This window comes from Arachis hypogaea, chromosome 3, assembly GCF_003086295.3.
Source record: "Arachis hypogaea cultivar Tifrunner chromosome 3, arahy.Tifrunner.gnm2.J5K5, whole genome shotgun sequence".
NCBI classification, from domain to species: domain Eukaryota; kingdom Viridiplantae; phylum Streptophyta; class Magnoliopsida; order Fabales; family Fabaceae; genus Arachis; species Arachis hypogaea.
Window position 1 is genome coordinate 27,772,453 of NC_092038.1, and position 71,093 is coordinate 27,843,545.

The 71,093-nt window shown below is 37.8% G+C and overlaps 5 protein-coding genes across 6 annotated transcripts; 2 read left to right on the forward strand and 3 right to left on the reverse strand.

The window, feature by feature from the left end:
* Positions 1 to 21,247: 21,247 nt before the first annotated feature.
* Positions 21,248 to 22,057, reverse strand: LOC112775457 (uncharacterized). Its single transcript, XM_025819075.1, has one exon. The coding sequence runs from the start codon at positions 22,055 to 22,057 to the stop codon at positions 21,248 to 21,250; it is 810 nt and encodes a 269-aa protein (XP_025674860.1).
* A 36-nt stretch (positions 22,058 to 22,093) lies between these two features.
* Positions 22,094 to 23,411, reverse strand: LOC112775463 (uncharacterized). Its single transcript, XM_025819087.1, has 2 exons — positions 23,340 to 23,411; positions 22,094 to 23,134 (listed from the first exon to the last, which is right to left on the reverse strand). The coding sequence occupies exons 1-2, from the start codon at positions 23,409 to 23,411 to the stop codon at positions 22,094 to 22,096; spliced, it is 1,113 nt and encodes a 370-aa protein (XP_025674872.1).
* Positions 23,412 to 35,105: 11,694 nt separating this feature from the next.
* On the forward strand, positions 35,106 to 42,215 carry LOC112790018 (dolichol kinase EVAN). Of its 2 annotated transcripts, none has more exons than XM_025832230.3 (18): positions 35,106 to 35,225; positions 35,323 to 35,488; positions 35,901 to 36,129; positions 36,686 to 37,446; positions 37,633 to 37,958; positions 38,062 to 38,174; positions 38,292 to 38,486; positions 38,630 to 38,734; positions 39,056 to 39,126; positions 39,218 to 39,298; positions 39,366 to 39,580; positions 39,709 to 39,898; positions 40,091 to 40,156; positions 40,658 to 40,746; positions 40,852 to 40,966; positions 41,149 to 41,200; positions 41,286 to 41,386; positions 41,561 to 42,215. In XM_025832230.3, the coding sequence occupies exons 2-18, from the start codon at positions 35,429 to 35,431 to the stop codon at positions 41,672 to 41,674; spliced, it is 2,883 nt and encodes a 960-aa protein (XP_025688015.1). In that variant the 5' UTR covers positions 35,106 to 35,225; positions 35,323 to 35,428; the 3' UTR covers positions 41,675 to 42,215. The 2 variants fall into 2 exon arrangements, with proteins under 2 accessions (XP_025688015.1, XP_025688012.1); XM_025832227.3 differs by having other exon boundaries at positions 35,107 to 35,213.
* A 4,790-nt stretch (positions 42,216 to 47,005) lies between these two features.
* On the reverse strand, positions 47,006 to 48,688 carry LOC112775478 (uncharacterized). Its single transcript, XM_025819111.1, has 6 exons — positions 48,442 to 48,688; positions 48,260 to 48,362; positions 48,046 to 48,127; positions 47,564 to 47,802; positions 47,303 to 47,519; positions 47,006 to 47,221 (listed from the first exon to the last, which is right to left on the reverse strand). The coding sequence occupies exons 1-6, from the start codon at positions 48,686 to 48,688 to the stop codon at positions 47,006 to 47,008; spliced, it is 1,104 nt and encodes a 367-aa protein (XP_025674896.1).
* Positions 48,689 to 57,485: 8,797 nt separating this feature from the next.
* Positions 57,486 to 59,586, forward strand: LOC112790019 (uncharacterized). The gene is made up of 2 exons (XM_025832231.2): positions 57,486 to 57,778; positions 58,601 to 59,586. Exons 1-2 carry the CDS (start codon positions 57,553 to 57,555, stop codon positions 59,383 to 59,385), a joined length of 1,011 nt encoding a protein of 336 aa, XP_025688016.1. The 5' UTR covers positions 57,486 to 57,552; the 3' UTR covers positions 59,386 to 59,586.
* Positions 59,587 to 71,093: the final 11,507 nt, after the last annotated feature.

The following is a 71,093-nucleotide window of genomic DNA, read 5'->3' on the forward strand; positions in this document are numbered from 1 at the left end:
GAGAAGAACTCCGTCCACAGCCCGAAGGAGAAGTAGAGAAAGTTCAGATCGGAGACACCTCGGATAAGACAACTAATATTGGCACAATCCTAAAAGGAGACGCAAAGGAATCACTCATACAGTTCCTACGAGATAATGTTGATCTCTTCGCATGGAAAGCCGCCGACATGCCAGGCATAGATCCCGAACTAATGAGCCACAAGTTGGTAGTCTATCCGGGATCCCGGCCGGTACAACAAAGACGAAGAAAACTCGGGCAAGAACGGTCTCAGGCTGTGGAAGAACGGGTGCAAGCACTGCTAGATGCAAGATTCATAAGAGAAGTTAAGTACCCACTATGGCTAGCAAATGTCGTCTTGGTAAGAAAGTCAAATGGGAAGTGGCGAATGTGCACCGACTACACCGACCTCAACAAAGCCTGCCCAAAAGATCCTTATCCACTCCCAAGCATTGACGCTCTAGTAGATGCCTCATCTAGATATAAGTATCTCTCATTTATAGATGCATACTCGGGGTACAACCAGATCCCAATGTATCCATCGGATCAAGAAAAAACCTTGTTTCTAACACCCAAAGCAAACTATTGCTACATCGTAATGCCTTTCGGCCTTAAGAATGCGGGAGCTACTTATCAAAGGCTAATGAATAAGGTCTTTTCAGACCACATCAGAAAAATCATGGAGGTCTACGTAGATGACATGTTGATAAAGACACAAAAGTGAAGAGACATTACTGACCGACTTGATTCAAGTGTTCGACACCATACAGAAGCATGGTATGCGACTTAACCCGGCTAAATGCACCTTCGCAGTGGAAGCAGGTAAGTTCTTGGGCTTTATGCTCACACAAAGAGGAATCGAGGCAAATCCAGATAAATGCCAGGCTATACTCAACATGAAGAGCCCAACCTGCGTCAAAGAGGTACAACAACTCAATGGGAGATTGGCGGCCTTGTCCAGATTCCTAGCAGGGTCAGCGATAAGGTCCCTCCCTTTCTATGCTACTTTAAGGAAGGGAAAGAACTTCGAGTGGACAATAGAATGTGAGCAAGCCTTCCGAGACTTCAAAGAATTCTTGGGACGGCCATCTATCCTATCTCGACCACGAGAAGGAGAACCACTCATATTGTACCTCGCAGTAGGAAGTCGGGCAATAGCCTCAGCACTAATTAGAGAAGACGAGGGTAGGCAACAACCCGTCTACTTCATTAGTAAAGCACTGCAGGGGTCAGAGCTGAACTACCAGAAAATAGAGAAGTTTGCCTACGCTCTCATACTAACATCCCGACGACTTCGCTCGTACTTCCAAGCTCATACCATTAAGGTTCGGACCAACCAGCCCATAAAGGGGATATTGCAGAAAACAGATCTAGCAAGAAGAATCCTATAATGGGCAATCGAATTGTCCGAGTTCGACCTCCAATACGAGGCGCGGACAGCCATTAAGTCACAATACTTAGCTGACTTCATTGCAGAATTCACAGATACCCCAGAGAACCCTATAGAGTGAAATATATACGTGGACGGTTCCTCGAATAAAACCGGAAGCGGTGCAGGTGTGATAATCGAAAGCAACCAAGGAACCCAACTTGAGTTTTCCCTCAAATTCGGATTCCCGGCCTCGAACAACCAAGCAGAATATGAAGCGTTATTAGCTGGCTAGGGAGGTTGGAGCTCAGAAATTCAACATCTACAGCGATTCACAAGTCGTTACCTCACAAATAACAGGGAGCTACCAAGCCAAAGACCCTACCATGAAAAAATATTTGGATAAAACCAAGGAACAGCTCGGACAACTCGGGGAATATAGGATCTACCACATACCCCGCGAGCAAAACGCCCGAGATGATGCACTCTCAAAACTAGCCAGCACCAAACCAGGGGGCAACAATAGAAGCCTCATCCAGAAAATACTGCAGAACCCGTCAATATCGGAAGAAGAAAAAGTCCTAGCCATAACAGGTCGGAATCAAGGATGGATGACCCCCATAATTAACTACCTCAAAACAGAAGCGCTCCCTACAGATGAAAAGGAGGCAAAGAGGTTAAAAAGGGAGGCACAGTACTACACTATCATAAACAACACCTTATACAAAAGAGGGATCTCAGTACCATTGTTAAAATGCGTACCGACCTCCAATACAAAGGGAGTCTTGGAGGAAGTACACAGCGGCATTTGTGGCAATCATCTCGGAGGGCAAGCTCTCACCAAAAAGGTACTCTGGACGGGATTCTATTGGCCAACTCTACGAAAGAAAGCTACAGAATTTGTAAAGACATGTCCACCATTTCAGAAGCATCCCAACTTTCACATCGCCCCGCCGGAAAAGCTCATCAGCGTGACCTCACCCTGGCCATTTGCAAAGTGGGGACTCGATCTTCTCGGACTCTTTCCCCAGGGATCGGGACAAGTCAAATTCCTCATAGTAGGGGTAGACTATTTCACAAAATAGATCAAGGCAGAACCTCTAGCCAACGCCACTGCTCAAAGAAGCCAGAAATTCCTATATAGGAACATCATTACAAGGTTCGGGGTCCCATACTCCATCACCACAGATAATGGCACCCAATTCACAGATGCAGACTTCAGAAAATTAGTGGCTGACTTGAATATAAAACACTAGTTCACCTCCGTCGAACATCCCCAAGCCAATGGACAAGCCGAAGCGGCCAATAAAGTCATATTGGCCGGGATGAAACGGAGACTGCATAAAGCAAAGGGAGCTTGGGCCGAGGAACTTCCACAAGTCCTATGGGCGTATCGAACAACCCCTCATTCTACTACGAACGAATCCCCATTTCGATTAGAATACGGAGTGGAGGCAATGATTCCAATAGAAGTCGAGGAAGGGTCTCCCCGAGTAGTCCACTACAATGAACAAACCAACTCTCAACTTCAAAGAGAAGAGCTCGACCTACTTCCGAAAATCCAAGAAAAAGCTCAGATCAGAGAAGAAGCACTAAAGCGGCGAATAGCTTCTGTTCATACCCTGGGTCGAGCTGTCCGACCCGGGATATTCTACAGGCAAAGCGACCGACCTCTTCAGGTCAGGACAACCCGATCTCTTCTCAAAGAGCTCGGCCAAGTCACAGGAAAGCCCAAACAAAGGGCCCAAATAGAGGAACACGCCCCAAATCCTAAGGCGGCCCAAGCCTACAGAGAGAAGGGCGGTTCCCTTAAAGATAAGATGACCTCACTTAAAGATAAGATAAGATAAGATAACTAACTTATCTTATCCACAAAAGGCCACATCTCACCATTATAAATACATTGGAGCACCCAGGTATAACTCATACTCTGATTCTACTCAATACCTGCTTAATACCCTTGCTAACTTAAGCATCGGAGTCCCTTGCAGGTACCCCCCACCCTCCGGGGACGAAGGATCAGTACCACCACCAAGTCCAACAAGTCGGACACACCAGCTCCAGCCGCCGTACACCTGCCGGACACGTCTGCTCCGACCAACACAGAAGATCTCATCCGAAATCGACCTACAGTTTCAGGTAACCCTCGGAACATTGGCGCCGTTGCCGGGGAACCTGGAAGTCATCCCATTAACATGGCGGATGACCATGACAACGACCACGATTCAGGTTTGGAAGACAGAACGCCGCATAAAAACGTGGATACGATACTCAAGGATACTCCAGAAACCAACGGAGACAAAAATTCATCAAATCCAGGAGTAATAGAAGCACTTCAAAATCGATTGGAGCAACTTGAGAAAGAAGCCCAACATCGACGTGAAAAAGAAGAAGATCTACGCCGGGAGATAAGGCGGCGCCGAGAATTAGAAGATAAGCTTATAAAACTCAAAGCTGATCTCAAAACTAAAGCTACTCGACCATCCACAGAGGATAGCTCTCAGAAAGATCAAGATCCATTCACCAGAGAAATTATGAAAACCAAAATTCCAAAAGATTTCAAGCTTTCGGATATGACTCTATATGACGGCACCTCGGATCCCAACCATCATCTCAGCAACTTCAGAAGTAGAATGTACCTCACTGATGCCTCAGATGCAATTCGCTGCAAAGCCTTTCCAACAACTCTAACCAAGACAGCCATCCAATGGTTCGACAACCTACCTCCAAAATCCATCTCGAGTTTCGACGACCTGGCCAAGAAGTTCCTGGCCCGATTCTCCATACAAAAGGATAAAGCCAAACACGCACCTAGCGTACTAGGGATCAAGCAAGGAGATCGGGAGAGCCTTCGCAACTACATGGAAAGATTCAACAAAACATGCATGGACATACAAAATCTTCCAACAGAAGCTGCCATTATGGGCCTCATAAATGGCCTACAAGAAGGACCATTTAGCCAATCTATATCAAAGAGATACCCGACATCCTTAGACGAAGTACAAGAACGGGCACAAAAATACATCAACATGGAGGAAAACTCTCGACTTAGCGAAACCTTAAGGTTTGGTTCTGCCTACCGAGATAAAGAATCCAAGAAAAAGGAAGATCGCTCCAGAGAGAAAATCAAAAAATATCACAACTATACTCCTCTTAGGGTCTCCTTGGTAGATGTTTACAAGGAAGTCTGCCATACAGAGAAAATCCCTCCAGCTCGGCCACTTAAAGGTAAAAGAGGAGGAGGAAATCGGAATGAATACTGTGAATATCACCGACTTCGAGGGCATTCCACCAATGAATGCTTCGATTTGAAAAACATCATAGAAAAACTAGTAAGAGAAGGAAAACTAGATCGGTTTTTGGCTAATCGGGATGACGAACCAAGAAAAAGAAGAAGGGATGAGGATGTTGGACGATCTGAACAATCACCTCGCACACTGGAAAGACACGTTCACGTAATATACGGCGGATTTGCTGGAGGAGGAATCTCCAAATCATCTCACAAGCGACACCTCAAAGAGGTATACCACATCGAAGGAAAAAAGGAAGCCCCAGACATCCCAGCAATCACGTTTACTAAGGAAGACGCATCCGGAATCATCTCGGGACATGACGACCCCATAGTCATTACAATCATACTAGCAAACGCCAACCTTCACCGTACACTAATTGACCAAGGAAGCTCTGCCGACATCTTATTCAAAACTGCCTTCGACAAACTCGGTCTAGAAGAAAAAGAGCTAAGAGCGTACCCGAACAGCCTGTTCGGACTAGGAGATGCCCCAGTTCAACCACTGGGATACGTACCGCTGCATACAACCTTCGGAAAGGGGAACCAATCCAGAACACTCAAGATAGACTACATCGTGGTCGACGTAAGCTCAGCCTACAATGCCTTAATAGGTCGGACAACGTTAAATCAACTCGGTGCAATAGTTTCAACTCCACATCTATGTATGAAATTCCCAACTGCGGAAGGGATAGCTACAATAAAGGCAGATCAAAAGATGGCACGTCGCTGTTACAACGAAAGCCTAAACCTCCGAGGTGAAGGAGGAGAGTTCCACACAATCGAGCTGGTGGAGTTCAGAGGAGAGAAGAACTCCGACCATAACCCGAAGGAGAAATAGAAAGAATCTAGATCGGAGACACCTCGGATAAAACAACTAATATTGGCAGGATCCTAAAAGGAGACATAAAGGAATCACTAATACGGTTCCTGCGAGATAATGTTGATCTCTTCGCATGGAAAGCCGCCGACATGCCAGGTATTGATCCCGAACTAATGAGCCACAAATTGGCAGTCTATCCGGGATCCCGGCCGGTACAACAAAGACGAAGAAAACTTGGACCAGAACGAGCTCAGGCTGTAGAAGAACAAGTACAAGCACTACTTGAGGCCGGGTTCATAAGGGAAGTCAAATATCCACTATGGCTAGCAAACGTCGTTTTGGTGAAAAAGTCAAAACGAGAAGTGGCGAATGTGCACCGACTACACCGACCTCAACAAAGCCTGCCCAAAAGACCCCTACCCACTCCCAAGCATTGACGCTCTAGTGGACGCTTCATCAGGATATAAGTATCTCTCATTCATGGACGCATATTCAGGGTACAATCAAATCCCCATGTATCCACCAGATCAAGAAAAAACCTCGTTCCTAACACCGAAAGCAAACTACTGTTACATAGTGATGCCTTTTGGTCTCAAGAACGCAGGAGCTACTTATCAAAGGCTAATGAATAAAGTTTTCTCAGATCACATCGGAAAAATCATGGAAGTATATGTAGACGATATGTTGATAAAGACACAAAGCGAAGATACATTGTTATCCAACCTGACTCAAGTATTTTACACCATCAGGAAACACAACATGCGGCTCAATCCCACAAAATGCACCTTCGCAGTAGAAGCCGGCAAATTCTTGGGCTTCATGCTCACACAAAGGGGGATTGAAGCAAATCCAGACAAGTGTCGAGCCATACTCAACATGAAGAGCCCAACCTGCATCAAAGAAGTACAACAACTCAACGGAAGGTTGGCCGCTCTATCCCGATTCTTAGCAGGAGCTGCGATAAGATCTCTTCCCTTCTATGCTACTTTGAGAAAGGGAAAACAGTTTGAATGGACGACAGAATGCGAGCAAGCCTTCCTAGACTTCAAGGAGTTCTTAGGACAGCCACCTATCCTATCTCGGCCACGAGAAGGAGAACCGCTCATATTATACCTCGCAGTAGGGAGCCGGGCAATAGCCTCAGCACTAGTCAGAGAAGACGAACTTGGGCAAAAACCCGTCTACTTCGTTAGCAAAGCACTACAGGGATCCGAGCTGAACTACCAGAAAATAGAAAAGTTTGCCTACGCCCTGATCCTCACATCCCGGCGGCTTCGCCCAAATTTCCAAGCGCATACCATTAAAGTTCGAACCAACCAACCCATAAAAGGGATATTACAGAAAATAGATCTAGCAGGAAGAATCCTACAATGGGCAATCGAGTTATCCGAATTTGACCTCCAATACGAGGCGCGTACAGCAATCAAATCGCAGCACCTGGCCGACTTCATCGCAGAATTTACAGACATCCCGAAAATCCCATAGAATGGAACATATACGTAGATGGATCCTCCAATAAAACAGGAAGCGGTGCGGTGTGATACTTGAAAGCAACCAAGGAACTCAACTTGAGCTCTCCCTTAAATTCGGATTCCCGGCCTCAAATAACCAGGCAGAATACGAAGCACTATTAGCTGGTCTGAAGTTGGCTAGGGAGGTTGGAGCTCGGAAACTCAACATTTACAGCGACTCACAAGTCATCACCTCACAAATAACAGGAAGCTACCAAGCCGAAGATCCGACCATGAAAAAATATTTGGATAAAACCAAAGAACAGCTCGGACAACTCGGGGAATATAGGATCCACCACATACCTCGTGAGCAAAATGCCCGAGCTGACGTCCTTTCAAAATTAGCCAGCACCAAACCAGGGGGCAACAACAGAAGCCTCATCCAGGAGGTATTACAGAACCCGTCAATAGCAGAAGAAGAAAGAATCCTAGCCATAATAGGTCGGGATCAAGGATGGATGACCCCCATAATAAACTACCTCAAAACAGAAGAACTCCCTACAAATGAAAATGAGGCAAAGAGGCTGAAAAGGGAGGCACAGTACTACATTATCATAAACAACACGCTGTACAAAAAAGGGATATCAACACCTTTACTAAAATGCGTACCAACTTCCAACACAAAGGAAGTCTTGGAGGAAGTACACAGCGGCATTTGTGGTAATCATCTCGGAGCGCAAGCTCTCACCAAAAAGATACTCCGGGCGGGATTCTATTGGCCAACTCTACAAAAGGAGGCTACAGAATTTGTAAGGACATGTCCACCATGCCAAAAGCATGCCAACTTTCACATTGCCCCACCAGAAAAGCTCATCAGCGTGACCTCACCCTGGCCATTTGCGAAATGGGGACTCGACCTTCTTGGACCCTTCCCACAGGGATCGGGACAAGTAAAATTCCTCATAGTAGGAGTAGACTATTTCATAAAATGGATCGAGGCGAAACCCCTAGCCAACGCCACCGCTAAAAAAAGTCGAAAATTCCTATATAGGAACATTATTACGAGGTTCGGGATACCATACCCCATCACCACAGACAACGGTACCCAATTTACAGAGGCAGGCTTCAGAAAACTGGTGGCCGACTTGAACATAAAACACCAGTTCACCTCCGTCGAACATCCCCAAGCCAATGGACAAGCCGAAGCGGCCAACAAAGTCATATTGGCCGGGTTAAAGCGGAGGCTACAAGAAGCAAAGGGAGCTTCGGCCGAGGAACTTCCACAGGTCCTATGGGCGTATCGAACAACCCCTCATTCCACTACAAACGAATCACCATTCCGACTAGCATACGGAGCGGAGGCTATGATTCCAATAGAAATCGAAGAAGGATCTCCCCGAGTAGTCCACTACAATGAACGAGCAAACTCCCAACTTCAGAGAGAAGAGCTCGACTTGTTACCCGAAATCCAAGAAAGAGCTCGGATCAGGGAAGAAGCCCTAAAGCGACGAATGGCTTCCAGATATAATCAAAAGGTAGTGCCGAGAAGTTTTGCAGAGAATGATCTCATCCTAATCAGAAATGACATTGGAACAACTCGACCCGGAGAAGAAAAGCTGGCAGCAAACTGGAAAGGACCCTACCGAGTCATTGAAGTACTTGGGAAGGGCTACTACAGACTGTCCGAGCTTAGTGGATGAGAGCTTCCCCGATCATGGCATGCCTGCAACCTAAGAAGGTACTACAGTTAGAAAAGGTAAAGGATCTCACTAAATGGATGCGCTTTTTTTCCTGAAAAGGTTTTTTAATGAGGCACCATATCGAGACATAGATCGTACCCGACTTAAAGGGACAAGGAAATTCCCACATGTATATATTTGCATTTTTTCTTTGAATAAAGTTTATTTAGATATTCTACAAGATTCCAAGATGCATTAATCTGAAGTATTCATCGTCCGATTATAAAGCAACAGGTCGGCAGAAAGTGAAAAACAAAATCACTGCGCGACCACGATAAAGACAATCGTCTAATAAAGGTGAAAACGCGATTCACCCAAAAGACGATCTAAAGACGCCAACCATTTTCTACAAATCGGCAAAGATGAACACAGAATAATGTAAGAAGTTATCGAAAGCAATCCAAAAAAAAGAACCTCATGAGGTCTTACGGATAGCTAATATAATAACTTAAAAGACTGGCCGACGTTCAGAAATTGGACCAAGTCAACCCAAGTTATAAGTAAACCCTGGAAAGAGGTCTGGCCAACCCTATTAAAGAGGATTACTTTAACTTAGAAGGGCCTGACATAATAAAGTCTGTCCAAAACGAAAAGTTATGCAAGTAGTCCCTGGAAGAGACCTGACAAAGGTCCAAAAAAGAGGATTACAGAAATAACTTAAAGGAGACCGATATAACCAAGTCGGACTCCTACCATTAAAAAAGTTATCAAAGTAATCCCTGAAACAGATCTGACAAAGATCCAAAAAAGAGGATTACAGAAATAACTTAAAGGAGACCGACATAACCAAGCTGGACTCCTACCATTAAAAAAGTTATACAAGTAGTCCTTGAAAGAGATCTGACAAAGATCCAAAAAAGATGACTACGAAAAATAACTTAAAGGAGACCGACATAACCAAGCCGGACTCCTACCATTAAAAAAGTTATACAAGTAGTCCCTGAAAGAGATCTGACAAAGATCCAAAAAAGAGGACTACGAAAAATAACTTAAAGGGGACCGACATAACCAAGCCGGACTCCTACCATTAAAAAAGTTATACAAGTAGTCCCTGAAAGAGATCTGACAAAGATCCAAAAAAGAGGACTACGAAAATAACTTAAAGGAGACCGACATAACCAAGTCGGACTCCTACCACTAAAAAGTTATCAACATAATCCCTGAAAAAGACCGAGTAAAGGCCCAGAAAAGGGGATCACAAAATAACTTTTGAGGGGGACCAACATAAAGAAATCGGTCATAAGGCGCTAAAAATACAAAAAGAGCGAGGAAACCAAGAAACAAGTCGGACCCCCCACAGGAACAGCCTCAAAAGGATCCAAGCTACAAACCATAAAGCACGCAAACAACCTAAAGAGGCCAGAACAGCAAAATTTCAACAGATATCATGCATAATACGATAAAAGCTTTAAGAGGTCACCACAAAACCAACCTCAGAAGCTACTTTGATAAAAAAGAGTTGCAAGACAGACAACTAGAAACAAAACAAAGTTCAAAAGCCCACAAACCGGGCTATTTACACAAAATATCCAGAGAAAGATCAGCTAAAGATCGGGAGCTTTCCCGGCAGCATCAGTATGAGGAGAAGGAGGACGAGTCTGAAGGGGCACGGCATCTACGGTTCCATCATCCCGGTTCAGAATCTGGCAATCCGGATCAGATGTAACGGGAGGAACAGAGGAGGTCGACACCTTAAGAGAAGGCACTGGGGGAGGATCAGTCTCTTCATCATCCTGGTCATCAGGGACAATCTTACCATCTCTCACGACATTATCCAGGCTGATGAGAGTCAAGTCGGCATCAGGAGCAACAACCCGGAACTGTTCCATCAGGTTCTCGGAGGCAGCGGTTACGCTACCCACAAGGTGACCCTGAAGCTCACTATAATTAACCCGAGCTGTTTCCAACTCCTCCCGAAGATGCATCAATTCCCTATAAGCCGAGACATAGCTATCCTTATGTTTCAAAGCCATGTCTTCGGCCAGCTTCAGAGAAGCGGCAAGGGCAATAGAGCTGGCCTTCTCACCCTCCAGTTCCTTCTCCACCTTGGCCAACTTCACCTCCAACTCCTCCTTCAGACCCTTGATTCGATCAAACTCTGACTTGGCCTCCTCCATAAAAGATTTGGTAGCATGAACCGGAATCCCCTGAATTGTTCGAAAAATAGCCGCACCCATGTGGGCCATCTTCACACTATTTTGGGTAATAAAATACAAATACTTTAAAAGAGACACGTCGTCCATGGAAAGCCCACCATAGGGGGCAATTTGCTGGTCAACAAATTCAATGGCATCAAAGTCCGGAGCATTCAGGTTGAAGGGCTCGGATGTTTTTTGCTTCTTAGTAGGAGGGGGACCAGGAGCTGCGGCAGAAGATTGTAGAGGATCGACCAGACGAACCCGAGGAATAGGAATTACTTTCCTCGGCCCAGGAGAACTCGGAATAGGAGGTTTAACTGGAGCCTGGGAAGACCCCTCGCCGACCACTTTGGCCGAAATGTTTAAAGCAGCAGTTGCCTTCTTCGCCTTCTTGAAGGCCTTCATGGAGTCATTGTTCTTAGACATCTCTGCAAACACAAAACAACCATGACAAAGAGTTACAAAAGAGGAACAAAAAAGGAAATAAATATAGAGGCAAGTCGGGCCAATAGACAAACAAATACCCAAAGCAGGCCGAACCAAGGACGGATCATTCAGAAATCTCTTCGTATCCAGATGGGGAGGCTTCCCCCACAAATCTTCAAGAACAACTACAAAAGCCCGCTCAACCTCACTAAGCATTTCCCATGTGTAACGTAGCACTCTTACATTCTTTTGCCACTCTAGAGGAAAAGCAGGCTCGTCATTTTCATCAAGAAAAAAGGGGCGGGCCCTCTCAATAGCTCAAACTTTAAAAAAGTAGTTCTTGAAGTCCTTAAAGGACTCATCATACATTGCAAACACTTTATGGCCCTGGGCGGACCGGAAAGAAACCCAAGAAGCTTTCTTTTTTGAAGAACCGCTAGGCTTGGCAGAAACAAACAAGTAAAGAAAAAGAGTCTGGGAAGGTGTTACATCTAGTTCACTACAGAGAAGTTGGAAAATTTTAATAAAACCCCAGGAATTAGGGTGAAGCTGGGATGGAGCAATATTACACGACCACAACAGATCAGTCTCAAAAGCAGTAAAAGGAAAAGAAACGTTCAACTGGCTAAAAAAGTATTCATAAGCATAAAAAAAGGGGCGTTCTCCCTCAAAAGAAGTCGGAAAGCACACTCTCTCGTCAGAATCAGGGGCAACAAGCTCGTAATCCTCCTCACGGGCAATGTTACCACAAATCCTATGGCGCTTCCTCAGCTCTGTGCAAAATTCGGCATCCACAACAGAAACACACAACAAAACAAGGGAGTCCAGCCAATCAGACATTCCCTCGGGAACTCTAGAAGACATCTCTACAATATTATTGCGAGAAGACATGAGGCCAACTAATCCTACAAAGTAGGAAAAGAAGATAAGGGTTACTACAAACATCTCGGACAAAGGGAGAAAACAACTCGGTCAGTAGATGAAACAGCGAAAAGGAAAACCCCAGGACTCAAACCAAAAGTCCTGGGGCATCCTTTGGAGGCAGTAACAAAGCAAGGTTTCCATAAATACTCTACAGCTTACATCCTAGCATTTCTCAAAAAGGATTCAAAACAACAAACGCTTTTCACCAAAGAAAAACACAGCAAATCATTACAAGCCTGCCAAGCAATCCCAAACATCAAACACGCCAAGCAGAGACCATTAAAGATGCAACCTTTTTTCAAAGATCAGGCAAAAAGCAAACCTCCAAAAACAAGGAACAGATGCAGATTCTCTGTCAGAAGCAACAAAACCCTAGAAAAGCCTCGACGAAAATGCCAAAAAGAGAATGAAAGAAAGCAAAACATGTTTACAGTGAAGGAAACAAAAGCAAAGATCACAAAAAGGTTCAAAGCTTTCAAACATGCGAAAACAAAACTTCACCAAAAAACTAAAGACAAAGCTACGAAAGAAACTGAAGATGGAAATCTGGGAACACCTTCTCACAAAGAACGCGAACAAAGAGCAATGTCGTAGGGAGAAACGTAAAACTCCAGGCGAAAACAGAAGCTCCAGAAATGCCAAACGACGACGCGAACACAGAGAAAAGGAGAGGCGCAAAACAAGAAAATAGAAGAGCGGAGAGAACAAAGAAGAGAAACCGTTTCTGGGCTTTCAAAAATCAAAATAAAGAGCCAAAAGGAAACGAGGCAATTAATGCTAAAATTAAGGAAAGCATTAAACCCTTGCACGTTCCCAAAACGCCGATATAAAAGTGCGCGCCTTTAGAGGAAACGTTCTACATTCAAAAGCTGCTGCAAAGGAATCGACAAAATGCTTGAGTTCGGCTTCACCGAAGAAGGACCGAAGTCAAGGACTCGGCCTCAAAAAGAGAAGACCGAGCTCAAGCAGGGGCACTGTTCATACCCTGGGTCGAGCTGTTTGACCCGGGATGTTCTACAGGCAAAGCGACCGACCTCTTCAGGTCAGGACAACGGACCTCTTCTCAAAGAGCTCAGCCAAGTCACAGGAAAGCCCAAACAAAGGGCCCAAATAGAGGAACACGCCCCAAATCCTAAGGCGGCCCAAGCCTACAGAGAGAAGGGCGGTTCCCTTAAAGATAAGATGACCTCACTTAAAGATAAGATAAGATAAGATAACTAACTTATCTTATCCACAGAAGGCCACATCTCACCATTATAAATATACTGGAGCACCCAGGTATAACTCATACTCTGATTCTACTCAATACCTGCTTAATACCCTTGCTAACTTAAGCATCAGAGTCCCTTGCAGGTACCCCCCACCCTCCGGGGACGAAGGATCAGTACCACCACCAAGTCCAACAAGTCGGACACACCAGCTCCGGCCGCCGTACACCTGCCGGACACGTCTGCTCCGACCAACACAGAAGATCTCATCCGAGATCGACCTACAGTTTCAGGTAACCCTCGGAACAGCTTCCAAGTATAATCAAAAGGTAGTGTCAAGAGGTTTCGCTGAGAACGATCTCATCTTAATCCAAAATGATATTGGAATAACTCGACCCAGAGAAGGAAAGTTGGCAGCCAACTGAAAAGGACCCTACCGAGTCAAAGAAGTACTTGGGAAGGGCTACTACAGACTGTCCGAACTTGAGGGACGAGAACTCCCTAGATCATGGCACGCCTGTAACCTAAGAAGGTACTATAGCTAGGAAAAGTAAAAGATCTCATCACAAGATGCACTCTTTTTCCTGAAAAGGTTTTTTAATGAGGCATCAAGACTGAGATTTAATCCGACTTAAGGGAACGAAAAACTCCCGCATATATATATTTGCACTTTCTTTGAATAAAATACATTTCAGATATTCTACAAATTTCCAAGACGCATTAATCTGAAGCATTCATCGTCCGATTATAAAGCAACAGATCGACAGAAAGTGAAGAACAGATTCACTGTACGATCTCGATAGGAATGATCGTCCGACAAAGGTGAAAACGCGATTCACCTAAAGGACGATCAAACCAGGACAGAAACCGCCATCTACAAATCGGCAAAAATGAACACAGAATAATGCAAGAAGTTATCGAAAGTGATCCCAAAAAAGAACCTGACAAGGTCTTATGGATTGCTATATAATAACTTAAAAAGACTGGCCGACTACTAAAAATTCGGACCAAGTCAACCCAAGTTATCAGCAAATCCCTGGAAAAAGGTCTGGTCAACCCTATTAAAGAGGAATTGCTATAACTTAGAAGAGATCGACCTAACAAAGTCGGTCTCCTACAAGACAAGTTATAAAAGTAATCCCTGAAAGAGACCTAACAAAGGTCCAAGAAAGAGGATTACAAAAATAACTTAGAAGAGATCGACCTAACGAAGTCGGTCTCCTACAATACAAGTTATAAAAGTATTCCCTGAAAGAGACCTAACAAAGGTCCAAGAAAGAGGATTACAAAAATAACTTAGAATAGATCGACCTAACGAAGTCGGTCTCCTACAATACAAGTTATAAAAGTAATCCCTGAAAGAGACCTAACAAAGGTCCAAGAAAGAGGATTATGAAAATAACTTAGAAGGGGACCAACGCAAAGATATCGGTTATGGGGCGCTAAAAATACAAGCAAAAGCGAGAAAACCGAGAAAACAAGTCGGACCCATACAGTCACGGCCTCAAAGGATCCAAGATACAAATAATAAGTACAAAAGCAATCCAAAAAGGTCAAGCAGCAAGATTCCAACACTCTCAGAAACCAGAAGAGATACCATGTTAGAGCGCAATAGAAGCATAGTATAATAAAGCTTCAAGAGGCTACCAAATTCTACCTCAGAAAGCTACTTTTGTTTTTCAAAGTAAAAAGTTGCCAGGCAGGCAACTAAAAAGCGTCAGCAGTTAAACAAAACAATAAAACAGTTCAAAAGCCCACAAACCGGGCTATTTACACAAATACTTAAAAAAAAAGATCAGCAAAGATCGGGAGCCTTCCCGGCAGCATCAGTACGGGGAGAAGGAAGGCGAGTTTGAATAGGCACATCATCTACAGTTCCATCATCTCGGTTTAGAATCTGGATCAGACATAACTAGAGGAACCGAGGAGGTCGACACCTTGATAGAAGGCACTAGGGGAGGTTCAACATCATCATCGGGATCATCTGGGACAATCTTGCCATCCTTTACTACGTTATCAAGACTAACGAGAGTCAAATCAGCATCAGGAGCAACAATCCGGAACTGCTCCATCAGGTTCTCAGAGGCGGCAGTCACGTTGCCTACAAGGTGACCTTGAAGCTCGGCATAATCAACCCGAGCAGTTTCCAAATCATCCCGGAGATGCACCAACTCCCTATAAGCTGAGACATAGCTATCCTTGTGCTTCAGTGCCATGTCCTCATCCAACTTCAAAGAAGCAGCCAAGGCAATAGAGCTGGCCTTCTCACCCTCCAGTTCCTTCTCTACCTTCGCCAACTTTACCTCCAACTCCTCCTTCAGACCCTTGATCCGATCAAATTCTGATTTGGCCTCCTCCATGAAGGATTTTGTGGCATGAATCGGGATCCCCTGAACAGTTCGGAAAATAGCCGCACCCATATGTGCCATTTTTACACTACTTCTGGTGATAAACTCCAGATGCTGAAGAAGAGACACATCATCCATGGAGAGCCCACCATAGGGGGCAATTTGCTGGTCAACAAACTCGACAGCATCAAAATCCGGGGCATCCAGGTTAAAGGGCTCGGACGTTTTTTGCTTTTATAAGGGAGGAGCACCAGAAGCAGTGGCAGAAGTCTGTGGAGGATCGACCAGACGAACCCGAGGAATAAGAATTGCTTTCCTCGGCCCGGGAGAACTCGGCACAGGAGGATGTACTGGAACCTGAGAAGATCCCTCTCCAGCCACCTTAGCCGAGATGTTTTGAGCAGAAGTTGCCTTCTTTGCCTTTTTGAAGGCCTTCATGGAGTCCTTGTTTTTAGACATCTCTGCAAATACAGAATCAGCCATAGTAAAGGGTTACAATCACAAGAAGATGAAGCAAAACTAAGGAAACAAGTACAGAAACAAGTCAAACAAGTACCCAAAACAGTCCGAACTAAGGACGGGTCATTCAAAAACCTTTTTGTATCCAGATAGGGTGGTTCCCCTCATAAATCCTCAAGAACAACAACAAAAGCACGCTCAACCTCGTCAAGTATCTCCCATGTATACCGAGACACTCTCACATCCTTCTGCCACTCTAGAGGGAAAGAAGGCTCATCATTTTCATCAAGAAAAAAGGGGCGGGCCCCCTCGACAGCACGAACTCTAAAAGAAGTAATTCTTAAAATCCTTAAAGGACTCGTCATACATGGCAAAAATTTTATGGCCCTGGGCAGACCTGAAAGAAACCCAGGAAGCTTTCTTTTTGGAAGAACCACCAGGATTGGCAGAAATAAATAGATAAAGGAAAAGAGTCTGAGAAGGTGTTACGCCTAACTCTTGGCAAAGTAGCTGAAAGATCTTGACAAAACCCCAGGAATTCAGGTGAAGCTGGGATGGGGCAATGTTACACGACCACAACAGGTCGGTCTCGAAAGCAGTAAAAGGAAAAGTAATGTCCAACTAACTGAAGAAATATTCATAGGCATAGAAGAAGGGACGCTCTCCCTCGATGGAGGTAGGAAAACAAACCCTTTCATCAGAATCAGGAGCGACAAGCTCATAATCCCTCTCCCGGGCACTATTACCATAGATCCTATGACACTTCCTCAACTCTACGCAAAATTCAGCATCCACAACAGAGACACACATCAAGACAAGGGAGTCCAGCCAATCGGACATCCCCTCGGGAACTCTGGAAGACATCTCTACAATGTTATTGCGAGAAGACATGAGGCCAACTAATCCTACAATAAGAAAAGAATATGGGATTACTAAAAACATCTCGGACGAAGGACAAAACAACTCGATTAATACGACACAGGCGAACAAACAGAAAAGGAAAACCCCAAGACTCAAACCAAAGTTCTGGGGCATCCTTTGGAGGCAGTAACAAAACAAGGTTTTCAGGAAAAATCTACAGCTCGCATCCTAGCATCTCTCAAACAAGAAAAGAAGACTTCAAACAAACAAAGCATTTCGAAAAAGGAAAGTAGAAACACAAAAATCATCAAAGCCACTATCTTTCTACAGTCTACCAGCAAAGAGCAATGTCAACAACACCAAACAGAAAATCGTGAAAAATACAACCTTTTGCAGACTTAAGCAAAAACCCTAAAAAGTATCAAGAGGAAGTCAAGAAAATGCACTCCAAGCAAAAAGCAAACTATAGGTATCATTATCTCCCAACAAAGGTACATCAATAAAGAGCAAGAGACAGTTTTTCCATAAATAACAGCCAGAAGCAATAATAGAACATGCAAACCCCTAGAAAACCGCAAAAAAGAAACACCAGGAATACGCGAAGAAGAAAAAACACATTACAGCGACAAGAAAACATAAGATCATAAGAAAGGTTCAAACTTTTTCGACATTCAAGCAAATATCAACAATTTACCAGAGAATTAAAGACAAAGCAAAACAAAAAGAAAATGGAACCAACCTGGAAAAAAGCAGGAAGCTTCACAAAAGTTGGAGATGGAGAGACGGAATCACCGATCACTGAACGACGCCGCAACGCAAGAAAAGCAAAATGTGGGCGAAAGACAGAGAGCGAGAGAACGAAGGGAGAAGTTACGAAGAGGAGCGAAGAAGGGAAACCGTTTTCGGATCGCAAATTCAAAATAAAAGGCCACAAGGAAAAACGGGGCAATTAATACCAATTAATGAAGGTATTAAACCCTCGCACGTTCCCAAAGCGTTGATATAAAAGCACGCGCTTTTAGAGAAAAACGTCCACACTCAAAAAGCTTCTACAAAGGAATCGACAAAATGCTTGTGTTCGGATTCACTAGAGAAGGACCGAAGTCAAAGACTCGACCTCAAAAAAGAAGATCGAGCTCAAGCAGGGGCACTGTTCATACCCTGGGTCGATCTGTCCGAGCCGGGATGTTCAGTAGCAAAGCGACCGACCTCTTTAGGTCAAGCGAACCGACTTCTTCATAAAGAACTCGGCCAAATCGACAGGAAAGCCCAAAGAAGGGCCCAACTCAAGGAATACGACCCCTATCCAAAGGTAGCCCAAGCCTATAGAGATAAGGGCGGTTCCATGGAAGATAAGCTGACCTCAACAAAAGATAAGATAAGATAAGATAACTAACTTATCTTATCCGAAGAAGGTCACATCTCACCATTATAAATACACTGGAGCACCCAGGTATAACTCATACTCTGATTCTACTCAATACTTGCTTAATACCCTTGCTAACTTAAGCATCGGAGTCCCTTGCAGGTACCCCCTACCCTTCGGTGACAAAGGATCGGCAGCATTCTCAGTTCCACAAGTCGGACACACCAGCTCCGGCTGCTATACATCTGCCGGACACGTCGGCTCTGACCTACACAGAAGATCTCGACCGAGATCGACCTATAGTTTCAGGTAACCATCGGAACAATTTCTATATTGAGAAATCCACAAGTATTAAGAATTATATAGAATGCATTAACACAGTTATATTACTTACTTGCAAGAATATAAAGGAAATCAAGGAGGAAAGTTTGTTACATTAGTTGTTAGTTGTCAATTTTTGTACAAGAATCTGATATGTGAAGTTCAAGATTGTGTAAGTTGTAGTATTGATTTCACTGGTGTCTTAAGCTCTTATATAAGGTTTGGATATGTGTAATTGTAATACACCTTTTACATTTCTATTGCTAGTTTTTATAGTTCAGTTTATTATATAGATTTTTCTCTGCTACTCATACATTCTCTTTGCATTTCTTGGGTCTGAAGCTATTGCTTCTTTTTTCTCTTCTATTGGCTATTCTGTCATAGTATCATGAGCTCAGATTGATACAAATCTATAGCCTCACATACTCCTACTCTTACTCATACGAGTAGAAATGCAGCTTCTAACAACAACAATCACAATAATTCTTTCCCTTCTATGATTTATACCATATTACCATCTATGCTCAGTGACCATTCAATCCTATCACTTATAAGTTAGGTGAAAACAATCACAAAACATAGATGCAACAAGAACTTGCATCAATCCATAGACAAGACTTAGAAGATAATTTTTATGCAGAAAAAGTTTCATCAAAAGTCAATTCTCTTGAAGATTATGTTGCTGGTATGTACTATTTTTTCCTTTTACAAGTAGTGGAGGCAAGATGATAACAATCTTATTTCATGGATGCTTGCCTCTATGGAAACTAATTTCAAGGATAAGATGGTTTCTTGCATGCTTGCTCATCAAATTTGGACCCAAATTGAGGAATATTTTGCAAATTCCATAAAGTATAAGGTTAAGCAATTCAAGAATCAACTAAAATTAGTCAAGAAACATGGTTTGACAACATATATTATATCTATAAGATCAAGAATATAGCTGATTGCTAGTAGCTTTAGGCAGTGCTCTTTCTTTTAAAGAATATATTGAAGCATTACTCGAAGATCTCGGTGAAGATTATCAAATGATCCTTACAACAATCAATTCCAAATAAAAAAATTTCTCCTTACCTGAAGTCAAAACCATCAGAATGACTCATTTTAATATGCTGAAAAAATCCAAGAAACCACCAAGCTTGATGCCTCAAACACATTTAGCTCAGTCTTCTTTTCCTTCCATCCCTAATTCAGCAATAAATTTTGGAGGCAAATGTGAAAGAAAAGGAAAATTTAGAAGATGAGGTAGATTCTACAATGGAGAACCAATACTCCAATGTCAAGTTTGTGGGAGGATGGGACATATTGCATCGCATTATTATCATCACTTTGATCAAGAAATCCCTTCTCAATCACAATCTCAATCATTCCTTTCATTACAAAATCAATATTATTCAACATCACATGCTCCTTTTCTTTAAAATTCAACTCCATTAATTGCTTCCTCCTATAGTATTACTCTTTCATCGGAGTCCATCAACAACAACACAACTCTCCCACCCCCAACATCATTTCATCATCCCACTGCCTACATGGCTATTCCATCATTTGTTTGTTATCTTGTCTGATTTTCTGACATTAATGCTTCTCACCATGTAACACTAGATCAGTCTAATCTTCTCTCATATTCTGAATACATTAGTCCAAAATAGGTCATGATAGGTAATGAAAAAAGTATGACTATTTCTCATATTGATAACTCTTTTTTGGTTAATCTTAATTCTCAAAGATGGTTTAAACTTCAACAATTAATTCATACACCACATATTACTAAAAATTTGATATCCGTTTCCAAATTTTCTCATGACAATTCTATCATCTTTGAGTTTCATGATTGTTATTGTTTTGTTAAATACAAATTTTCTAAACAAATATTTTTACAGAGTTATCGTAAAGGAGGAATATATCGTTTTTTCGATGTTGCTATTTCAAGATTCTTGAAATCTACTGTTAATAATCATGTTGTTTTAAATTTTTATTTTAGTTCAAATAATATGTTGTAGTGCAAAAGATTGGGCTATGCAATCTTTAAGATTGTACCTTTAGTTCTTACTCAATGTAATTTGGTTAAATTTAATAAACAAAATGCTTTTGATTCTGTTATTTGTGCTCATTATGCAAAAGTCAAAATGCATAAACAACCTATTTCAGATTCTCAAATCATTTATAATCAATCTTTAGAACTTCTTTATTTGATGTTTAGGGACCCTCACCTACAGGGGCGGAGCTAGGCTAACTATTTAGGGGGGCGGTGTTATATTTTATATTACTATTTCTATTGATAAAATTAAATATATATATATATATATATATATATATATATATATATATATATATAATCTCAATCAAAGTAAGACAATAATATATAAAAATTACCACTTACAGTTTTGTATCATGAAAAAGCTATTCGACGTTCTTTTCTATTTTCAAAATCATCTATAATTGAATTTGTGTCGAAAATAGCTGCTAATTCTTTTTCTATATAGATGACCAAGTTGTCTGCAAGAAATTCATCAGCCATCTTACTTCAGAGTCTTGTCTTAACAATTTTCATTGCTGAAAAAGCTCTTTCTGTTGTTGCTGTAGACACTGGTAGAGTCAAAACAAGACGTATTAATCTATCAACCATGTGATAAGTTCTTGATTTTCCCATTTCTTGCAACTTGTTGCACAATTCATAAAGTGTACCAATGCCTTTCAAATGATTTGGTATATCATGCTGATAATGTTGCAACTGAGATTTCAAAATATTTAGCTCATTAGAAGGAAAGTCAAGGGGATAAAACTTCTCTGCTAACTTGCTGATTTTTTCAATATTAAATGATTTGAAATTGTCATTAGGATCCAAAGCACAACTCAAAGTCAAAAGCTCTATTGTTTGCTCATTAAATCTACTATTCAACTCTTGTATTTGAGAGTCAATTATTGCCAAGAATACATCTATTCGATAATGATGCTCAACTGTCACACTTGGTTGACGAGATCGACCTCTTCCAAAAACATATTGTGCACTCATATTAGGGACTTTAATTTCATGTTTTTCACAAAAATCTTTAACATTTGCAAGAAAATTGCACCATCCACCATCTCTTAATTGTTGAAGAAGTAACTTTGATGTAGAAACAATATGCATTGCATTAAGAATATCTTGAGATTGTTGTTGCAGTGCTTGGCAAAGAACATTAGTGATTCCCATAATCTCTTTCATCAAGTGCAAAGTGAAAACAAATTCAAATGATAATAATATTTTACTAACACCATAAGCCTCACCTCTTTGTGCATAAGTTGTCCCGTCTTCAATGATATTATTGAGAACAATATTGGTAGCAGTAAACATTTTTACCAAACTGCAAATAGAATTAAAGTGAGAGCTCTATTGAGTATCCCCAGCTCTTTGTAAAGTGCTTATTTGATTCGCACCTTTGCCTGTTTCTAATTCATTTTGAGCAACCAAGTTTGCATTTTCAATTGCTTGAGCTTCTTGTAATTGATCATGTCTTTTTGAAGAAGCACTAACAATAGTGACAATAGAGTTTAATTGAGTAAAAAATTCATGAATTTGAAGTACCTCTCTTGAAGCTGCCACCAATGCTAATTGTAACCTATGAGCAAAACAATGCACATAGTATGCTTGTGGAGAATCTTTAAGAAACAAAGCTTGCAAACCATTCCACTCACCCCGCATGTTGCTAGCACCATCATACCCTTGACCCCTAATATTTTCAACTTGGAGATTATAATGAGAAAGGACAGAAATCAATTCTTTCTTTAAAGTTGTTGCACAAGTATCAGTGACATGCACAAGATCAAAAAATCTCTCTTTAACAAAACCATCTAGAGTAACAAATCTCAAAACAATGGCCATTTGCTCCTTTTTAGATTCATCTCTAGCTTCATCAATAATAATACAAAATTTGGCATCTCCAATCTCTTCTCTGATTGAATTTCTCACCTTAGTAGCAAGAATATGTAGAATTTCTTTTTGGACATCATTTGAAGTATATTTAGCATTTTTTGGAGCATTTTCCAAAACATTCTTTTTCACTCTTTCATTGTAAGATCCCAAAAATTTCAATATTTTCAAAAAGTTACCTCTGTTGCTTGAACTTTGGCTTTCATCATGTCCTCTGTATGCACAACCTTGAAATGTCAACCATCTAATACAATCTATAGATGCTCCTAGTCGAATTCGATTCTTTTCAATCTCTTCTGATGTTTGCTTATGAAGAAGTCTGTCAATATGTTGTGATTGTTTCATCAAATCATCACATGATTTCAGTGCCTTATGATGGAATGAGTTAGGACCTTTGCCAATGTGATTCAAAAGAGCACATTCTTTTCCACTATTTACTTTCTTCCAATTCCTGAAACCATTCTCAATAAAAGCATTTGAACCCGTATTGATTGAAGGTTCCTTAGCAAAAAGAAAGCACAGAAAACAATATATAGCATCATCTTCTATAGAATATTCTAACCAAGATGGAAACAATTTAAACCATGAAGCTTGAAAGTGACGATGACTTTTATCACCAGAAAATGGATAATTATCAAGAATTGGTTGATTTGGCCCAACTTTAATATAAGCCCGATGGATTTCATCTCTTTTATTTGGAGGAAACTTTCAAATCATTGGTCGCATTCCAGGATCTCTTTCCAAACGAAAAACATCCAGTTGATTTGGAAGAAGTCATGGACGCTTTGAGCTATTCAATGAAGAACTTGAAGTAATGAAATTTGATGACCCCTCAAGTATTGGAGTAGTAATAGTAGAAGCATCTTCATTCTCTTGATCTTTTCTTTTAAAAAATGTATCAATGGTTTTGAACTTACTCATAATTCAAATGGCCAAATAAGTTCCTATAATTAAAAATACATTTAGTGAAAAGTGTAAATTACAGTTTAAATCTTTATAAAATATAAAAATTATATTTCAATATAAAATAAAATATTAAAATTCAAAACAATAATACTAACATCCTAGTATAAATAATATAAAATTGTAATTAAATAGTTAACTAATAAAAAAAATTAAATATACAAATTAACATATAATAACATAAACTTAATTAACAAATAATAATAAATTAACTAATTAAGTAAATAACTAAATATATAAAAAAGAATAAAAATAGAACCTTTTTTGAGAAAGAGGAGTGAAAAATCACTTGTTAAACTACTATCTTTTTTTTAATCTGCAAAAAATAAAAAAAATAAAAATCAAAGAGGTAAAATTATAAAAGATAAGAAGATTAAAGAGATAAAAAAGAAGAAGAATAGAAAAAGTTGTTACCTGAAATTTTAGAAAGCCAAGGCGGGAAGGGGAAGAGGGAGAGACTCGTATGCTGGGAAATAAAAAAAGGGGATGGGGATTGGGGAATGATTGTACGTTGAGAATTAAAAAAAGGGATAGGGGTTGAGAAATAAAAAAAGGAGATAGGAAATGGGCTATTGGGCTGGGTTTTTTTTAAGGAATTAAAGGGAGGGGGTTTGGAAAAGATAGAACAAAAAAAGAGGGGGCTGGGAAATAAAGAAAGGGGGGACTAGACTATTTTTTTATTTTTAAATAAAAACTAAAATTTTGGGGGGGGGGCATTGCCCCCTTTTCTTCTATGTACCTGCGCCCCTGCTCACCTATGATCTAACAATTAGGCTTTAGATATTATGTTACATTCATAGATGCTTATTCTAGATATACATATCTTTTTTTCTTGTTAACAAATCTCAAGTGTTCATTTCTTTTAAATAATTTAAATCTCATGAAAAATCTCACTAAAAGTAAGATAAGAGAATTTCAAAGTGATCATGGAAGTGAATATACTTTAAATTCTTTCACTACTTTTCTTCAAGAACAAGGTATTCATCATAGATTCTCTTGTCCCTACATTCATGAGTAGAATGATAGGGCTAAGAGAAAATACATACATGTTATAGAGATAGATTTTGCTATGCTTTCTAATGCTAAGATGTCTTTGACATATTAGGATGAAGTTGTGTTGATTGTCACTGATGCGTGAGCATCTTGTCTATCTGTTCCTAGTGAATTTGCACTTAAATTGTTGAGTTTAATTAAGAATTAATTATATTTTAGCCACTATGGATGCTATTTTGAGTTTTGGGCAATTTTATTTATTTTAGGTAGCATTCGGTGGAATTTGATGGAGTTTCTGCAGCACAAGAATCAAAGGAGATAGTTGCAAAGAACGACGCGTTTGCGTGCCTAACGCGTGCGCGTGCATTAGAGGTATCCATGGCAACGCGTGCGCGTGACTGACGCGTACGCGTGATTTGAAGACTTGCTCAACGACGCGTTCGCGTGACCGACGCCTCCGCGTGACTTGCAAAAAAGACCAGCGACGCGTACGCGTGACGTGGGCGATCTGCAAAAGTGACAGAAATCACTGGCGTGGATTTTGGGCCACGTTTTGACCCAGTTTCTGGCCCAGAAAACACAGATTGAAGCTGCAGAATGGACAATCAAGTGGTCCCCACCCATCAGCTGAAGACTTGTTAATTAATTTGAATTTAAATTCAAATCTTATCTTTTAGGAAAAGATATTATTTTTAGTTTTAGATAATTAGATTTTAAATTTATTAGGATTAGTTATAAAATAGGAACTCTGTACATTTAGACAGGGTACACACTTGTTACCAGAACCCTTATTTTTCTTCTCTGAACCATGAGCAACTAATCCTCCATTGTTAAGGTTAGGAGCTCTGTCTATTTTCATGGATTGATTCGTTTGATCTTTTAAATTTAATTCATGTCTTGATTTATATTTCAATAATTGTTTTCATTCTTTATTCTATGAACATTGGGTGGAATGGAAGTATGACCCATGTTCTAATTGAGTTCTCGTAAAACTTGGAAAAACTCTTTACTTGAACAATAGTTTGAAAACATATTATACTGAATTTTTAATTGTTTGTATTTAAAGGGATACATGACATATAATCCCCTTATTTGTGGATAATTAGGATTCTTTTGGCATATAAACTAGAAATTGATCATCACCCTCTAATTGGAATTAATTAACCAAGGAATTGGCAATTAATGAATTTTAGAGGAGACTAGGAAGGTCTAAGGAATTAGGGTCTAGTCACATATAGTTTGCCATGAAATTAAATCTTGCATGATTAAATTAATTAGTAATAAAAGTTAATCCAGAAATTAGATAACTCTGAAACCTTAACTGCTTTCTCAAATATTTTATTCCCAACTCATTGCTGCTTACTTTCTAAAATTCTTAAAGTACTGTTTAATGCTCTTTGAATATCTCAAAACCATTTTTTGCTTGCCTAACTAATCCTATCAAACGCTATTGTTGCTTGATCCATCAATTCTCGTGGGATCGACCCTTACTCACATAAGGTATTACTTGGTACGACCCGGTGCACTTGCCGATTAGTAGTGTGGGTTGTAAAATACCGCATCAAGTTTTTGGCGCCGTTGTCGGGGATTGACTGTGATTAACAACTATTAGTTGTTTGATTGCTTAGATTAGGCATTTTAATTTTAATTTTATTAAAATCTATAATAATAATAATAATAATAATAATAATAATAATAATAATAATAATAATAATAATAATAATAATAATAATAAAATTTATATATATATTTTCTCTTATTTTTACGTAACCCCCCTCCCCCTATTTCGTTCTAATAACTTTTTTTATTACTTGATTTAAAAAAAAAAATAAATAATATTTTAATTAAATTTCAATTTTTCAAAAAAAAATTTTGAAATTTTTTTTATAAATAAATAGCACCAATATTTTTCTTAATTTCTGAAATTAAGTTTGGTGTTGACTATTTATTATTTTTCTTCTATTTATTTTATTCAATATTTTTATCTCTTTACACAGGTTACCTCACTGGGAATTCTCTGCACTCTAACGTAGAGATTCCCATTTCTTTCTTGTTTTTTGTTTGTCTATGCGCCGGAACAGAGACAAAGAACATCTCTTAGGCTTTGATCCTAAACCTGAAAGGACTTTCTGGCGGCGTTTACAACAAGCAAGACTTTATAAGGCTGCAGAATCCACTATGGATCCGACTAATACTGAGAATACCAATGCGGCAAACCCAAATGGGAATAAACAAAGGATAGTACTTGGCTCTTTCTCTGCTCCTACTACAGATCTGTATGAAAAGAGCATTGTGGTGCTTCCTATTACTGCGAACAACTTTGAGTTGAAGCTTCAACTGGTCACTCTAGTGCAACAAAACTGCCAGTATCACGGTCTTCCCCACGAAGACCCAAATCAATTTATCTCTAGTTTTCTGCAAATTTGTGATATTGTGAAGACAAATAGAGTAAACCCTGATGTGTACAAACTCATGCTCTTCCCGTTTGCTCTGAGGGATGGAGCAAAGCAATGGCTAGATTCCCAACCCAAGGAGAGTTTGGACACTTGGAACAAGGTAGTTACTGAGTTTCTCCCTAAATTTTTCCCACCAAAGAAGCTGACTAAGCTTAGGATGGAGGTTTAGACCTTCAGGCAGAAGGATGGTGAGACTCTGTATGAAGCTTGGGAGAGATACAAGCTACTGATTAGGCAATGCCCTCCAGACATGTTCTCCAACTGGACTCAACTATATATCTTTTATGAAGGCTTGGGTGAAATGTCCAAAATGTGCTTAGACAATTCTGCAGGAGGTTCATTGCACAAGAAGAAGACACCGAAGGAGACTATTGAGCTTATTGAATCAGTTGCTAGCAACCAATATTTATACTCATCTAACAGGAATCCAGTGAACTCTGAAACCCCTCAGAAAATAGGCGTGTTGGAAGTATAAGCTATTAATGCTCTTCTCGCTCAGAACAAGCTGATGTCTCAGCAAATAAATCTACTTACTCGACAGATAGGTGGCATGCAAGTATCAACTATCAACACACAAAATCCACCACAGGAAGTCTCATATGACATGGTAGGTAACTCTATGCAAAATGATAATTATGATTATGCTCAACCTTCTTTTGAACAGGTGAATTACATGGGGAGTGGTCCCAGGAATCCCAACAATGACCCATATTCTAAGACATACAACCAGGGATGGAGAAAGCACCCAAATTTTGGATGGAGGGATCAACCTCAGAGATCTCAAAACTTTAATAATAATTCTCAGGGCGGTTTCCAATAGAACAATGATTTGGAAGCAATATTGACGGGTTTTAGACAGGAAACCAAAGCATCTATCAAGAACCTGGAGACTCAAATGAGTCAAATAGCCACCAGAGTTAATGAAATTGATCAGAGGACCACTAATAGCCTTCCTGGTAACACAATTCTAAATCTAAGAGAGGAATGCAAGGCTATCACCGTGATAAGTGGACAAGTGGCAAGTACGAAAGCACAAGTTATGCAAGAAACCAGAGCCTCCATTAGAAATTTAGAGGTACTAGTGGGCTAACTGAGCAAGAAAATACTGGAGAGGTCTACAAGTACATTTAAAGGTGATACAGTGGTGAACCCAGGAGAAGACTGCAAGGTTATTCATTTGAGAAGTGGTAAAGTAGCTGGCTCTGAGACCAAGGCCAATGAAGAGCTAGTTGAAAAGGAAGCTCCAGAGGAGAAGAAAGGAGAATTGGAGCACGCCCTCTAAAGCGTGCGGACAATCCATTCCCAGACTCTCTTGACACTCATCCTACATTGCCAAAGGCTCCTGAGTACAAACCTAAGATGCTATATCCTCAGAGACTTCAAAAAGAGACTAAGGACAAGCAGTTCTCAAAGTTCTTGGAAATCTTCAGAAAGTTACAAATCAATATTCCTTTTGCTGAGGTTTTGGAGCAAATGCCTATCTATGCCAAATTCATGAAGGAGCTGTTGTCAAAGAAAAAATGTTTAAAGGGAGATGAGACAGTAGTCCTGACTAAGGAATGTAATGCTGTAATTTAGAATAACTTGCCAAAGAAGATGCCAGATCAAGGGAGCTTTCAAATTCCATGCACCATTGGGAGCACAACCTTTGAGAAAGCCCTATGTGATCTGGGGGCAAGCATAAATCTAATGCCCTTATCTATGATGAAAAAGCTGCAAATCCAAGAGGCACAACCCACAAAGATAGCATTATAGATGGAAGACAAATCTATGAAGCCTGCATACGGATTAGTGGAAAATATCTTGGTCAAAGTGGGTAAGTTCTTCCTCCCAGCAGATTTTGTGATTCTTGACACGGGAGAGGATGAGAATACCTCTATAATTCTAGGAAGACCATTCCTAGCCACTGGAAGAGCTCTGATTGATGTAGAAGTGGGTGAATTAGTGCTTAGAGTGCATAATGAGCAACTGGTCTTTCATGTCTTCAAAGATATATATCCAACAAGTGAAAAAGAGAGGTGCATGCAGGCTGAGCTTATTGATCCAAACCTTTAAAAATCCCCTGATGATACACAGCAAAATCTGCAGCTCAACCCTCCCTTGGTAATAGTCAATAAAATTCCTCCTGATATCGAACCTAAGTTTGGTGTTATGAATGCATCATATACCAAGGAGAAGGTTCCCAAAAAGAAGAAAGTACCCAGAGGATGGAGAAACAAAAAGATTCCCACTGAAGGTTTCTCCCCAAGAATGAAGGTGGTGTTGACCAGCAATCCAGCATGGGTTTATACAGTAATCAGAATCCTCTCTCTGGAGCATATTGAGCTACGTTATGGAGACACAGGAAAGAAGTTCAAAATAAGGGGTGAAGAGCTGAGCCCCTATGATCCTCCTCCTTAGAGGAGCTGACCGTCAAGCTAGTGACGATAAAGAAGCGCTTGTCGGGAGGCAACCCGATAATTTCGTATCTTTAGTTATTTTTTGTAGTAGTAGTTTTCTTACTTGTTTGATTTTTACTGAGTTCTTACTAATTTTCTGATCATGCAGCTATTTTATCGTAGGAACCGAACACCTTGAGCTCTATACATATTTCAAAAAAAAAGGAGAAAGAACACACGACGCGCAAGCGTCAATGACGCGTACGCGTCAGATGGATGTGTATGAAAAATAAATTTGACAGAGAGTTGCGCAGGAGTGGCGCCAGAATGGAGCCTTTTGCACAAACGATCCCACGCGTTCGCGTACCCCATACGTTCGCGTAGGTTGTGATTTTCGCCATTCACGCGAGCGCGTCATTGACGCGAACGCGTGACCTGTAAATTCGACATAAAAGAGTATTTGGGTAGAGAGTTGTGCTGGCTTGGGTAGGAAGTGTGCTAAAAGCACAAATTTGGGCACGCAGACGCGTTACTGACGCGTCCGCGTTAGTTGTGCACATATGGCCATCCATGCGAGCGCGTGTACGACGCGAACGCGTCGTATGAAAATTTGGCTCCCAAGCCATGCGAACAGAGAGTCGCGCGGAAGCTTGGCTGGCTTCGCGCGAATCGCACAAAATCCATAGCACGCGGATGCGTACCTGACGCTAACGCGTCATTAAGAAAATTCGCGACCCACGCGTACGCATGCTGCACGCGTACGTGTTGACGTTGCCGCACCGTTTTCACTTTTCTTTCTCTCTCTCCCAATCCTAATTCTCTCTTATTCTTTTATCTTTATATTCTTCTTTCCGCTCACTATTTATTCTTGTTTTCAGTTTTTCTTTGCTTGAGGACAAGCAAACCTTTAAGTTTGGTGTTGACGCTGTGCTTATGGGTTTTCTGGCACAAAAGGGAGGCGAATCATCTTCACTGAGGAGCAGAACCTGAAGAATAAAGCGACCGCTAGGATAACTAAGGTGGTTGAGTTCCTTTCGTTTTTATTCCTCCCCTCTTTTTCTATGTTATGTTCTGGTTTTTCTGCTATTTTGCGTTGTTTGTTGCATGATCCTTTATTAGTGAGAATCCTAGGTCTAGTTTTTCCTTAAGTGCGTTAATTCTGAAAGATGTCTCATGTATTGCCCACTGAGCTTGAAATAATTTTTTTTTAAAAGTGAAATATTGCATGAGAAATTGAGTTAATTTTAAAAATAGTCTGATTTACTTAAATGTGGTGGTATTTTCTGTGATTTTTGAATGCATGATATGAACAGTGCATATTTGAATTTGAATCAAGGGATATTAATGTATATGGAAAAGGAATTTAGAGAATTATTATGACTTCTCTGAAATGTTGAAAAATTTAATCTTTGAAGTAAAAAAAAATTTAAATAATAATAAAAGCAAGGTCCAAGGCTCTGAGCATCAATGACTAGGGAGGTCAGACATGATTAAAAGCTCAAAGAGTTGTTTCCCAAGTCATATGTTTGTGGTGTGATTGTATCAAGTAATCTTTGAGACAGAACACTTAGAGTCGAGACCAAGTGCATTTAACAGAGTATGCCAAAGGCTTTGAGCACTACTGTCTAGGAGCAACTGAAAGAAAAATCAGAACTCAAAGAGAGTTCCCCAGTTAAGTGCTTGTTGTGTTTTTGTGTCAAGTAACTCTTGAGACAAAACATTTAAAGTCACGGCTAGGCTCAAGGTGCAAAGCACCAAAGAAAAATAAATTAAAGTGAATTTTGCTGTGTTCAAGGATTAAACTGAAATATAAAAGATCAGAGAATTCATAATATTATCCGGATTCTAATTCCAAATGACATTAACAGTCTTCTGATTCAAAGGAGAGTGAGATGCCAAACCTATTCAGGGTTACAGTTATAAACCCCACTATAGAAAGAGACATGAGCTTAATCGAACTCTCATTCTCATGCAAATTCACATCGTAAGCTTATATTAATTTTAGTTGCTTGAGGACAAGCAACAGTTTAAGTTTGGTGTTGTGATGCGTGAGCATCTTGTCTATCTGTTCCTAGTAAATTTGCACTTAAATTGTTGAGTTTAATTAAGAATTAATTATATTTTAGCCACTATGGATGCTATTTTGAGTTTTGGGCAATTTTGTTTATTTTAGGTAGTATTTGGCGGAATTTGATAGAGTTTCTACAGCACAAGAATCAAAGGAGATAGCTGCAAGGAACGACGCGTTCGCGTGCCTGACGCGTGTGCGTGCATTAGAGGTATCCATGGCGACGCGTGCGCGTGACTGACGCGTACGCGTGATTTGAAGACTTGCTCAGCGACGCGTTCGCGTGACCGATGCGTTCGCGTGACCGACGCGTCCGCGTGACTTGCGAAGAAGACCAGCGACGCGTACGCGTGACGGACGCGTACGCGTGACGTGCGCGATCTGCAAAAGTGACAGAAATCGCTGGCGTGGATTTTGGGCCGCGTTTTGACCCAGTTTCTGGCCCAGAAAACACAGATTGAAGCTACAGAATGGACAATCAAGTGGTCCCCATCCATTAGCTGAAGACTTGTTAATTAATTCGAATTTAAATTCAAATCTTATCTTTTAGGAAAAGATATTATTTTTTGTTTTAGATAATTAGATTTTAAATTTATTAGGATTAGTTATAAAATAGGAACTCTGTACATTTAGACAGGGTACACACTTGTTACCAGAACTCTTATTTTTCTTCTCTGAACCATGAGCAACTAATCATCCATTGTTAAGGTTAGGAGCTCTGTCTATTTTCATGGATTGATTCGTTTGATCTTTTTAATTTAATTCATGTCTTGATTTATATTTCAATAATTGTTTTCGTTCTTTATTCTATGAACATTGGGTGGAACGGAAGTATGACCCATGTTATAATTGAGTTCTCGTAAAACTTGGAAAATCTCTTTACTTGAACAACAGCTTGAAAACATATTATACTGAATTTTTAATTGTTTGTATTTAAAGGGATACGCGACATATAATCCCCTTATTTGTGGATAATTAGGATTCTTTTAGCATATAAATTAGAAATTGATCATCACCCTCTAATTGGAATTAATTGACCAAGGAATTGGCAATTAATGAATTTTAGAGGAGACTAGGAATGTCTAAGGAATTAGGGTCTAGTCACATATAGTTTGCCATGAAATTAAATCTTGCATGATTAAATTAATTAGTAATAAAAGTTAATCCGAAAATTAGATAACTCTGAAACCTTAATTGCTTTCTCAAATATTTTATTCCCAACTCATTGCTGCTTACTTTCTGAAATTCTTAAAGTACTGTTTAATGCTCTTTGAATATCTCAAAACCATTTTTTGCTTGTCTAATTAATCCTATCAAACGCTATTGTTGCTTGATCCATCAATTCTCGTAGGATCGACCCTTACTCACGTAAGGTATTACTTGGTACGATCCGGTACACTTGTCAATTAGTAGTGTGGGTTGTAAAATAGCGCATCAGTCACAAACATTATTAACAGATTATCAATATCAGTTTTAACAAATAAATTACTAGAATTAAGATTCATCCACCTCCTATTATTAATACTTAAGTCAGTAACTCTTTCCCTAATATAAATGATACACAACCTATTAAGAATAAGCAGGCTGTATTTACTAGGTCAAAAACTGGACACTTTAAACCTAAAGTCTTACTAATTAATGTTGATTTTATAGAACAACTACTTAAATATACTAGTACTGCTCTTAACATACCTTAATGGCAGAGAGTTAGGCAAGAAGCATATGAGGCTTTAATTAGAATTAATATTTAAACCATTGTACCTCTGCCACTTAATAACAAAGACGTAGATTATAAATGGGTCTTTACCATAAAAAAACATCCTAATGGCAGTGTCCAGAAATGTAAAGCACGTTTGGTTGCTCAAAATTTTCATCAAACTGAAGGGTTTGATTTTGAATAGGTTTTTAGCCCAATTATTAAACCAATTACAACTAGATTAATTCTTACTTTAGCTATATCTAAAGATTAGACAATAAGACAATTCAATTTCAATAATATTTTTTTTAATGGTGATCTCCATCAAACTATTTACATGTCATAGCCACAAGGTTTTGAAATTAATTTTGAAAATTTAGTTTGCAAATTGAATAGATCTTTATATGGTCTTAAACAAACTCCTAGAGAGTGGTTCTTAAATCTTAGCACTACTTTAAGAGGTTTTGGTTTTATAAATACTAAATCTGACACTTCTCTTCTTATTAAAACTGATTCTCATTATGCAATATATATACTTTGTTATGTGGATGATACTATTATAACTGGAAACAATTCTCTTGAAATTGAATCTATTATTTGAAAATTGGATACTGTTCCTATAGGATTTATGGGTTTGCTAATTCTGATTGGGTTTCAGATTTGCAGGATCAAAAATCAATTTCAGGATTCAACATTTTCCTAGGCACTGTTTTAATTTCTTGGTTTTGTAGGAAATAATTAACAATAAGCATATCCTCCATTGAAACTAAAATCAGAAGTCTTGTCTAATGTGAAGCAGAAATGATTTAGATAAGCAACCTTCTTAAAGAATTGAATATCAAATTAATCAATGCTTCTACTATATTTTGTGACCTTTTGAGCATTGTATTACTCACTGTTAATGCAGTGTTGCATGACAAGACAAAACACTTTCAACTTGGTATTAAATTTGTGAGAGATAAGATAGCAAGTCGAGCATTACATGTTGTTTATCTAGCTGACTACCAATAAATTGCTAATATCTTAACAAAATTCCTTACAGTAACCACATTTGACCAATTAAGAAGCAAATTTAGAGTAATTTCAAGAAACAACTTAAGTTTGAGGGGACACATATAGGATGTCACGGTTTTAAAGAAAAAAAAAAAGTTAGTTATACTGGTTGTTAGCTACTAGTTTTTGTACAAGAATCTAATATGTTAAGCTATTATATAAGTTTATTTTTAGTAAGATAGATTGAACAATGGCCAATCTTAAATATTACAAACTCACGTATACTACACACTCACATATTTAAAGTTCTATGAATATTAAAAAATATTAAAAAACATGACTATAGATTTAAACTTATATTCTCCACCTACATATCAACATACCACGACATTAGATTGGTTGCTTTCTTATCAATTTATGTGCTAATTATTATATTTATTTAATTTAATTTTAATTTTACACTCATTTTTTTAATTTAATATTCTTTAGAATTTATATAATTATTAAAATAAGTATTAAACATTTTTAATATTTATATTTACATATTAAAATATTAGTGAATATATTTATTTTAAATTTTAATTTTAAAATTTTAACTATTTTATATTTTTAGTAAATAAGTTACCGTTTAAATAGCATAATTTTTTTATATTTATTTAAAAGTTGTGAATTTAAATTTATTTTTTATGTGTATCTGTATTAATTAATTTAGTATAACACAAATTATGTTTTAGGTCTAATACACCTAAATAAACAATAAAAATCGATATATCAAAATTAAAAAAAATAAAAATTTAAATATATTTAAAAATTTATAAAAATTTAAATATTTACAGATTAAAATATCAAGAATTTATTTATTTTTTTATATTTTTATTTATGTAAAACTGATTTTACCAATTAACTAATAATTTATGATTAAACTAATAAACTAATAATTAATTGATTCGATCATCGGGTCACTTCCGACGACTATGCTCTCTTCCGATTCCACCAAATCGCCAATGTCTCACCAGGGCGAATCATCCGACTCGTGAATCAACTCGTTCTCACTTCTTTTTCTCTTATTAATGTTTTCGTTTCAAGGTTATGTTTGCCCCAAAAATAAAATAAAAATCGTTTTTTTTTCTTTCTTTTCGCAGGAAATCGGGGAAGAAGGACTTCTCCACCGCGATTCTCGAACGCAAGAAGTTGCCGAAGAGATTGGTCGTCGATGAAGCCGTCAACGACGATAATTCCGTCGTGGCCATGCACCCACAGACAATGGAAAAACTCCAACTTTTCCGCGGCGACACTATTCTCATCATTGTAACTTCTTTGAACCTTTTTGGTGGTTTGCAATCTAGTTCCCAAACATGGGTTTCGTTTATTTTGTGAAGAAATTGTGGTCTGTTCTAAGGGTTTAGCTAAAACATACTAATGTTTTTGGGATCAAAAGGAGAAAAGAAAATTTGGCAGTGTCTTTGGACTTGGTTGATGACCTATTCTAATTCTCTCTGTGTGTTTGTCTTTAATCAATTTTCAAGTTCTCTGCTTGTGTATATTATGTTGAAACTTATTATTTTGAATTGAATTGAAGTTTAAAACTGACTTTTATTGTTTTTGGACTTGTTTGGTGAGCATTTTGGTGTTCTGTGCTGGGTTATTTGGTCATTGTGCTGTGTTATTATGTGATGTCTTCATGGGGCTTGTCGTTTGTGATGTTTGTTTTGTGGTGCAGGGAAAGAAACGGAAGGACACTATTTGCATTGCACTTGCTGATGACAATTGCGAGGTGCCCAAAATCAGGATGAACAAGGTTGTGAGGTCCAATTTGAGGGTTCGTCTTGGTGATGTTGTGTCTGTGCATCAGTGCCCTGATGTTAAGTATGGGAAACGAGTCCACATTCTGCCTATTGACGATACCGTCGAAGGTGTCACTGGAAATCTGTTTGATGCTTACTTGAAACGTGAGTTTCTAGCCTACTTTGCTCTCATGTTGCAGAGATTAGCATAGTTTCGGTTGTTATGACTTATGACTGCTTCAGTAGCAAATTCTGATTTGTTCTGGGACTTCCCTCCATAGGATAGATTACCTTCTGATTATGGTTTTATTTTTTTGAAGTGCTTTATTGCTGAACTTTAAAATTGGATCCTTGCTTCATGAGTTGATGATATTCATAATAAGCCTCGGATTATATGATATTATGAAGCTTTTCTTTTCTCTTTTGTCCTGATTATAGTGAGTTGACTTGTTATCTTCCTTTTTGTTGGAACTCCTTTTGTTGTAGCTGGCTGGACCTTATGCTGTCTATTTTATGAATGCATATTTCTATTGACTACCTTTTGTATATTGTGATATTTTACCACATTGATCTATTTGTAGAGTCGCCTTTCCACCTGATTCTATGCATTTCAAGCTGGAATTTTACATATCTGGGGAATATTTTTTATTTTAGTTTTGTGGAAGTCTTATGTGATGGAAATGTATACTAACATACTAATTATTTGTTGTATAACTTGCAGCTTATTTCTTGGAGGCTTATCGTCCTGTCAGAAAAGGAGATTTATTCCTTGTCCAAGGAGGGATGAGAAGTGTAGAGTTCAAGGTCATTGAAACTGATCCTGGGGAGTATTGTGTGGTTGCTCCAGACACTGAAATTTTCTGTGAAGGTGAACCCGTGAAACGGGAGGATGAAGAAAGGCTGGATGAAGTTGGATACGATGATGTGGGTGGTGTTAGGAAGCAAATGGCACAGATCCGTGAGCTTGTAGAACTTCCACTGAGACATCCTCAGCTTTTTAAGTCGATTGGTGTTAAGCCACCCAAGGGAATTTTGCTCTATGGACCCCCTGGCTCTGGTAAGACACTAATAGCAAGAGCTGTTGCTAATGAAACCGGAGCTTTCTTCTTTTGTATTAGTGGTCCAGAGATTATGTCCAAATTGGCCGGAGGGAGTGAAAGCAATCTCAGGAAAGCATTTGAAGAAGCAGAAAAGAATGCTCCATCCATCATATTTATTGATGAGATTGATTCAATTGCACCCAAGCGGGAGAAGACAAATGGTGAAGTTGAAAGGAGGATTGTTTCACAACTTTTGACTCTTATGGACGGATTGAAGTCTCATGCACATGTTATTGTTATTGGTGCAACAAATCATCCAAATAGCATTGACCCAGCATTAAGAAGGTTTTTTGATAGAGAAATTGACATTGGTGTTCCTGATGAAGTCAGTCCACTTGAAGTCCTTCGCATACATACCAAGAACATGAAGCTTTCTGATGAGGTAAATAGAGAGCATTTGTAACTTATATTGGTGTTTAAAGTTGTTTTCCATGTGGTTACATTTTTGTATGGATCCAAATTTTGCAATCTGTTAAGTGTTTGTATATTCACTTCTATCCCTTTTCCAGTTTATTCGTCGACATCCTTAAATATTTTGTGGTCAACTATTCTGATTCTTTTACTGTAGGTTGATTTGGAGAGAATATCAAAAGATACTCATGGGTATGTTGGTGCCGACCTTGCTGCTCTTTGCACTGAAGCTGCTCATACTGAGAGAGTGGTTAAAGACAAAGTCTTGGTGTTCAATTTTACTGATGTGGGAAAACTTCCCCCTCATGTTCTTAACGGCGAGAGAGCCGTTGTGCTATTCTTCATCGCTCATATACTCTTCTCTCTCCCTTTCTCTCTCTTACTCTCCCATGGTGTCCCTCTTTCTTTCCTCGCCCTTGCAGCCTCCTTCATTGAGATTAGCTATGACGCTGCCGCTTCTTCCTCTTCCCTCTTCCGCACCAGGTACCTACCTGTTTCTATTCAATTTCTCGATTTCATCCAAATTCTAGCGATTCTCCGTTGTTTTTTTTTCTCCTTCCACCGAATTCTCGTGAATTCGTTTCAGACGCGGTGCTTCTTCCGGAATCCTGCTCGGCGCCGTGACTCTCCCTGCTCTTCTACTCTCCAAGTTGACGCAATTATCAAGAGGATTCTCATTGGCACAAGTTAATCTTCAAGGTTCTATACTTTTGCAATTTCAATTCTGTTGATTTTACAATTAACGTATGATGATGATGATTGCTTTGTTTTGATTTGTGATTTGGTGAATTTTTATGTATTTTTGCATGTATGTAGAGATTCACTATACGACATTGCAATACTGGGCAACATCTGCCACCAGCTTCGTGGTGCTCGTGTTCCTCAGTTTTGTTCTGTCGCACCGCACTCCTCTTTCGCGTAAGGATTGGGGTTTAGGGTTTGGCTTGTGCTTCTTGTTCTTGCAAGCTTCACTGTGCTTTCTGGCACTTGTTTCCACCTCCTCCCAAAGTGGTGAGTTGTGTATGCCCCCTTCTATTTTTAATATTTCATGAGCAACTGCTCATACTTGGGCTTCCTCATTGTTGTATAAAGAAGAGAAACATTGTGATTTTTTTCTGTTTCAATTCAGTTATGGAAAATCGTCTTCTATGCAGGTTTGCAACTTGCATGCAAGCTGTCATGGGTCCTTGGTCATGGATTGGCAGCGGTGATGCTAATTCAGCATTTTCTTGGAACTTTTCCATCTTGTGCTTCCATTGGTATGTGTTGCAAAGTGAAATTTATGCTGGTGGTTTAGCCATCTACTCTTCTAGCTGCATGGGATTTTCATTTTACTGTTAAAGTGGTCACTTTACTTTGAACATGAGTGCATCGTCTGTTTTACGAACTCTGATACATCTAGACCTTTTGTAGCTATTGAAATCAAACAGCATTGAATCATACAGGATCATTGCAAGTTTGACTTTTTCGTTTGGTCAATAACAGTTCATTTCACAGCCTTATCTGAAATCTGGGAATTTTTTATTTATTTACTTTTTGGACTGGTTGTTTATCATTAAAGTTTCCCCTCTTTTTTCCAGGGGAAGCTCTTTTGGCGACAGCTGGTATTGTTCTCTATTTTGGTGATATGCTGTTGCTTACTGTTATGAGGGTTAGTGTTTCTTTACGCGTTTATCTCATTTCTAGTAATATAAGATGGATAAGATGGATATGGATTTAGTTGGTGATTACGTTTTGAACAGCTATATGGACTACTGATGTCATCAGATTTGGTCACTGCAGAGTATGAAACTAGTCGAAGTGAGATAGGCATCATAATTCAGGTATGAGCTAACTCGTGTAACTTGTTAATGTAAGCTGGATCACTAAGTTAGTTTTCTGTTCTGACAGGGAGTGCTGCTTGGCCTTCTGCTATATCCGATACCTTTCAAATATATTCTTCGTGTATGGGAATGGTCCACAAATACAGCTTCTGCTGAGTCAAGAAGATACAGTGAGATTAGAAGATCGGTTATTTTTATTTCTCTCTTTGTATTGGTCATGGTTGGGATTGTACCATTATGGATGCAGTTTGTGCATGAATTTCATCTGCATCCTATTCTCTGGTATGATATCGTATTCAATATGATTTCTTTTGTTAGTTGCCATTGTATATATCACTGCATCATTATATCACTACTATTCCCTGTTTTGTATGATTAATAAACTATCTCTTTTGAACATTTATTTGCAGGGTCCTATCCTTTGTTTTATCAGATCCATTCAAAAGACTATCACTGTGTATCTATTGGGTTTGTGTAATATGTCTCTCTGTGTTATATGTCTATGACATCTCTAAGAACAGTAGGGTTGAGAGAATTCTTCTGCGGAAATACTACCATCTATTGGCTGTCTTGATGTTTGTACCTGCTCTTATCTTACAGGTGATTTGGGACATAATTTATTATTTACAAAAGTCCATTGCATTATTTCCTACTTTGAGTGAAGGAGTGGCAATGCCAAATTTATTCTAATAATATATTCTTCTTACACCCACACTGTGTGACCATTACTAGGTTAGGCAGTAATATATATTCCAACAAAATATAAATTTCTCACTGTTTCATTGCTTTCAGCCAGAGTTTCTTGATCTGGGTTTTGGTGCAGCTCTGGCAATTTTCTTGACGTTAGAAATTATTCGAGTAAGTATCCCTTGTTGCATACTCAGCACTTGTTACTTTATACTTTGAATTGGCATGTTTCTTTGATCATAGTTTCTTATAAAGTGTCCGCAGAAATCTGGTTCTAAACCCAAAGTAGCATAGATTTGCACTAATGTGATGAAATTGAAATCAACCAACCATTTTGGGTGTATCTGTATGTGGCTGAGGGTTGAGTTGGGCAGTCTGTAGGTCCTGTGAGGAATATGTGCAATAATCCATTATCCATATATTGTTATCGATCAACCTGGAAAGAATGTAAGGGGAAATTTGGATATTTGTTCATGTTGAATTTTGGAATTTTGAAACGCTTTGATATTCACAAGTTTTTTCTTTTTGCTCTTTCATTTAACTGAAGTGTTACATTGAAAATCACCACCAACAAATATGATCTAGTTTTCTAAAGCAATTCAAAGCAGGCTGATTGGTTTTACAACTTTTGTTTCTCGTTAATTGCTCTGACATTGATATTGTTTGACCCAGATATGGAGAATCTGGCCTTTGGGACAACCAATTCATCAGTTTATGAATGCATTCACTGATCACCGGGATTCTGATTTTCTAATTGTCAGGTACTTCACACTTTCTTTCTTGTTTAAATCAAACTTAAGAGCATATATTTATGATGAACATTAGTTCCATCTGGTTCCCTTTCATGATGAACTTTCTTTTCTCAGCCACTTCTCACTTTTACTTGGATGTGCACTTCCTATTTGGTTGTCTTCTGGTTACAATGATCGACCCCTTGCTCCTTTTGCGGGAATATTGAGTCTAGGAATTGGAGATACAATGGTAATATTTTCGTTTCTGAAATATATGATATTTGGCCTACATGGTTATTGATTGTGTTTTATGAAGGATAAATAAGTTGTGCTTTATCATCATCATCATCATCATCATCATCTTCATCTTCTTCTTCCATAAATGCAAAAAGGTGTTGCTCAGTTGCTGATAGTTTTGGCTATTTTGTACAGGCATCATTAATTGGGCACAAGTATGGTGTTCTAAGGTGGAGTAAAACTGGCAGTAAGTATTCTTTTTTCTTAATGATCTTTAACTTCTGTTTGCGTTATATGATTTGATATGAATAGCAGCTTTTTCTACTTGTCAGAGAAAACAATTGAAGGTACTGCAGCTGGTATAATGTCTGTTCTAGCTTCCTGCTGGTTACTCCTTCTGTTGTTAGCTTCAAGTGGATACATTTTCACCCAGGTACTATTCTCTCTCTTCCTCTCTCTGATCGCTTTCCATTGAGATAAAAACAAGAATTTTTCATTTACTTTTGAGAAAATAAACAAGCAAAGTTAATCGGAGAGGCCTGCTATTATATATATTCGATGGATTTCTGGCTTTCTCTTTGATGATTTGTTACTGACCATTTTGCAGCATTGGTTCTCGTTGCTTCTATCTGTGACTGTTAGTGGTTTGTTGGAGGCATACACAGCACAACTTGACAATGCATTCATACCACTATTTTTCTATAGCCTTCTATGCTTGTAGATGCTGCAGCTTCTTCCTTACAAAAAATACAAGTTTATATTGGATGAGCGTATTCAGCAGAAGTCTTGATGATTTTTCAGCATATGCTTGCTTTGACATATTCTTTTTGTAGATAACTGTTAACCAAATGCTGACAGCAGTGACAATAATTATTTGAGTTAGGATGGTATACATAGCCAACATAGGATTGTTTGTATCTCTTCACAGAAATGATAGTCATAGGAATAGTGTTTATTAAAGGGGGTGGTGCCCTACATGGTAGCATGCTATTTATAGGAGTCACAATTTTTCATTTTTGATAGCCACGATGAAGAGAGTGGAAAACAGTTGAATATCAAATGAGCTTTCATTTTCATTCTTTCAATTTTCTCACGGGCATGGCGCAGGTTAGGCGAGAGCAGGTTAGGCGAGAGGGAGAGGGAGAGAAATGTGTGTACTTATTGAGAATATGGGGTAATAAAACTGAAAATTGCTATCATATATCCTCATGTTTTCTGATCCCTAACGCTATTTATAATATGATTCTTTTTTTTCCCTTAAAGTGTAATATGAATATATTTCATTTTGAAGCTTATGCAAATATAATTTTTCCTTTTTAGGTGATGAGGCACATATAATTTTAATAGCACAAATTGCAATTATGTTACTTTCAGCATTTCTAAAAATAGTAATACATGAATGAGGTATAAGATAGCATTGTCAACTCAAGTTGGTATAAATAGTAAATATCTTTTGCATTCTGCTGCACGCAACTAAATGAATTCCATTCAAAGAAACATTATTCAAGAGTCATTCTTGTATGGGCGAGGTTCTATCAAATTTGGACTATTTCATTGTTTCATAAGATGCATTATATTTCGAAGTCTGATTAAGCAATAACATACGTATATAGATATCGATCATCACTACTCACTTTTCAAATTCCATAGAATGTAAATGTCCAATAACAAGGCTTTATCTAATTTACATTTAAAGGAAAATACAACTACAAATAAATATGTGGATTTTGTCTAAAATTCAATGTACTTGATGCAAAAATGCAAAAACTATAGTAAACTAGCATCATTAGTTTTGAGGAGATTTTACCAGTTCAAAGCTTGCATAAACTGAAATAACAAGACCATGTGGCTTGGCTCTTGCCCTAAATTAACGGGGGTAACAACCTGCATGATAAGAATTTAGTGGAGTTGGAGACTCCATTGGAGTGTTAGCTACTATTTGCCTAATGATGCACGTGTCTACTATTTCCATAGGTACGTAATATATATATATATATATATATATATCATTCATAAATGCGCTACTTATCAAGGTAAAAATAGTGGTTCATAAATGCCATTTTAAACAACATAAAATACAATTTTAACCTGGTAAAAATGACGGTTTTAAATGCTGTTTTAATCAACCAAAAAATGTCATTTTATCTGAAAATAACGACGGTTTGAACTGCTGTTTGAACAAAAAAAACTATTTTATCTTAAAATAACGGTGGTTTGAATCGCCATTTTAACATGTTAAAAAACTGCAATTTTAATAATGGGAATTGTGACGGTTTTTAAAGAACCACCGTAATAATCAAATGACGCTTAAAATTACGGTGGTTTTCTTTAGTCGCTATTTAAAATAATAATGATGGTTCAAACTGCCGTAATAACCTCAAAAAACCGTCGTAATTATCAAATTTTTTTTATAGTGGGATATTTATCATATGCATTGTATGAATTGCTTGGGTGTACTTGAATTGTTATGTTATTTGTGAAATTCTTGTTATTTGTTTTATGCAGGAATTGTCTGTATTTTTGTATTAAATGATTTGCTTGTGTGTTACCTTATGATTATATTTAAAGATGATGCAGACTGAAACCTTGTTTCAAGAAACATAATAATTTGAAGAAAATATTTAATCGGGTAGAGTAAATTCAACGAACTTAGGGAATTAATAAAAACAAATATTTTTGAGACACAATTTGATTATTTTCATTCTATTATTTACTTTACAACATTCACATTTTTTATCGAGAACGAATGGCTTTGTTCTCACACCAAATTTCCAACTCTTTCAAAGATACAAGCATGAAGGCTCGTTGTGAAGCTACAGATAAATAGAAGAGTTTATTTGTGAGTAAAGTTATTTTGTAGAGTTTATTTTCCCTCGACTTTATTATTTAGAGTATTGATATTTTTTTATATAAAGAGGGCAGGTACTATTATTGAGTTTGTATTAACTAACTATACTGTATTAATAATAATTATGTGGATTTAAATTTATTTGGATATAATTTTGTCAGATGAATATTTTTTATTGATTTTGACTAATGATTTTACACAAATTAAATTGAAACAAAAAAGTATTGCCTTTTTCTTAAAATTGTAAACAAGTTAATATCGTAAAGGCTCATATATTAAATGGTTAATCATAGGAACGTTTTACGTGATGGGTCTGTTAGGGCTCACGGGCCCGGTTCGATCAGTTCATCTCATCCGACCCAATCTTAGGTCTTGAAATTAGTATCAAAATTTTCGTTTTAAAGAATTCTATCCTATTTTAATATAAGATTTTTATTTCTAATTTTTCTTATTAAAATTTAATTTATTAACTAATTACTTACTAATTTAGCGGGGTTTATATCCTACCTACCTAATTAAGAATTTTGTCCTCTAAATTCAGATTCAGTTACCTGAAAAGAGGTGTGGGTAGTCCTTCCGCATATCTGACTCAAACTCCCAAGTATGCTCTTCAATATTAGCCCGACTCCAAGCTACCTTCACCAATGATAGTTCTTTCCCACGTAAACGCTTGATGCTAGTGTCATCAATCCTAATTGGGGTTATTGGGAGCGTCAGATCTTCCATTACTTGAACTAATTCTGGTTCCAGGACATGACTTGGATCAGGAGTATATTTACGAAGTTGCGACACGTGAAACACGTCGTGCAGGTTCGAAAGATGCAGAGGTAAAGCGATCTTATAAGCCATTGGTCCAATTCTCTTTATGATCTCAAACGGTCCAATGTAACGGGGATTCAGTTTCTTAGTCTTAATGGCTCTTCCCACTCTTATGGTTGGAGTAACTTTCAGAAAGACATGTTCTCCTTCCTCAAATTCTAAAGGCTTCCGCCTTTGATCAGCATAGCTCTTCTGACGACTTTGAGCTATAAGCATTCGGCTACGGATCTTCTTTATCTGTTCCGTGGTCTCAGCTATCATCTCAGGCCCTAGCAAGCTTCTTTCTCCCGCTTCATACCAGCATAGCGGAAAGTGACATTTCCTACTATACAAAGCCTTATACGGAGCCATTCCGATGTTCGCATGGTAGCTGTTGTTATAAGCAAACTCCACTAGGGGCATATACCGATCCCAGCTCGCCGGTTGGTCCAAAACACAAGCTCTAAGCATATCCTCCAAAGTCTGGATTGTTCTTTCTGACTAACCATCTGTTTGAGGGTGATATGCAGTGATTAGACTCAATTGAGTGCCAAATACTCGCTGAAAGGCTCCCCAGAATCTTGATGTGAATCGAGGATCCCTGTCGGATATAATGGTAGAAGGCACGCCGTGCAACCTTACAACCTCTTTAATATACGTCCGAGCTAACTCCTCTATCGTGCAACTTATCCGAATGGGAAGGAAGTGAGCCGACTTGGTCAGCCGATCCACAATCACCCAGATAGCATCATAACCAGTCTGAGTTCTAGGTAAGCCCAACAAGAAGTCCATTGCAATACTCTCCCACTTCCATTGTGGAATCTCCAAAGCCTGAAGGGTTCCTGATGGTCTCTGGTGCTCAATCTTAACTTTTTGGCAAGTTAAACACTTGAAAATGTGCAACGCCACATCATTTTTCATTCCTGGCCATCAGAACATCGTCTTCATATCTTGATACATCTTGGTACTGGATTAAGAATCCGCTCTTATGAGATTCCTTCAAGATGTTTTGTCGCAAATCTCTGACATCTGGCACAATAATCCGGTCTTTGAACCTCCATAAACCATCCTTATCTTCTGACACTCTCCACCGTTTGCCTTGTTCAATCGCCGGCAAAACCTTATACAATTCTTTGTCATTCTGATGAACCTTTAGGAGTTCAGCTTTGAAATCACTGGAAATCTATAGTTGACTTAAGTACAGAGTCCCAAACTCTTCTCTAACCCCCAGTTTCAAACCTTGGAATGCTCTTAATAACTCTTCCTCTCGTAGCATCATCCAAGTAGCACATAGAGACTTCCGGCTCAAGGAATCCGCCACAATATTCGCCTTCCCAGGATGGTAGTTCAACTCGAAGTCATAGTCTTTCAGAAGCTCCATCCACCTCCTCTGATGCATATTCAACTCTTTTTGCTCAAAGAGGTACTTCAAACTCTCGTGATCTGAGAAAACTTAAAATTTAACGCCGTAGAGATAATGTCGCCAGATCTTTAGAGCAAACACAATAGCAGCAAGTTCTAAGTCGTGAGTCGGATAGTTCATTTCATGTGGCCTTAAGTGCCGTGAGACGTATGCCACAACCTTACGGTGCTGCATCAGCACGCACACCAGACCTTTCAGTGATGCATCGCAGTACACTTCAAACGGTTCACTCGGCTCAGGCAATACCAACACAGGTGCAGTAGTCAATCTTGCATCAATGCTAGAAAACTCTCCTTGCACTCAGGAGTCCAAAAAAAAGGTACATCCTTCCTAGGAAAGGCGAGCTGTGAAAACTCCTTAATGAATCTCCGATAATAACCTGCCAAACCTAGGAAACTTCTTATCTCTGTCACTGAAGTTGGTCGCTCCCAATTCATCACTGCTTCTACCTTAGCAGGGTCTACTGCTATCCCCTGCTTGCTCACCACGTCGCCAAGAAACTTCACCTCATTCTTCTGGAATTCGCATTTAGATAGCTTAGCATACAACTTCCTATCTTTTAAGATTTACAGCACAGTCCATAAGTGATCTGCATGCTCATCTTCTGTCTTGGAGTAAATAAGAATGTCATCGATGAATACAACAACAAACTTATCCAGATATGGATGGAAAAATCTATTTATGTAATCCATGAATATTGTCAGAGCATTAGTCAACCCGAAAGATATTACTGTGTACTCATAATGACCATAACGTGTCCTGAAAGTAGTTTTGGAAATATCCTCATCTCTAACCCTTATCTGGTGGTATCCGAATCCTAAATCAATCTTAGAAAACACACCGGATCCTTGTAACTTGTTCATTAGGTCGTCAATTCTTGGCAACGGATATTTATTCTTTACAGTAATCTTATTCAGCTGCCCATGATCGACACACAGGCGCATACTCCCGTCTTTCTTCTTCACCAGTAACACTGGCGCTCCCTACGGAGAAACACTCGGTCGAATAAAGTGTTTTCCCAGCAAATCTTCTAGCTGATCCTTAAGCTCATCCATTTCCAATGGTGACATCCTATAAGGAGCACTCGAGATCGAACCGGCTCCTGGCACCAACTCAATAGCAGACTCAACCTCTCGTTCAGGTGGAAATTCATCAATATCATTTGGAAATATCTCAGGAAACTCGCAAACAACCGGAATCTACTCCAAGGTTTGATCATCACCCAAAACACCTGCCGTTAGCATCATAATACCCTGGCATTTAATCCCATAATAATTCACTATCCTAGAATTCAAATAATAGCTATTCGCCACAACCGGCCCATCCGTATCCTCCGGCATAAAGCACACTAATTTCTCATAACAGTCGAGTAGAACATGGTTCTTAGATAACCAGCCCAACCCCAGAATGAGACCAAGACCAGTCATCGGCAGACAAATCAGATCATGCACGAATTCACGTAGTTGTACTCGAAACGAAAATTGTGGACATCCTAACCTAGTCACAATCGCTTTGTGGGTAGCATTATACTTAAATCATACCTCATGACCACTATTTTCAACCCTAACTCATTAGCCTTCTCAAATGCAATGAATGAATGTGTAGCTCCTAAATCGAATAAGGCATTTAATATTCTACCAGCTATTTCATAGTTACCTCTGATCAAGGTCTCTGATCCCTCAGCGCCTACTGCAGAAGTAGTATACACTCTCCCTACCTGCTGTACTCTACAAGTCTCATACTTCTTCTTCTCTGGACAATTATTGGCAAAGTGCCTGGGCTGTCCATAGAAATAGCATACTCCAGTTCCAAACCTACACGGAACTCCTAGATGATACTTCCCACATCTCTGACAAATCAAATCCTGCTGTGGCTGCTTTCCATACCTTCTTCCTTGATTAGCATTAGCATTCGGCCTTCTGAAGTTGCCCTGCCCTTGATTGTTTTGAGGGACAAGGCCGCCATGCTTGAATTGTCTGCCCCTTGGTGCAAAGTTCCTCCCTGAAGTCCTCTAGAAAGGCACCCTCAGACTTTCCTTCTCTGCTGCAGCCTTTTTCACACACTCTTCAACCGCCCTACTCTTATTCACGAGTTCAGAAAATACCCTAATCTCCATAGGTGCAACGAAGCTCAGAATATCGCTCCGAAGGCCTCCCCCATACTTGATGCATTTCCATTAAGAAAAATCCTCAGGAGCTCCTTGACATATCCGGAAAAAGTGGCACAATTCCTCAAACCTGCTAGTATACTCAGTAGCAGTCATCTGACCTTGTTTCAGCTGAAGTAGTTCAAGTTCCTTAGCATTTCTGATTGAATTGGAAAAGTATTTCTTGTAGAACTCTGTTTGGAACAATTCCTAAGAAATCACGATACCATCTGGTTGCAGGATTCGCTGTGTTTCCTACCACCTGGGCCTTGCCTTGTAGTTGATAAGTTCCAAACTCAATCCACTGCTCTTCAGGAAACTGTTGAGCCTGTAGTGCTCGCGTTATAGTCTGAATCCAGTTGTCCGCATCGGTGGGGTTTGAGGTTCCTCTGAAGGTCGGAGGATGAACCTTCAAGAAAGAGGAAAGCGTCATAGGGCCCTCATCACCATTATTGCCATTATTCCCATTGTTCATTTGGTTTTCTATAGCTTCGGCTGTTGCCTGCATAGTCGCAGCCATGTTTCCCAGGGCAGCCATAAAGTCTACAGGGTTAGGATTATTCTTTGTCGCTTCAGGAATAGCATTTCATATTCTGCCTCTATCTTGCCCGCGACCACGTTTGCGAGTCGACATCTGGTCCCTATACACACCAAACAAGTGATATCAAGTTGATCAATCTCAATATCGCAAGTCTAGTGCTTTAAGTTCCAAATGCATGCTCATGAACGTTTATGCCACATATATCAGTTAGATATCCTAATAGCACATAGACACATACACAGAGAATGCACAGAAGCATAGTCAGTCCGTCCCTCAAGCTCTATAGGTTCGAACTGCTCTGATACCATAATGTAACACCCTACCACACAAAGCTTTACGCTTAAGCTGTAAACCAGATGTGGTGTGGTATTACGACCTCTAAAATAAAATATATACATAATATTATTGGATAGAGAGTAATATACAAGGAGCCTTCGAAAACAGGTAAAACAAAATTGCAAAATAAAAAGCGCAACCCAAAATAGAAAGATAAAACCTTAACTCTCCTTAAACCTTTAAGAGGGACAAAATAAACAAGTTACTTGGAGAGAAAGTTAAGTACATATATATATAAACTAAATAACAAGAGAACCTAGAAACCGCTCCGCTTCAGCAGTCCAGACGCCTAGCAAGGTACCTCTCGACATGCATCTGAAAACAACAACACAGTATGCCGCTCATACAGCTCCCAGCCAACAAGCAGTTAGCCTTCTTTTCCAAGGAATTCCAATGTGGATGACTGGACATCAGCAATAACTGGAGCCGAGCTTTCACAAAAACATACGAACCCACCCTATCATTTAAGGGGTACTAAAATCAACGTGTCAATCATCAGAATAGTTTAATTTACCTGGACGTAGGATTGGCTTTTACCTTTCTTTCCGTTTTGGAAGCAAAAGTCAAATCTTAAGCAGCAGATACCACTAGAGAAAATGAAGATGAAAGAGATGCTTAATTAAAGATAATAATCCGATCTTTCATCCACTGAATCATACATAACATACGGATTTGAATCTGCAGAATCATAGGAATTAGAAGAAGCTGGAATCAGCATGCTAAAGATGCCACGCATATAATATATAAGGTCCTGGGAATGCCAGAGGCAATCCTAAAACACCGACACTCAGATTATAAAACTTAAGTTACTAAACAGAAACCACAAAGGGGTAGGTGTTCTAAGGAATTCCAAACTCAACTTAAAACTAACTTCAACACCAAACTTGTCCACCTTTCCTCGGCTCCTCCATCACCAATGATTTAGCAAAGACAAATAAACAGACAAGTTCAAGTACAAGTAGAAGGCAAGTAGTGTAAGTAGAAAATATAACAATTAGCAGAATATATTCAGTTAGGCATTCCCAAATAATGCATAGCAAACAAACGAACATAATGCACATGATGTATGCCTGTCCTATGGCTGATGAGGCTCATCTGTCGGTTATCAAGCCAATCCGACAAGTCTGAAACCCTTGGACTATCCCTCGTCGCGCATCCCCATGAGTCTATGCATAGCTTTTCTCATTTCACTCATACATTCATATATAATTTACTCAATGGGGGATATCCATTCTCGGGAATTTATACGTGCAGGTCACCCTTACGATTTAGGGTCAACAGAGTATCAAGTTTCAACCTGGAACACATGATGGCAAGCCACGGTTCTGTACCCAGGGAACTCGTATCTCAAATAACATTAAATTCATAGTGACATAAGTATTCATAATCATTCATATTCATTTCATAATTATTCATCATAGCCATGTCATCATAACTTCTTTCAGCCTTCACATCATTCTCTTATAATTCATCATGTTTATCCCTTTTCTTCATCCCCAAGTTACCTCAATTTTCTAGCTTTAACTAACTACTAGGCTTAGTGTTATAATTTATAACTAAAAGAATGAGAATAGAGGTTTAGAAGTCTGAAATTTGATTTAAAAACACAAAATCCAGTTTTGCAGAAAACAGGGGCCACGCGTACGCGTGGGCATGCGAAAACCCTTGCTCGTATGCGCAAGCCCCTGCTCGCGTACGCGAGAATTCCAACCCGAAAGGGTTGGTCACGTCACGAGCGACTAGTCACGTATGCAAATGCCGGATCACGCGTACGCGTGGCCCATGTGTACGTTTTTCCAAAAATTTGCATAAGTCTAAAAAGCTGCAGAATCCCAACCTTTTTAATCCCAACTTCCGACACGCATAATGTTTTCGTTTTAAATCATTTTCCTTCGTTCTTCAAATGGCGTAAACTTCACAGACCCAATTTTTATATAAAACTTGTTTGAAACAATTTGGGGGTCAGGAAGCTGAGTTATGCCTCGCCGAAGTTCGGCCAAAAACCAAAATTACACAAAACTTCAAAACCTCATTTTCATTAAAAATCACATCCAATTTATGACCAAACCTACAACCGTCAACATAATGTGCCATTCCTCAACACCACAACAACCACCATAATAAACCATACCTCAAATCAACAATAACATACATACATTTCCCAAATGCATCAACCAAAATTATAACTCACCAATTCTAGGCTCATGTGCTCATGTACTCAAGCCATTAGTTATCAATTCATCAAACACCAATTAGTCAACAAGCACCAAACCAAAACGTACTTCTTATCAAGGACACTAAGCAATAAATATACACATACGTTCCAACCTATCCTATGGTCACCTAGCCTAAGTTTTCACAGAACATTACATATTAAATACGCGAAACCTAAACCATACCTTGGCCGATTTCCACGTATTAACCAAGGCAACCCACTAGGAAAAAAGGGAAAGGCTTCAATCACCAAAATTCAACTCTAACACCCACCAAGCTCTCAAATCAAGCTTCCAATGATTCCAAGGTCTCCATATCATGCATTCATATACCTAACACATATATATACATACATATACCCAACAACTCAATATCCAACATAATCAAAATAAGAAATAGCTAGCTTTTAGAATCCTTACCGTGCCCACGGACTAAACGAACTAAATCTGTCAAGCTCCAGAAGCTAAATTGAACCTGGAGTACCAAATTAAACAAAATCTCAATGTGGGTTCTTACCAGTTTTCAAAATTCAAGGGGTAGAGAAACTGGGATAAAATTGAAGCTTACCTATGAAATTGATCCAATAGAATCGTAGAGCTCAACACGTAGTCACAAACGATGAGGCGATCGGAGCTCGGATGAAGAAGTTATGGTGGATTGATGTTATGGTGAGGGTTTGGAAGCTCTCCTCTTCCCTTGGCTATTCAGTGTTCTTCTTTGCTAAATGGCGAGAGAGATGAGCTTCATCTCATTTAAGTGGTGGGTTCGGTTGGGCCCATGGGCCGGGTTTGAACTCGATTCGACCAATTCGGCCCGTTCGGCTCAATCTTGGACCAAATTCTTCGAAATTAGTGTCAAAATTCTCATTTTAAAGAGCTCTATCCTATTTTAATATAAGATTTTCATTTCTAATTTTTCTTATTAAAATTTAATCTATTGACTAATTACTTACTAATTTAGCAGGATTTACATTGTCCTAACTCCTTACTGTCGTTACTGCTCCCGTCAAAAGTGTGTGAGACTACCTCGCCAAGGCCCAAGTATGGCTGTGGCTCTGGCTGTAACTTTGAAATGGGTGGTATGGACTCTCTGGTCGCAACTTAGTAAGAGAAACCTCTTGTAGTGAATCCAATTTACAGAAAGGAGTAAGAAGTAGAAATGAGAGTGGCTTGTCACGTAGAGATGCATATAAACACGAGTCTAATCGTAGATGAGCATGCTCCTATAGCCTGGGTCATCTCAAGAGAACGGCTCTAACAACTCAATGTACATCACCATTGACACCATATGTAGGAACAGTAAAAAAAAGGGTGAGAACCTACAATTTCTAACAGGGTACTAACAACAGGGATAAAAGGTCAACTCGTACAGCAGGCTAGGATTTATCTCTACGTCGGGACAATAACGCACATACTAGTTTGACCTTTGGTCCATAGTTTATATCTTTTTACGTCTAATGCTACAATCTATCATAACAAGCAAATAGTAATAACAAGCAAGCATAAACAACTCACATAGCACAATCTCAGATAATATGTGACAATCAATATGGTGATGTATGTCTTAAGCAGGCTATAAGCTCACGTGTTGATTGAATACACGCAACTTGACATTACCTGGGACAAATACCAGGTATAGCTTTCCATTGCATCTGTTAGGCACATGTGTTGATTTGGATGAAACTATAAAAGTGGCCTGACAACCAAAAATGGTTGCAATGCTTGATGCTATAATATGTATATAATTGAAAAATAACGTTCATTTAAATATCAGTGGACATCCCTACATTATATCAAAGAATTGCACAAACAAGACAAAATGCTTGATCTTATACCATTAGTACCATCTTCCCCTTAATCTTTTTGAAAAATACCTAATTAATCCTTTCTATTAGTGAATTAACATTTTACCCTCAATATTTTCAAACATGACCTTTATGTCCCTAAAGCTCCAAAATTATCTTATTACCTCTAAACTTAATTATCCAAATGACCATTTTATCTTTATAATTATACTCTTATATGTAATTTTTATCTTAATGACCATGCTACCCTTGATCTTTATTGTCATTACTATTTTGTCCTTTAATCTTTATTATAATTACTATTTTCTCTCTTAAGCTTTATTTAAATACTATTATATTCCAAACTTTATTATAATTATAATTTTATTCTAATTTTTTTATGAAATTATATTTTTATCTTTAAACTTTAGTATTTATATTTTTACCCCTAACTTTTTATATTTTTATATTGTTCCAAAACTTGTTTTTCATACTTTTATCCTCTCCTTCCACTAATTTACTATAGGTCTCTATACTCTACTCAATTTTATTTTTGAGTAAAGGACAAATAGGTCTTTGACATTTTATTTTGCAGACATTTTTCGTCTTTTAGAATTTAAAATACTTTTAAGCCCCCGAATTTTACAAACGGTGGATAGATAGATCCTTCCGTCCATTTGCCTCTCAAAGAACAAACGGAGATTAGTGAAGTGACACCCACGTGTTCATTATAGAGCTATGTGTCCGTTACAGTGCTGATATGGCATGTTCCCCAAAAAAACAAAGGACAAATAAGTCTTTGCACTATGCAATGACAACATTTTATGGTTTTACGGTTCTGCAATTTGGGAGATGGTGAGCTAGAGAGAGATTAGGTGAGGGCCAAAGGGAGGAGAAGAAGAAGAAGGCAGCGGGTGGTGGTTCTGTGGTGGCCAGACATGTGATCATCCCCAAAGGCGAGACAAATGGCCAGCAATGATGTTGATGAAGATGGTGGTTGGTGAGTGAGAGGGGTTGTTCTTTTTCTTCTATTATCATGAAGGGAAAGAAAGAGTGATAATGTGAGCTAGAACTGAGAAAAAGGAAAAAGGAGAAATGAGAAAGAAGTAGAGGAGGCCGTGGGTGGCGTGGACTGCTGGCGATGAAATAGCGAAAGGCAGCAATGATGTGGAACGATGAAGAGGAGGGGAAGAGAGTGGATCGCGGCGGTTCAGTGTGGCAGTTTCATCACAGATGGTGGAAGCTATAGTGGTTCTGGGATAACGAGGGTGGTGGTTTCAGCGATCGAAGAGGACGATGGTGGTTGTTGGGTTCTGAATGAAAACTATAGAGTGGTGGTGATGGTGAATCGGAGGTGATGGTGGTGAGAGGAGGGCGATGCACAAATCAGAGGAGAGGAGAGGAGAAGAAGAGAATTTGAAAATGAATTTACGGTTTTGGGGTTTCTTTAAACGCGGGGGAGCTCGTCGGCGGTCGTGGCTGGAGGTTCGTGAAGATGGAGATGGTGAAAGTAGGATGAACCTGTGTGTGATGAAGAGCAAGAAGGAATTCCGTCGTGTTTAGGGTTGCCATTGAAATGACATTTTTTTGTAGTCGGGGACTTAATTGTTCCGTTTCGAAATGCTTCCATCCACATATGTATATGTAAGACCAGGTCAGCATAATGAGGCCACGTCAGACGTTTTCATTGGTTCCGACGGACCCACATGAATGAAAGGATTCTTTTGTCCAACTTTTAAAGAGGTCAGGAATTTAAAAGTATTTTTAAATTCTGAAGGACGAAAATATTTGCAGAAAAAATGGTCAGAGACTTATTTATCCTTTACTCTTTATTTTTTTTATCTTTCTTTTAACAACATCTCTTCTAGTTTTTAAATTTGCCTAAATTGTATTTTGATCCCCTAGGTTTTGTTTTAGAGACTTTTAAATACTTTTCTTGATAGGTTTTAATCTTTGTCTCATATTTGTGCCTTAAAATCTATTTACTAAAATTTTATCTCAACATTTTAAATTTAACTAGCCTAATTTAATATTTTCATATTTACATTTTGGCCTAAATAAGTTAAACAAAATCCTAAAGTTTTCAAAAGCTTTCAATCGCATTCATAATTCATTCCAATCATCAATTCAACATTCAAATATCATCAATTACACATTTAAACATTCAAATTCGTTAATACATCATCAATCACACTTAGGGTTTCAAGCAAACATATTTAAAAAAAATACTCTAACTTAACACTTACCTCATATCCAAGTTTGTATTACCTCCTAATGGTCCTTAGGTCACCCAAACATACCTAATTTCAATCAAAATAAACATTAGTCTCCAAGAGGCCATGATGGCCGAATTCACTATGAAAAAGAAAATTTTTATCTTTAGAGCTTGAAAAATTAAAGCTCTTACTTCTTTAGGAGTTTAAAAGATGATTCTTAAAACAAGAGAATTAAATAAACAATCTTATACTTTCATAGCTATGTGACGAAACTTAAGAGGAAAAAGAGAGAAAAAAATTCTCTCACCTTTTAAGTTTAAAATTTGTGATTTTCTACTCTTTGAGGATTAAGAACATGATTCCTAAACAAGAAAAGATAAAAAAATTAAAATAGATCATCCATGGCAATTTTCTCATGGCCGAATTTATGTGAAGGAGAAAGAAGAGAATTTTTTTGACTAACCTTGATTAAATTGGTATGGATGAGAAGAAAATTAAGACAGAAATTAATTAATTGGAATAGAATTTGGATTACAGCCTAAAATCCTTCGTAAATCAAGCATGAATTTTAGATGAGCATATTTGGTTCTCTCTTTTCTCTCATATTTCTTATGAAAATAAGGAAGAAAATAAATTATAATAAATGAGAGAAACAGAAAAAGTCTATGAAAATAAAGATAAAAGGATAAGATTGTCGCTCAAAATATTTCTTAATTAAGAGATAATTATCAAGTGTGGTAATTATTTTACATGATTTTATTTTATCTGGTCAATTAGTTCTTTTATTAGTGTCAATTATATTGATATGATAAATTATCTCAACTCTAAAATAACTCTAAAATATTTTGGTATAGTTTACTAGAACAAAGAATATACTAATAAAATTCTCTTACTAGTTAAATATTAATCCGATAATTATGTAGTCTAAAAAAAATCTTTAATTATTCACAAATTAATATTATTTTTACAAATAATAATTTTAAATATTTTTATTTTTGATACGGGCTTCACTCATTAAATCGAATTAATTTGCGATACACGATTTTTTTAGATTCTGATCACAGAAAATTCTAAAATACGAAATATTGGATTGATACTTCAACAATATGAAAAATTTATGAATTTGAAGTACTTTTCTTAAAGTACCCATTAATGTTAATTATAAATTATGAGAAAAAAATGGACATAAAATTATATTTGATTCTGAGAATAAAATAAGATAAAACACTAAAAATAAAACATAAAGGATAGAGATACAAAAATTAGTGTTCTAGGATTTTGTTTAGTAATAAACTAGAACAAATTATGAAAGTCTAATTTATTCTATTTTTTATTAAAAAATTTGAAAAAAATATAATTATAAAAAATTAATAAAAATAATAAAAAAAATAAAAAATAAGTTGTCTCTGTGTGTTCTAATTGATAAGATAAACACAAAATATACTAATTTAATATTTTTAGACACAACATCTCTATTTATATCTCATCTATCAAATATTGTGTTCCTATGTCTATATCTTAGTGTCTTGTACCTATATACACGAACATAGCGCAACCTAATATACTTGTTGGTAGTCACTAAAAAATTAATTTAGATTCTCTAAATTTTAGATTTTTATTTTAGAGGATAAAGTAAAATCTCTCACCAATTTTTTCTTTCATGTATTTTTTTGTCCCACCTATTAAATAAATAAGATAGATCATACTTTATCTTCTAAAATTAAATTTAAAATTTAAAAAATTCAAATCCCTAAAAAATAAATTAAATTAAAGTTTGTAGACCGATTTTTTTATTCAGATCTTTCATTTTTAGAAACTTATAAAGTTCTTCTCTTAAGCTCCAATCAATGAACCTACAAAACCCTTTAAATTGTATCTCTGATTCAATCCCAGTATTGTAGACATTCCCGCATTTTCACCCCAATCATTTTTTATTTTCCCCTTGTATTTTTTAGAAAACCATTTATCTCCGCCTATTTTCATTATAAAGGCATCCGTTGACAGCATTTATGTACTTTGTACCCTTCCATGATATGAAATTATGGATACATTATTTGAATTCTTTCTTGCATAAGATAATGTTGTTTCTGCATGCAATCAGCGAAACCCATGTTCATACTTTCAACTTTGCTACCATTGATTTGAAAACAAGTTTCCAGAAGCCACCTTTTGCAATAACCAAGCAACATGTATAGACATATTACTTCTATAAATAACAGGCGAAACATTGAATTGCTACATCAATTAGCTCTAATAATAATAACTCGACTTGATTTCTATACGAGAATTTAAGTATGGAAATTACCAAAAGTAGTTCTGTCATAATCATTTTGCTAGTGTTTGTTTCAAGTTTGGTGGAGACAAATGCATATTATTATATGAATTGTTACGGAGGAACCCGTTGCAGTGGAAAATACATAAGATGCCCAGCAGAGTGCCCAAACAGTGTATCGAATGATCCTAAGGCTAAGGTTTGTCAAATTGATTGCAACAAACCCACATGCAGAGCTGTTTGTAGACGTAAGTTATTTTCCTCCATTCACATTATTCTACCATTTTTGTAATTTTTAATCTTGGAATTTTTGGATTCAATTATATCAATTATCATAGGTGTACAATAAAATTAACTATTAACATAAAATATATATTAGAATACAAAAAAATTAATTAAACAATATATATTTATATACAAATATATTAGGAGTGAGTACGAGTAGCGGGTATCCGATTACCTGTCCGAATCCGAATCGAACCAATTAAATTGGTTCTAAAATCAACGAGTAATCGGGTCCAACCCGAACCAAACCAATGATGGTCTTTGTTAGTAATTGATTCGGGTATCGGTTCTGGGGGTGCGAAATCTGAACCAACTCGTGAACCCGATTATATATATATATATAGCTTTTAGTGGCTTTTAGTGAGATTATTTACTATTAATATGTTTGGATTTTAATGAGTTTAGTTTTTAATGTATTTGGTGTTTAATATGTTTAGATTATTTATATTAATATTATATGTTTATTGTACTTGTTAAATTTTTAAGATAAAAATTTGATTTTTTTATGAATTTTAAAGTTATCGGGTACCCAATTACCCGAATCGAATCAATTCATTCTTAATCAGTTTGGTTTGGTTCGGATACATGCACAAAAAAATGCAAATCCAAATCAAACCGAACTAATTACATTTTGATCGGTTCGATTTTAATTTTACCTTAAATCCAAATCAAACCGATCTGTGTTCACCCCTAAAATATATAGTGATTGATTTTGGTATTCAAATTATATTTTTGTAAAACTAATTTTAAAAAAATATTTATCTTAACTTTTTACTTACTTCCAGATCGCAAACCAAACTGCAATGCACCTGGATCAGGATGCTATGATCCCCGCTTCATTGGCGGAGATGGCAGAGTCTTCTACTTTCATGGAAAGAGCAATCAGCACTTCAGTCTCGTCTCTGATTCCAACCTTCAAATCAATGGTCGCTTCATCGGACACAGGCCAGCCAACAGAGCCCGTGATTACACCTGGATCCAGGCTCTTGGCGTCCTCTTCAACTCCCAAACCTTCACAGTCGAGGCCACCAAGACGGCCAAATGGAGCAACGAGGTTGACCATCTCAAGCTTACCTACAATGGAGAATTTATAGATTTAAATGAAGTCACTCTTTCCACATGGTTCTCGCCATCAAAAGACATCAAAGTCGAGAGAGTAGCCAGCAAGAACAGCGTCATAGTAACAATAGAGAATGTTGCTGAGATTCTTGTCAATGTGGTGCCAATCACTAAGGAAGACGATAGAATTCACAACTATCAAGTTCCTAAGGACGATTGCTTTGCTCACTTGGAGGTTCAGTTCAGGTTCTTCAGCTTGTCCCCAAAAGTTGACGGTGTTCTTGGAAAGACTTACAGGCCAGATTTCGAGAACCCGGCGAAGCCAGGTGTCGCAATGCCAGTTGTTGGCGGAGAAGACAGTTACAAGACGACATCATTGCTTTCTCATGATTGTGCTTCTTGTTTGTTCTCTCAAGAAAGTTCTGCTGAGAGAGATACCTCTGCTAAAATGATCCGCACACTTGATTGCACTAAATTGTCTTATGGATTGGGAATCGTTTGCAAGAAATGAGGGAACTATTATCATCAAAATATTACACTTTAAATTAATATCATTTGTCCAGAAAGAAAATTTAAAGGCAATGGTCTAGTAGGAGAATACTTGAAACCTTTGCATGAAAAATAAGGACATATAGCCATATATTGCTACTTCCTTTTGTTGTATGCTTGTATGCTTTGTTTTTTAATAATTTGAAATTAAACATTATAATTATGTTATTCTTACATTTATGTGCTTCAATTGAGCCGGAGAAAAATAAGTAAAATTAAATTATTAAATTCTATAACATCGTTTCTCTACCGATTTCTTCCTAATTCTTAGGGCAAATTACAATTCTTGAGGTTTGGTAAAATTTACTATTGCTGCTTTCTATTAATTGCTATAATCATAACAATTTTCATTAGACATTCTTAAAAGGGCTAGATATTCATGCGAATGGGATTAAATCGTGTTTGGATATAGGTTTTTTTTTTTCGCAAACACACTTAAAAGAATTTATCAAGTTGTTTAAATTTGTGAGCATCCAAAGGTATAATTAATTGGTAGTGAAGAAAAATGATTCTATATATTTAAAAAGGAAGCACTACAAGAAAAACGATTAGTAGCATCGGATTTATAGTTGGATTTAGCGTCGAACATTTGTGTCGATTTTATCGATATTTTTGTTGTAGAATTCGTTTAATCAAATCGTTACTGGCGAATTTTCGTTTTTCGACGGTAAATTTACTGATAATACTTTGAAGAAAAAAAAAGAGAAATAGGCACGAAATTTAGTGTAAAATTTACTGTCGGAATAATCCACCGGTAAACCTATCTTAGTGAAACGCTTCATTTTGGTGACCCACAACGGGTCACCGTCGGTAATGAAACCTAAAACTCAAAGCGTGAACCTTCTCTCCCTTCAATTCAAAATCTTCTCTCTCTCTAACCTCTCTTCTCCCTTTCTCTCTATAGCCGCCTCTGAACCCCGCTGCGCCGTCAGCCCCATACCGCCTGCCCATCCCGTCACCGCCTCCTTCCTCTCCTTGCACTGACCGTTCTCTGCGATGCCTCCATGTAGCCGCCATTGCAAATCCTAGCCTCCATTGCAGCCGCCGTTCTTCTCACTGCCGACATGTCGCTGTTCTTCGCATCGCCAAGTTCTTTCCTTGATCTAGTACGCTTCGTCCTCCGTCGCAAGGTCCAACTTCGTCATCATCCACCAGGTCAGGTTAGTTACTTTTTCTTGCTTAATTTTTTTTAAACCTGTTTTTTATAAAAAAAAGTGATTTGGTTAATTTAGTTAATTTCTCTTATGATGCTATGTATGTAATGTAATGGACTAAGTGTATGGTTATCAATTTATGATGAGACTTGAATTTATCAATTTGTTAATAGAGACTTAAATTAGTTGGTTTGGGAGACTTAAGAATAAATAGTTCAATCTAATTCATACATAAAGTTTTGCATATTACTTTTGCATTGGATTTATGCATGTCGCATCTTATTGCTTTGGATTTAAATCATGAAAGCTTCTTGTTTAGTTGAGTTTAATTCTTATGAAATTAATTGAGTGTTGACTGATGCTATGGATTGAGATTGGTTGGATTTATAGAAACCATAAAGGTAGATATATGTCCAATTTTAGGGGAGGTTATTTTCAATTTTATCGGGGAGTTTTGTTGTATGATGCATGTAGTATATATGCTTATTAGTGTTAATAATATATTCTCTTTGTAGACATGTCGATAGGTAGCAGAGGTAGATCGAGTGCGTCTCGTGGTCGTGGTAGAGGGAGGGTTTCCACCGAATTCACAGGGACTATTCAGTCATTTCCCTCTACCCCGACTACTCCGTTGACCCCTGTGATGTCACAGGCTAGTCCTGCGGACTAGCAATTCATCATGGTCCCAAATCCCGAACTACGTGCCTCTTTCTGCTACACCCCTACAGATCCAACAACAGAGTCTGCGGTGGGTGATTCCTCTAGTGTCCTCTAGCAGGATGCCCCTCTACCACCACCCTCATCTGATGGAGTATTTGGCCTGATGGCATGCAGGCGTGAGTACATACTATTTTTTAATCATAAGTTTGTTAATCTTAATTTTATGTGTTTGTTAATCTTAGGTGTTTTTCTTTGATAGGTTTGCACCAAACAACAATGCTTGCACACAGGAGATCTCTGAGGCCATTGAGTCAATATACGACCACTCGTAGCCGAGCTACACGAAGATTCATGCTGAGACTAGAGAGCAATGATTTCAGAAGTGGGCAGTAAGTATTAATTAACTGTATTTGAATTGTATTTTATTTTGTCTCTTTAATGTAATTGAATCACTTTATGCTGTTAAAATTCATATGGAATACAAAACAAAATCTCACGATTAGGAAGACTTATGGCTACTAAGTAGCTAAACGACTTCAACAGATGATGAGCGATATTTGTCAGAGGCGTGACCACCTAACGACCTAGATCCGTCTATCTATCATGAAGGAACTAAAGACCCATTTTAGAAATGATGAGGGGTTAAAATATAACCGTATGACGAATGTTGCTAATAGAGTTTCGTCGAGGTCATCGAAGTATACGGGTGAGTCGGTGACTTTCGTGAAGATAAAGAGCAGACTGGTAAGTAGTTTGGTAATGTTTGTTTGTAGTTATTTGAATTAGATATTTGTTGGTTTATTTTATTGGTTGGTTTGAATATCTGTAGTCTAAGTCATTGAATCGTGAGACAATACTGATGGAGACATTCAAATATACATATACCTTGAAGGCTAAGAAGAAGAGATTTGTTGACGAGCAGTCTGTGGCCCGTTATCTGAGTTTTAATTAATTTTAAGTTTTAAATTTATTTAGTTTAAAGTCAATTAACTGTCATCCTAATTACAACGTGTGTGACACAGGAGGATTACATGCAAAGATTGGAGGTTGCAACCTAGCAATCTCATTCGCTTAGTGGGAATAACGAAGCCGGCTCCAAGACCTCAGTGGTAGATTCTAATAGCGTTTGGCATGAGACAGTCTCTGAATCTCATAGGAATCACCACTTCAGGAGGTTGGGGTTGTTCTTTGCCAGTGGCCTCCGCTCCTCCGTATTGGCGGCTTCCTTTGCCTCTACCACTGGTCCTGCCGATCCCTAGAAAGTTATCGACTTGAGAGAAGAGGTGCAGAAGCTGACACAGGAGCTTCACCAACACATAGAGAAATTTGAGTAGAGATACAACAACCTTCTTGCACATGTGGAAGGAGACGTTGCCATAAGCTCGGACCTGACAGAAAAATTAGAGCAGCTAGATCGTTTGCGAGAGTAGATGAAGGTATACAACCAGCAGATGCGCGCTGGAGGCAGCGTCGCTTTGGTCCTAGCGGTAACGTTGCTGGTAGGGCACCGACAAAAGCACCTACTCCGCCGCCACTTTAGCAGGAGAAGATGATGACAATGACGACTACCAGGATCTGTAGGGTATAGTAATTTAATTTTTTATGCCTACTTCATTGTTTTCTACTTCTGTAGATATTTTATTATATTAAGACCATTTATTTTTAGTGAAATAATTTGTTGATTTCTGGTAATTTTAAATTTCTGCTAAAAATTTAATTTACAAGAGTTTTAATTTGACTACTAATTGTGGTTTAACTGTGCCAAAAAATAAAAAAACCATAGAATTTACCGGCAAACAAATTCGACGTAACTTGGCGCTAAAACACGTGATATGGCGCTAAAGTTACCGTCGGATTAATCCGATAATCAGCAACTCAGTTTTGATAAATCCATTGAAAAAATTGACAAAAAATTTGTCAGTAATTAATGTCGGACAAAAATAATCCGCTGATAAATAATTTTTAGTGCTGTTTATACCATCAATTCCAGAACGATAATTAATTTGACGATAAATCTGATGATATTCATTATTTTTTTTATAGTGATGCTTCTGACGTATATAACCACATTAAAATATTTAACAACTTATAAGGTATATAGACAAGTTAAACAGTATAAATAAAAATAGATAGGGTTAACAAGAAGTACATAAAGATACTAGTTTAATTAATAATACTTGCATTTTTGTCTTCAACAAAGTGGAAAATTTTATGATGAGCGAAAAATTAAAATTAATTATTTCATAGTTATTGTAATAATTTCAAATATATCACAAATCAAATTTTAAAAGAAGGAAATTGGAAGTTTAAGTTCGAGACGTATTCTTAGAAAGAGTCATCAAGATAGATCATAAAATTAAAGATTTTGCAAACTTGAGTGTGAGGATTAAAATTAAAGCAATAATGAAAAAAAATAAATTGATACATTTCTAATAATTCGGCCTACACTACCTATAAATTAAAACTATATAAAGAAAAGTGCTAAATTAAAAGTACGTATTTTCTTCTTTAACATATTTTTTGGTACGAGTTCAAATAATGTTTAGGAATAATTATTATAAAATTAGACTAATATCTTCAACAGTTTCACAATACTAGACTCACAAAATATCTGTCCTTTATCACAACAAATCTATAAAAAGAAGAAATTCTAGAAGGAGAAAGTACGCTATTTACTCTGACTAATATTATACTTATTTTTTACTCTTACTTATTTGAACATCGAAGTGTTTTTGCAGGTGCATGCTGCCATCATTTCTCTTGAAACCTTCATGTACCTCTTCCACTTTAGGCGAAGGAGAGCTCTATTCCTGAATAGGACAAGTTATACCTACTGCCAAATTTACTATGTAGAAACATTTTGGCGTCCATCATGGGGCCGAATTTATTTAATCTCACAATTATCTCTTCTACTTTCTTTTACCTTCTTTTGCAGGTTATATAGTCAATGGTGGAAGAACAAAATAATATACTCTTTCTTCCGCCTGCTGAGGCTAAACTGCTAGTTATCAATGAATCATTGCAAGCAAAAGTTTAGCAGATGAAAATTACTAAACTAGAAACAAAATGACTGAAGCAATGAAGAGGAATAGAAAAATTCTGGCAATGCCAATGATGATGATGATTATACCCCGAAAACTAAAACTGCGGTGGTAGTGACTTGAAAATTGTCAGTAAAAAGAACTAATCTTTTTTCAAAAGAAATTATGAGTTTTCAAGTATAAAAAAATTTTACACTGCCAACAACACTGAAATCCTATGAAGAATTCGGCAACCCCAATATTCACATCACCAAATTTTATTCGATAATGTTTCTTAATGGTGCTTCAAACTCAATATTATGTCATTTTTTTTTTACATTTTTCAATGGTGTTGTTTTACTCTGGTTTCATCTTTATGTGCAAGTACTATATCTATTTTTTAAAAATTGGCTGACCTCTTCACCAACAATTTTGCAACATCCAAAATCTATGTCTATGATTTTGACTATTTTAGTACAATCAAACAAGGTCAATATGAAAATTTTCATGACTACATGACGAGGTTCAATAAGATAACAATGAAAATTTTCAACCTTAACAAATCAAATTACTAATTCATTTTTACTTATGTATAATCTAATTTGTTTATATAAATATTTTAGTTCAAATTTTAATACGTTATAGCTTCATTCTTATAAGGTATAGAAATATTTTCACATGTGCCAGGCAACTTTACTGGCACATTATTGCTATGCCATGTATGGCTAAGTAGCAGGCTTACAATTTATCTTATAGCAAATATGAGAATTACAAAAAAAGCTTTAAAACGGTGGATCAAAAGACGAAAACACCCGAAAGTAGTAGCCGCTTGGATAGGTAGCTAAAGTGGAGAGGAGCCGAAGCTACTGGGTTGCACCATGATAGAGCCATGGTGCAGTAAATGACAAATGTTAAAGCTTTGGTCCCGAGCCATATGTTCAGCAGCGAAGTGCTCAGCGTATAGACGGCGTCTCTGACGACCCACCATCCTTCAATCCTCTGCCAAGCCAGAAGCGGTATTTCTGGGTTCGTTTGCATCACAGGGAGTGTCATTAGTTTCATTCATTAGGATTAGTGTCTTCTGAGAAGATAGTGCCAATATGTGGAGCACAACCAGTAGCCAGAGCATTGAGATGGAGATTCAGTTTCCAACGGTTGCAGTCCATTGGGATAGCAGCCATCTCCCCTTTCTCACCAGAGCAACTACATTTGGATTTTATCTACTACCAATAGCAAAGACTCTCCAAACTGTTAGGATCCTTGTTCAATATAGCCATCGATAATATTTTGAAGAAAAACCAGAGTCTGTATTCATCGTCGTAGTTAATACTTAATAGCTTGAATTAAAGAGATTGAAATCATATTAGGTAGTGTGGTATTGGAATTAGGTAGTATGGAGTTTAGAGTCTAGAGGTTCAGGTAGTATCTTCGACGGCTTGCATTTGTTCTGGGTTCTCCATTCCGGTTCGGGTTGGCGCTGTGTGCAAGGTGTGTGAAAGAGTAAATCGGATAAGCAAAGTCAGACTTTAATGAGTAATTCATGTTTTGTTCTATTTCTATAATTTCATTTAACAAGATCTATAAAATAGTCTATTACTAGTTTATTGAATTGCAAAATTCAAAACTCAGGGAAAGTTTCAAAATTATTGCTAGGAACAATATGTTGGGCTGTCCGTGGGATCTCTCAACCACCAAGAAGATGTTGGGGAGGAACAAAGTGAGAGAACATAAGATGAGAAGACACCACATCCAACTCAAAAACCTTAAGGTAGTAAGTTAATGAGTCTCTCATCTTATAAACTCCTCACTCTTTCTTGCTTTCTTTGATGTGGGACTATCTTCATACACTCTTCACACTTGCAATATTAACAATCTTCCCCTCAAGTGTGAGCCTCCATATCAAGCAATAACTCTCCTCTAGCTCCTCTATCACATATGAGTATTCGTCCAGATTCTTCTCATCTTGTTCTTCTTTCTGAATGGTTGAGATTTTAATTGGAGGTCTGCAGAGGGAGAAATATGCTTCGAACAGTAGCTCTATTTTTTTGGGTATTTTTTATCTTCTTTCTTCTCATTTGTAAGCTTTGGTGCTTTGATATTTTGGCAGGTTATATGCATATTTTTGTGATTTTTTTGAGACTCTCTTATACCTCATTTGATTATAGTGGAGCAATTTCATTGGTCTAGACGACTCGTGGTTTTTACTTCTCACATTGATAGGATTTTTCACGTTAAAATCTCGGTGTGTTCTTGTTATTACTTTACTTGCTATATTTGCTTATTCATAGTTACTGCCATATTGTGTTTTGAGTACTTCCATAAGGTTCTTGTTTTGGATATTTGTGTTGTTTTCGTTACTAGACTTTTTCATACTGGTATCAGAGCTTGTTGGTATTTTTATGGACTTGTAATTCTATGAACAATGAAAGCTAATACTAATACTAGTAGGATGATCACTCTTAATGGTCCTAATTATGATTTGTGGAAGTCAAGGATGGAAGATTTACTTTATGTTAAGAATTTTCATCAACCAATTTTTGGTACAGAGAAGCCTAATGATAAATTTGATGATGATTGGAGTTTGTTGCATAGACAAGTTTGTGGATATATTAGGCAGTGGGTTGACGATAATGTGTTGAAGCATATTATTAGAGAGACACATGCTCAGACCCTTTGGATTAAGTTTGAACAGTTGTATGCTAAAAAAACTGGGAATAACAATATGTTTTTTATCAAGTAGTTGCTGGCATTGAATATACAGATGGGACATCAATGACAGATCACTTGAATAACTTTCAAAGAATAATAAATCAGTTATCTTCCATGGGTATCAAGTTTGATGAAGAGGTTCAAGGATTGTTACTTCTTGGCTCCTTACCAGACTCGTAAAAAATTCTCAGAATGTCATTGTCTAATTCTACTCCTGATGGTGTAATCTCTATGGATCTTGCCAAGAGCAGTGTTTTCAATGAAGAAATGAGAAGAAAGTCACAAGGTACATCGACTACACATTCAGATGTTCTTGTTTCTGAGTCTAGCGGGAGAAACAAAAGTCGATGTCCTAAAAGTAGAGATCAAAATAGAAGCAAGTCTCGAGAAAAGTATAAGAATATTGAGTGTTATCATCATTGTGGTCAAAAGGGACATGTGAAGAAATATTATTGGCAGCTAAAGAAGGAAAAATCCAAGAGAAAAAATAAAGATGATGGCAGCAATGAAGACAAGGTTAATGTAACTTATGATTATTTTTTTCTTGTTGAGGAGTTTGAATCTGTTTACCTTGTTAATAATAATACTAGTTGGGTGATTGATAGTGGTGCTTCTATTCATGTTACATCTACAAGGAATTTGTTTACATCTTATACTCCTGGTGATTTTGGTGATGTAAAAATGGCTCATCAAGGTGTTAGAAAATGTGCCAGCGTTGGACAGGTTTGCTTAGAAACCTCCAACGGTACCAAGTTGACTTTTAAGCATGTGAAGCATGTTCCAGATATTTGGTTGAACTTACTTTCTGTTGGTAAGTTGTGTGATAAAAACTTGGATAGTTCATTTTCTCGTGATAGTTGGAAGCTCACGAAGGTTTCCATGGTTGTTGTTAGAGGTAAATGACACTCTACTCTTTATTTAACTCAAGCAAAGATTGTGAAAGGTGTTGTTGATGCTGCTGAGTTTGTTGATGAAACTGATTTATGGCATAAGAGATTATGTCCTATGAGTGAGAAAGGCATGAATATGTTATCCAAGAGAAATCTTTTATCTAGTTACAAGGTTTCTTTATAAAAGTCAACCATTGCTTTGCTGGGAAACAAAACAGGGTTTCTTTCAAGAGTCATCCACCTTCAAGGAAGCTAGAGGTACTTGACTTGGTGCATTCTGATGTATGTGGGCCGATGAAGACAAGAACACTTGGAGGGTCTATCTATTTTGTAACATTTATTGATGACTATTTTAGAAAACTATGGGTTTATACTTTGAAGACCAAAGATCAAGTTTTGAATGTGTTCAAGCAATTTCAAGTTTCTGTTGAAAGAGAAACTGGGAAGAAGTTGAAATGGATTCATACTGATAATGGTGGTGAGTACTCAAGACCATTTGATGCTTATTGTAAAGAGCATGGTATAAGACATCAGAAGACTCCTCCGAAGACTCCTCAGTTGAATGGCTTGGCTGAAAGGATGAACAGAACATTGGTTGAAAGAGTTAGGTGCTTATTGTCACAGTCTGGATTGATAAAATCTTTTAGGGGTGAACCTTTGAGTACTATTGTTCATCTCTTGAACTAGACACAATGTGTTCCTTTGCAATTTGAAGTGTCAGAGAAGGTATGTTCAGGTAAATATGTTTCTTATGATCATTTAAGAGTCTTTGATGTAAAGTCTTTGTTCATATTCCTAAAGATAAGAGATCCAAACTTGATGTAAAAACTAGGCAGTGTATTTTTATTGGCTATGGCAGGGATGAGTTTGGTTACAAGTTTTATGATCCTGTTAGCAAGAAGTTGATTCGGAGTAGAGATGTTGCCTTTGTTGAAGACCAAACATTGATGGATGTTGATAATGCAGAGATGCCAATGGTTCAGCCTAGTGATAATTTTTCTGACATGGATATTACTCCCTCTATGCCTATGGTGGAAGATGGTAGAGTTGAAGTTCAAAATAATGAGCATGATATAAATGCAGGTGAAGATGAAACAGTTGATCTGATACTTGATGAAGTTGGTGATGATGATCAAGATGAAGAACCAGCTTTAAAAATTCCTGCAAATGCACTCAGAAGATCTACAAGAGAGAGGAAGTCTTCGTCAAGGTATTCTCCATATGAGTTTATTTTGTTGACTGATAGGAGAGAACCTTAATGCTTTGGAGAGGCTATTGAAGATGAAAGCAAAGCCCAATGACTTGAAGCTATGCAAGAAGAAATGAAGTCCTTGATTGATAATGATACTTATGAGTTGGCGAAACTACCGAAGGGTATGAGAGTTTTGAAGAACAAATGAGTATTCATAATCAAGAATGAAGAACACAATTCTAAGCCTCAGTATAAAGCTAGATTGGTTGTTAGAGGCTTTAATTAGAGAAAATGTGTTGATTATGAGGAGATTTTTTCTCCTATTGTGAGGATGTCATCCATTCGTGCTGTGCTCGGATTAGTAGCTTCTCTTGATCTGGAGATTGAGCAAATGGATGTGAAGACAGCTTTTCTTCATCGTGATTTGGACAAGGAAATCTACATGAAACAACCAGAGAGCTTTGTTGTTAAAGGAAAGGAAGATTTTGTGTGCAAGCTTAAGAAAAGTCTTTATGAGTTGAAGCAAGCTTCAAGACAGTGGTACAAGAAGTTTGAATCTGTTATGGAGGAGCATGGTTACCGTAAGACAACTTCAGGTCATTGTGTATTTGTGAAAAAAATTTTTAATGGTGATTTTATCATTCTTTTTCTTTATGTGGATGATATTTTGATTGTGGACAAGAATGCTTTGAGGATTAATGAGTTGAAGAAACAGTTGAGCAAGTTATTTGCTATGAAGGACTTGGATCCTGCCAAACAGATTTTAGGCATGATTATTACTCGTTATAAAGATTTCAAGAAGATTTATTTGTCACAAGAGAAGTACATAAAGAAGGTGCTTCAAAGGTTTGGCATGAATGATGCCAAATGTGTTACTAGTTTTTTTGCTCCTCATTTTAAGTTGAGTACCAAGCAGTGTCTGATAAACCCCAATTTGACGGTTTATCTTGTATTGAATTTAGAGTATTTTGTAGACCTTTTCTCACATTTACCCAATGAATTAGCATGGTTTTGTATATTCTCCTTTAATTGTGCTTAAGAGTGAAAACATGCTTTTTAGGTCTTAAAATAGCTAAATTTAATTCACCTTGATTCTATTAGATGCCTTGATATGTTTGTTAAGTGATTTCAGATTTAGGAGGCAAGGATTGGACCAAGGGAATGAAGAAAAAGCATGTAAAGTTGGAGAACTTATGAAGAAATGAAAGAACCGGAAAGCTGTCAAGCCTGACCTCTTGGCACTTAATCGACCATAACTTGAGCTACAGAGGTCCAAATGATGCGGTTCCAGTTGGGTTGGAAAGCTAACATTCGGGGCTTCGAAACAATATAAGATTTGTTATAGTTGCATCGCGCATAGGGGCGCACACGCGCACGGTACGCGGACGTGCCGATGGTGGCACATGACCCACTTAATTCAACACGTGGCCAGCGATTTTAGAAGCCTTGTGGGCCCAATCCAACTCATTTCTGATGCAGTTTAAGCCAAGGATTGAAGGGGGATTGAACATACTCTCATACTTTAGATGTTAGTTACCATTAGTCATAGTTTAGTTTTAGAAGTAGTTTTTAGAGAGAGAAGCTCTCACTTCTCTCTAGGATTAGGATTAGGATTAGGTTTAGTTCTTGGATCTAGATTTTAATTCATCTTCTTCTACTTCTATCTTCTCAAGTCCGTGTTGTTACATTCATTCTTCTTCCATTCTTTTATTGTAATTTCCTTTATGTTGTTCTTATACTTTGTTGTAGATCTACTATTGTTCCTTCCATTTTCTTTCAATTCAATAAGAGGTAATTCATAATAATTGTTCTTCTTTGCTTTTCTATTGTTGATCTCTTGCCTTTGTAGCTAGATCTCTCTTTAATTCTTGCAATTTATGTTGTTTACTTTTATTGCCTTTTATGTGTTTGTTGAAATGCCTCTTCTAGATATAGTATAGATTTTGTTCCTCTTGGCCTAGGTAGAGTAATTAGTGACACTTGAGTTATCTAATTCCTTTGTTGATTGGTAATTAGAGAGACTGCTAATTAGTTTGGAGTGCACT

Bases quoted from the DNA above. Each gene is read 5' to 3' on its own strand.
- LOC112775457 (XM_025819075.1), bottom strand. From the start codon at position 22,057: ATGTTTACTGCTACCAATATTGTTCTCAATAATATCATTGAAGACGGG.
- LOC112775463 (XM_025819087.1), bottom strand. From the start codon at position 23,411: ATGACTTCTTCCAAATCAACTGGATGTTTTTCGTTTGGAAAGAGATCC. The intron at 23,135-23,339 runs GTTTCCTCCAAA...CTTTTTGCTAAG, and splicing joins ATGCGACCAATGATTTGAAA to GAACCTTCAATCAATACGGG.
- LOC112790018 (XM_025832227.3), top strand. From the start codon at position 35,155: ATGCTCTCTTCCGATTCCACCAAATCGCCAATGTCTCACCAGGGCGAA. The intron at 39,299-39,365 runs GTATGAGCTAAC...CTGTTCTGACAG, and splicing joins AGATAGGCATCATAATTCAG to GGAGTGCTGCTTGGCCTTCT. The intron at 40,157-40,657 runs GTAAGTATCCCT...TGTTTGACCCAG, and splicing joins TGACGTTAGAAATTATTCGA to ATATGGAGAATCTGGCCTTT.
- LOC112775478 (XM_025819111.1), bottom strand. From the start codon at position 48,688: ATGGCTGCGACTATGCAGGCAACAGCCGAAGCTATAGAAAACCAAATG. The intron at 47,803-48,045 runs GTGCCTTTCTAG...TTCTATGGACAG, and splicing joins CAGAGAAGGAAAGTCTGAGG to CCCAGGCACTTTGCCAATAA. The intron at 47,520-47,563 runs GTATGATTTAAG...GATTGTGACTAG, and splicing joins TTGAAAATAGTGGTCATGAG to GTTAGGATGTCCACAATTTT.
- LOC112790019 (XM_025832231.2), top strand. From the start codon at position 57,553: ATGGAAATTACCAAAAGTAGTTCTGTCATAATCATTTTGCTAGTGTTT. The intron at 57,779-58,600 runs GTAAGTTATTTT...ACTTACTTCCAG, and splicing joins ATGCAGAGCTGTTTGTAGAC to ATCGCAAACCAAACTGCAAT.